The sequence below is a fragment of the Rhododendron vialii genome, chromosome 4a (assembly GCF_030253575.1).
Source record: "Rhododendron vialii isolate Sample 1 chromosome 4a, ASM3025357v1".
In the NCBI taxonomy this organism is placed as follows: Eukaryota; Viridiplantae; Streptophyta; class Magnoliopsida; order Ericales; family Ericaceae; genus Rhododendron; species Rhododendron vialii.
Window position 1 is genome coordinate 34,435,428 of NC_080560.1, and position 51,770 is coordinate 34,487,197.

A 51,770-nucleotide genomic window follows, 5' to 3' on the forward strand; every position below is an offset into this window, starting at 1 on the left:
ACCTTTTTCCTTTATTTTCACTTTTATTTTATCTGTTTTTGTTTTCCACCCAATCCCACAATATTTCCTTTTTTCATTTATTTTCACTTTTGTTTTACCTGTTTTTGTTTTCCACTCAATCCCACAATATTTCAAAAATCAAATTACTTTGTTGAAAATTTTCGATTTAACAAACACAACAGTATAGTAATATGTTCTTACATTTTATTAAAAAAAGTCATAGTTAAAATAAATCGAGTGAGCTAACATGGTTTTATTTTTACCTCCGAACTACCGCGCAAGAGAGATTAAAAAGATTGGCTATGATTTCAATTAAAAATGAGGTGTTATTCCACAAAGAGCATTTTTGGGTATTTGGGGCTTTTTTAACTTGTTACGCTTTTCAGATAGGTCATTTTTCTCGCATAAATCAACTAAAAAGCCCGAAAAGCTAAAAAATCAAAAGTTAGCGGAACGGGCTCGAGTTGTTGAATAAATAAAGTACGATGACTCAATTGAAAATTTTGCTTCAAAAATGCAAGAAAAAATTGTTTTATTTGAATCGGATCGTGCTACTCATAAAGCACTATAACCCGGGGTTTTACATTTTGATATTAATTTTTTTTTTGTTATTCAAGCTAAAAGAACCATGTAATTTTAATTTTTTTTTATACTTGTATGTTTTTTTTTTTTGTACAACTTAAAAGTACGTGGGGTGGGCAACAAAACATAAAGTTGGGTTAGGGCAACCCAAATGTTGGGGCTGGCACTAGATATCTATCTTGTATCCTCTCATTGTTATGAGCGTGTATGTTGGCGCTATTAGTCCGACCAGGTTAGTAGGCCAAGCAGAACCAAACCGAGCTTAGAAGAGGTGGTCAGTCCATGCCTATCAACGGAGATAGTGGAAAGTTGTACAAAAGCTCTTATTTTAGTCCTAGGGAGCGCATACCTTAGAGCATCCACAATGAATTTGTTAAAATGTTGATTAGTGTGAGGTTTTAACTATTTAGACGGAGATACAAGACCGATTCTTCTGTATCACGTGGCAGACATTTTCATGTGATTCTCCATTTCTCCCTCTCAAATAGGACCGTACAATCAACTGCGGTTAATTTAGTTGGTCAGAATTCTTGCATCTCAGAAGGAGATCGAGAGTTCGAATCTCCCCACTTGCGTGTGGGTGTTCTTTCCGTTGTATTTGTTGGAATCATTTCTTCCCATCGTGGGGCGCGCTTGTAGCTAGGGTTGAGCTTATGTGATTGTAGTATTTGGGATTGTTTCTCCCCTAATGGTCCTAGTAGTTGGGTTACACTTATAGAGATTGTGGAGTTGTTTCTAGTTTTAAGCTACTACGTACACATTTCTTCAACGTCAACTTTGATCATGATTCATGAGTAATCATTAATAGCCAGTGAAATATTTTAATTTCTAGACTTGAGTTCGAACATGTTTCTATTTTCAGTTGTTGTCTAGTGTCTACGTTACTATCATGGCGCGCGCTGCGCTATTGTGGAGCAAGTGATTAATTTGTGTATGTAAGTGGTTACATTTTCTTATACTGGATCAAATATTTATGTTGCATTAGCCTGCATCTAACCTACAAAACATGTGACTTTTGTATATTGTATTAATGGTTATTTGATTGAGCACGCATCATTTTGTATATTGCAATGGTGGCCTTTTTTTGGTATATGTCAAATGTCATTGAATCATTTCATTTTTTTTATGCATAACTTCAATTAATTGCAGTTGATTCTCATTGGATTCAGTTATCACCCAAAAAAAATAAAAAATTTACATGTCAAGTAGAATCATATTAACAAATAATGGCTCCAGATTTACCAAAAAAAAAAAAAAAGAGAGAGACAAATTGAGCCAATGATTTTGAAAAACTTAAGACATTTTTTTTTTTGTAAGACACGAGTTCTCATGTGATTAATCAAGATATGTGAAAAAAATGACTGACTGCCCAAAAAGATCCGTGTGAAGCTACTCGCCACAATTTTCCCTGAGAGAATATGAATGAGATGTTAATGTAGTGTGTGTTGGACATGTTCCCTGGAATAGTATAAAATCTGTACAAGTGACATGTTAAGGTCTCCTTCCGACCAAAATTTTGCGTCTTCTGTCTGGAACTAGACCATAGGCTAACATTATTCATTCGTTGTCCTGAATTCCTGTGGATCTTCGACTTGATGCGTCCGCACCTTTGCAGCCCCTTTCAACGATCAGTGAATTCGGAGGAGCTGGAGGAGCTGATCGAGTCGTGGTTCACAAATAGACATATATTGATTTAGTAGTTTGGCCCAAGAAAATAAAAGATCAATGGAAAAGTTCAAAGTTGAAATACATTCTCGGAGTATCTAGTTTCTAAAAGTTCTAGAATATCATTATAAAGTATCTTTATACTAGAATTTTCCATGGAGTAGTATAACTATGAATGAGTTCTAGCCATTTGTAATATATATATATCTAGTTTCTAAAAGTTCTAGAATATCATTGTAAAATATCTGGACTAGAATTTTTCATGGAGTAGTATAAATAGGAATGAGTTCTAGCCATTTGTAATAAGCCAAAAAGCTTGAGTCTATTATGCCTTGTTCGGTTTGATTTTTGGAAAAAAATTTCCGACTCAAAAAATACTCATTACTTCTACTTCGAATCATTACTCTATTTTTCACTCCACTCATAACCCAAAAAAATTTCTCAAAAACTCGTCCAAACACAGCATAGAGTCCTAGATGGAAACACAACACCTGTAAGAAAAAATTCCAAATCCTTTCATTCTCTCTCTTGTGCAACGTTTCCCACCTCACCTCACACCAACTGCAACTCCACCCACCACCACGGCAATCCCCACTAGCGACGGAAGATAACATCCTGAAAATCTCTCTTAGTGTCATTAAACCTTCCAATGTTCTTTGTGTGTTCTCAACAGACCTATCAGAACTAGGTAACCCACATTTTCGGTGGATGTCGGAAATGACATTGCCCATCTAAAGTTATCTGAAAAAGTAATGGTTGTGAAGCCTAGTGCCGAGCCGAGAACAATAAGGAAGTGATCCAAACAAATTGTCCTAGTTTCTTTCCCATTACAATTAATTACGGATTGAACAAAGGGACAATCAATCTTTTGAACTCCTCTCTTCTTGATAATGATGAAGATTCTTGGTTCATTTTCGCTTTTTCCCTCTCTTCTTGAATGAAAAAATGTACCAAACGGTAACAACGTGTGCGAACAAGCACTACAAATAAACAAGTCCAAGTCTATAGCTTCTTGGATGTATAAAAGGGCATGAAACCCCAAGCCCAGACTAGACCACGGAACTCGGGCCCACGTAATTATATATGACTCCCTTCTATGCATATGATCAAAGTTTTTATATTCTTCCAACTAAATTGCAATTATTAGGCCATAACTACAAAGTCAAGAATTACGGCTAGAAGTTTTGCAAGACAGGAATACCCCTGCAGAAAATGGAAAATTTCTCGCACAAAAAGACAAAATAGAAGCATATTTGCGAGGATGCGGACGAAATTCCTCAAAAACCGTTAAAGTAAATTTTAATTCACGTGAATGGTGCATAAAAACAGCGTGAATTGGCACAAATGACCTCGTATTGACCCAACATATTCCGCAAATATGCCAAATTGAAGGACCTGACTGGAAAAATCAAACAACAAAAATGTTGAAACCTATGAAATTGGGTTTAACATTCCTTTACATGGGGGTGTGGATTCTGCTTGGAGCAGGATGTCATGGGCCCCTTGTAACACCCCGTCCCACATCGGAAGTCTACATGGATGATCTTGGACATATAACAAATCTTGTGGGCTACTACTAGTACCTTGTGCTTAAGCTTTTGGGCCATGTGGTGTGGCTTGTGGATCAAAATCGGGGTACTGGGCCAGTGGTCTGCTTGGGGCGTTACAGGTGGTATCAGAGCCATCCATGTGCACGACCATGTGGGCCTTGGAGTTTGGTTTGATTTGGTTGTTGGTTTGATTTGTATTGGTGATTATAGTGCTCAACCCCTCGCGAGGGCGCGAGGCTATAAAGTTGGGGAGATTGTAACACCCCGTCCCACATCAGAAGTCTACATGGATGATCTTGGACATATAACAAACCTTGTGGGCTACTACTAGTACCTTGTGCTTAAGCTTTTGGGCCATGTGGTGTGGCTTGTGGATCAAAATCGGGGTACTGGGCCAGTGGTCTGCTTGGGGCGTTACACCCCTGCTGTCGAATGTACTAGCAGCTCAATAGCTTCAACTGAAATACTTTTAAGAAATGCAATTGTACCTGGAAAAAATTCCAAATCCTCCTTCATTCTCTCTCTTACGCAACGTTTCCCACACAACCTCACACCACTGAAATACTTTTAAGAAATGCAATTGTACCTGGAAAAAATTCCAAATCCTCCTTCATTCTCTCTCTTACGCAACGTTTCCCACACAACCTCACACCAATTGCAATTCCACCCACCACCACGGCAATCCCCACTAGCAACTGAAGATAACATCCCAAAAATCTCTCAAAGTGTCATTAAATCTACCAATGTTCCTTGTGTGTTCTCAGCAGACCTATTAGAATTGGGTGACCCACTTTTTCGGTGGACACTAGAAATGACGTTGCGAGACCGCAATCGATACCCTTGGGACCCGCCACTTCTGAGCTAAAATGGGCGCAAAGGCTTCCGTGGAATGAGTTTGAGAGACTTACCCCATTTTTTATGAAAAACTTGTTTAATGATGATGGTATTCTAGCAGTAGGGTCAGATGAGCAGTTCCTAAAGCGGATACACTTGAGGGATGACGATACGGCTACGACGACAGCGGCGGCCATGTTGCCGGAATGTGGTGGTGCAAGGTGTAGAAGTTTTGGTTTTGCAGTTGGAAGTTGCTTTGGTAGTTTGGGATGAGAGAGAGAGAGAGCGGAACGGGGGGGGGGGGGTTGTGAGGGAAGGGTGAGGGGAGCCTTAGCTATATCTAAGCTGATGTGGTGAGATTTTGTCCAATTAGAATGGTGGGAGATACTGAGAGATAAGGTTTCAGGTCCAACTGGCACTCCAGGGAAACTTTAGAGCTACTATATCGGAGGTTATTTGAGCTGTCGATTGCCGAAAAGATCTGTCGAATCGGCTGCACTGCAGGGTGCTGCTGCTTGGCAGTATGATCCATTCCGTATAAGACACATGATAGTAGAATGAAAACAACATGTACTCTGACGCACAAGGCAAAAATTTTATCTCTACTAACAACAACTAACAACTAACATTTTTGTCCTTGCATACTCAAAAAAACGGAAACACTATGAGAGTCTGTATCATTAATCGATGACATTTAACAGAGTAAAAAAAAATTAGCTGTATCTCCTATAGGTAATATTTGATCAGATAACACTTATTTTGGTATCAAATTTTTAAGTAGGAGGTTTCTAAGTCCATGGCCAAGTACTTATTACTTCTTGGTTTGTAATTGCTTTCTTACTAGGTTCAAGAATTTCTGATTATGAAATGGATGCTTAAATCAAATTCTTATTATATCCAATTAAGTAGATTTTTTTTGAAAAGAAATGCTAAAAAAAAAACCTTTATGAGTGAATGGATATGATCATATCAAAATTGCACTCCATGCTGCGATGATATATATCACCAATGAATGAAAAGTTAACGTTTTGATACATCGCTGCATACACATCATACACACACTCCTTTCCTATTAGGTATGTAGGGAGAGTTTTGGAATTTATGAGATGTTGAGGAAGCCATGTGAATTCACTAACTTGTTATTAGCATCCATTCTTGTGTCAAAAAAAGCAAAATTGCAACCAACTCGGTGGGATGTGTAACTTCGCTGTTGAAAATTAGCGATCATTTACTAAACTATGTCATTTTTAGAGTTGACATCCACATTTAAGGTTATGAAGCCGTGTGGGTTCACTAACTTGTCGCTAGCATCTATTCTTGTGACAGATAAGCAAATTTCAAAAAATTCTAAGAAATGTAGGTTTGACGTCAAAAAATCAGCTATTATTTAAATAAACTTTGTCAATTCGGAATCGCCACCCACATTTAAGGTTGTTCCGAACAAATAGACTTAAACAAACAGAGACCATTAGTTCGTCATAACAAGAGATTACTCTAGGTAAAGCTTGATTTTGGGAAAAAGTGATTCTGTACTAGACTTTAAGCACAGTGTTTAGATTGATATTTTCTCGAAGTGGAGGGGTGAAATGAATTTTCATAAAATCAGAAGGGTGCAAAGTGAATTTACCGATGCTCCCGTCCGACAAATCGTCCCTCAATGCAGAACCGTTACTTCCAAACACGCCAACTAAGGGTTTCATCCACGCCATTGCCAGGGTTTAGGGTTTTTCCGAAGCCAATTTTTTTTTTGGGGGTTTTAGGAGCATGTGGAGGAGACCAAGGTTGGGCCACGGGTTGACTCTCCGGCGACTTTCCACGGCAGTTCGACGACGCCCCATCGAAGACGAAGGTGACTGGTGCTACTCCTCCGAGTGGTGGGGGACCAAATCCGATGGCCACACCGTTTTCCGAGCAACTTCCGATAAAGGAAACGGCGTCGTCTCTGTCGTCGCTTACCCTTCTTCCAAACCGGTATAACCTCTCTTTTCATCTCTCCGTGCGCATATTATACATGTATCCTGTGAGTATTGACCAATGGAATATATCTTATATGTGGTTTTAGTGCTATGAAGATGTGAGAAGTTATTTTTAGTTTGGCAATAATGATTGTAAATATAGTTCTTTTTATTAGTTAGGTTGATTAAATAGAATCATAATTTGGGATTATATCGAGATATGGATTCGAATAGTGTTTTGTGTTTGACCGATCAAAATGCATAGATATGGACATCTTTGGGCTTTTTCAAGATATAATGTGATTTGTGCTTCCTATCACCATGAGTGCTTTTTGTAAGTCTGTTTTTTATTTAAACATTCATGCTTGCAGCGCAAATTTTAGGCATACAAGGGTAGGAATGAGAATTCAGAATTTGCAAAGGTCCCTTGTGAAGTACAATCATCCCATAATGACTAATATTTCAAATTCCAGTTCCACAAACTACAGCATTACATCCTTCTTGTTTTTCATAGCATTATCATTTTTCCCTCTACATTCTGTATGTATTCCAAGTTTCCCACTGATTTTTGGATTGCTATGAACCTATGCCTTTTTCTTTTCTTTTTTTGCAGTACTTTCTGTTTTTATTTCTAGTTTATTTGTCATAATTCATAAATACTTTGTCAACCCCGGATGTGGTCTCCGCCTTATGAGCATGATTCACTGGATAATATTTTTGTCATAATTTGTGCAGAGTAAAGTTCACTGGCAGCGAACACAACAATGGCTTCAACAAAGATATGCAGAGATACATCCAGATTGTGAAAGTAATGTACCTTTTAGGATTCTTGGTTATCAATGGCGCACACTTCGATTCAATGATGATACTCGTCAAAGCGCAGTTAAAATAATGGCTGCTTATAGGGAATCAGATCCTGGCTCTGTGTGCTTTATGCAGCAGGCACATTGTCTGGCTGTACCATGTAAGTTCTGTCACCTCTTCGTATTTGCCTATGAGAAAAGCCATGATCTGAATCTAGATTTTTAGTTCCAAATGATCTGCTGTTTTAGTTTGAGTTTCAACTTTCCACTTATCCAAATCTCATGTTGTCTATTTGTTTACCTCAAAAAAGAGAGTGAAAGTTAAATGAAACAAATGTGAGATGGCGAGAGCGTGAGCGGTCTTGTTGTGGACGTGCCAGGACTGGATTGCAGTCCAAGTTTGTATTAAGGCTTGAATGCCTTGATCTGACTTCTTCTAGAACGATCGTGTACAACCTAAGGGGTAAGGCCATAGAGAGGTTCATGGTTTGCCTTTGACGAAAAGGATTTAAAATTTCCCAACCGTTGTGGAAAATGGAAAGAAAACGAGATAAAATGAAATTTAAGAAAACTCTATTAACGGTTAAACGAAGTTGATCAGTACAAGAAATCGAAATAGAAACTAGGTTGAGCTAGTATGAAATGAAAGGTAAATGATAATTGAAATTGAGCTGGTTAAGCATTGGGCTTTGATGGTCGTGGACCCTTCTCTAAGTCTTCATTTATGGTATATATAGGGAGAAGCTCCAGGCCTTGAGCTGCTTAAGCTGCATGGCTGCATGCTTGCCTTGCTCCTTACTCAAGAATAACTTGCTTGCATGCATGGCTGCCATGTGTCCCATCCCAGGTTTGAGCTGCTTGAGTTGCTTGCATGCATGGCTGCCACGTGTCCCATGCCTTGCTCCTTACTTAAGAATAACTTGTTTGCATGCATGGCTGCCATGTGTCCCATTCCAGGCTTGAGCTGCTTGAGTTGCTTGTATGCATGGCTGCCACGTGTCCCATTCCAGGCTTGAGCTGCTTGAGTTGCTTGCATGCATGGCTGCCATGTGTTTCATGCCTTGCTCCTTACTCAAGAATAACGGCTACAGGCCTGAAGGCCTCCTTTTCTGCATGGGAACTTGCCAAAAAAGGAATCTTGGTCCCCCCAAGGTTAAAGGCCGACATCCCTTTTGTAAGGAACCAAGCCTAAAGGCCACTTTTGTTGTCTTATGATCCTTCTCGTGGTAGGGCCCCAGGACTGAGACAATTATTCCATACTTCTCATTCCACCATATTCTCTATGAACCTCATCCACATTGGGCCAAATAAACCCAGACCCATAGTAATGAAATTGGGGGCTTTAATGAATTTGGGCCGAATGGATCTTAAGAATGAGCCCAGACTTGGAGCACTATCTGGGCCTTAACAGAATGAGCCCAGACCAGGAGTAATGAAATCTTGGGCTTTAATTCCCAAAATTAATTCACCCTCTCCAAGTTCACTTTTTCTATGGCCCAATTGATTTCAATCCGGCCCAATTGCAGGTAGTTCGTCATAAAATCAATTAGGGCCCAAAAATTACATTCTTAGCCATTTAACTCCAAAATAATCAATTCATTTTTAATAATTGGCCAAATTTGGGTGTAAACACTATAGTAATGCACTGCACATTTTCGGTTCTGCGTCCTAGTAATAAATTTTATTAGACTTGACTTGGTTGTGCTCTTGGGGATATCTAAGCTGATTTGAATATAGGAGGACGGACCATGAAAATGATATTTGAGGAGATCAAAAATTTATGATTGAAGGAGATGGCTTTAAATTGGCGTTGTTTGTGGGGGCTTTTCTTGGTATTCAATTTTTTTGGATGAACAGATTTTTCCTGATGAACTATGTATTTTTTAGTCTTTGTTGCAGATAAAGCGCTTTGGCTAAAAAACATCTTTGGGAGTTCTATGATCCCTAACTGTTTTTTCTCATAGCTTCATCTTCCACTTTGGGAGAAATAATGTAGTGTTGGCAACTTGTAACTTTAGTGTTGGCAATTCACTTGTAACTGATGTGGTGGATATAGTAAATTCATCTGATAGGAGTATTGAATTTCTATGTATATTTTTTAAGGTACTTGATTGCCACTCCAGTCACTCAAATCAGTTTTTTGTAGGTTTTGTATATATGCTTCACATGTATGTTATATGAATATGAATACCAATTTGGAACCAGAAGAATCTAGATTCTTCAGCAGCTGCTTTTTTAGGGTGGCATATCTGGATTACATTGCACTAAATGCAAATGATTTTGGAGGTTGCTTTGCTTCTAGGGTTAGTTTATCTATAGCCACTATATGCATAAAAGTAATAGAAGTATTTACAGAAATAATATGTAGAAACAGAATTTTTAACTGGCCCAATGAGTGAAGGAGTTTAGTTTAAAAGCAGCTGTTTACTGCACCGTTCTAAATTTATGTAGGTATCAGTGTTGGCCATTCAACATTTGGATCGAGGTGTGGGAAATGTGTTCGACTGTGCAAGAAAATAATGTGTCAGACACCCACACTGCATTAAAAACAGTATCAGTTTGAGAAATTTATTTTACCCTAAATAAATGAAATAACATTAAAGAAACGTAATATTAGCCGTGTTGGTGTCCTGGTGTCTGTGGGCATGAAAATTAAATGAATCTGATGCTAAAACACATACCTGCGTTTGACACAGCCCAGGTTGCGTAGGAAATCAGAAAGCTTGAATTCAAGGATTTTGTCACTCATCTAAGAGTTATCTTCCCATTTTTTTTGGTGTAAACAATTATTCGTTCCGGTCCTTTACCCCCTTAGCCCACGACTTTATCCAAATATGGCCATATGGGTGTCAACTACAATACAGTATAATGAAGATGAATGTACTGTAGCCGATCCAAAAAAAATATGTATGTACTATAGAGGACAACAGCGGAACAGTCTATTCTAGTGCTTCGGAGCACTTGGCAACTTGATGCTCTGTTTTGATCGTGAAGTGGTTTTAATAGCTTTTATTAAAAAAATCTATTTTTCCTAGGGAGACGTCATAATTTGGTTTTGTTGCTGTGGTATGTAAACTTTTACCGTTGGTCATGATATCGTCTATCTGTTTTACAATCTGTTCTTTTCGGAGATATGAAATCATGCACCTCTATATTTGACAATGATGGCATTCAGTATAGCTTGCTAAAACAATATAAGTGGTCATTTACTTTGGCTTGAATCTTAAGTCCGTAATCAGCTTGTTATGTCATCTGCAGATGTGAAGAGCATGGTATCAGCTGGATTGGCTACCCTAGCATCTTGTAATTATGATCTAAAGAGTGCTGTACTCGGGAAAAAGGTTATGAATATTTTGTGCATCGGCCATGGTGGGGGAACCCTACCATTATTTTTGGCCAGTAAGATTCAAGGTTGGAAACCTAACTTTTGTTTTAAATATATTCTTTCGCTCTGGCATCCTTATGTTGTTGAGAAACAGTAGGAGGACTAATCAAGACCAATGAGATATCACAAGGTCCCAAAAAATGTTACTTGACCCAATAGGATGTGCCCGTTAATAATTCTTCTGCGTTGTTTCGTTGATTGGAATTCCTAAGATATTAGTTTTTCTGGAATGGAGAAAAATACATCCCAAATGTTCTCAGTTTATATGCAACCCTGCATAGAGAAGTAGCCCTTGTTCCCGTGACTGAGTGCATAGCAGCATATGTAGCGCACAAAAATGTAAGTAACATTCATCTATCCAAGCAATAGCTAATGGTTTAATGGTAAAGGTGAGAGGGCTTTGGCGCTACACTATGTCAGTGTGGAGGGGGACACTTTAAGCACTACCAGAATAGACCCAGTGAGATTGGTTGTTGAAATCTTTGCTATGTTATGTATCTGGTGTCTAGGAAGAAAAAATTCTGACCTGTTGACTGTTGTGTCTTTTTTTTCTTTCTTCAACGTATAGAAGTTTTTGCTTCTTTTGATAACGCATTATACTCCTCTAATAAAGGTATTATTATCTGATTGCAAGTGTTGTGCGTACCAATAGAAGATTGTTTGGTGTGAACAGCAGGTGGGGACTAGCGGCAGACATGCTTACCCTTTATGTGCTACTTTTGAGGTTCGACTATCTCGAAAGTGGTATTTCCTTTGCCGAGCAAAGTGAAGAAACTTGTTTGGAGTCTTATTTTAAGTAGTTTTAGTATTTATTATATGGGCCGATTAAAAAAAATGTCTTACTATATGTCACAATAAATGTTTCCTTATTGAATGTTTTTCACAAATGTAATTGAATTCCCCACAAAAAGTTTACCAATTTAGTTATTGTTCCTTTACAATAATTCCTATGGAAGTGTTCAGCCACCTTTATCTGAAATAGTTGCCTCTTGTTCCTCTGATATCACCAACATGGAAAATCGATTCTCTTTTTCCTGGCAGTTAATGTAGAAAAAAGGCTGGTTTGTCTGACTTGGAAAACTTTTTCCCTTTCAGGTGCCGTGGTTCACATTGTCGAAATTGACCCCCTTGTTATTTCAGCCTCGATCCAAGCAATGGGATTCCCCCCTGGGTCCTTAATAACCCCATCTGGTAAGCATAACACAGAACCTGATTTGATGAGCGTACTGTGGAAAGGTATTCATGAGAGGCTTTTCCTCTACGAATCAGATGCCGAGGACTTCATTCACAAAACTCCCAATCTTTATGACATCGTCTTCGTAGATGCCTATGACGGTGAAGATATCTTCCCTCGCAAGCTGTGGGACCCGCATTCCCCCTTCCTCGAAGCTCTAGAAAAACGACTTCACCCTGACCATGGAACAGTTGTGGTGAACCTACACGCGGATTCTGATATCCCAGATTCTGATGTATCCGTTTCTTCTGTTCTTCACAAGATTTTGCCGATGGGGAAGTATGTTTCAGGGGTCTGCCGAGCATACAAGGACGTACTAGTAGAAAATGGTTCTGGTTTTGCATTTACTGTTGCTGTGCCTTGGGTCTGTAATACATCTCTTGTCGTGTGTAAGGGTTCTGGTATTGAGTGTGGGATTTTAGAGAGGGATTTAGTCTTGAATCCTCTTGCATCTAAATCTCAGGAAGTTGAGAGCTTGCTAGACTTGCCGTTCTCATGTTTGGAGTATATAAAGAGAGGCTTTACTATTGTTGATTGATTTTTGAATCCTCAAAGTTTTTTTTTTTTTTGATTAGGTTGATTATAGGGAATTTCCCTTTCCTCAGGCTACGTTTTTGAATTGAAAGCTTGGATGGGGGAGGTTTCAAAAGAATTACAGCAATCAAAGAAATATTTGTCTCATAATTTTTTGCTATGGGAATCAAGTTTGATTTACAATTCCATGAGTTCGTGATGTGTTGGTGGGACATGGAAATTGTGATGGAAGTAACAGAGCTGGTTTCAGGTTTACTGTTTCTGTCGATCTGTTCCTTGAGATGGTACTGGTTTTCTTACTGGGGTGCGTAGGCTTCAAAATGCAGGTCGTGATTTAGACTGAGAGGTGACCCGACATCGCAATAGACAATTTCGACAGGAAGTGAAAAACACTATCCAGATACGACTACGTGCTTTGTGCTGATGGGTTGGTACTCAGTGGGTCCTACATGGCGACCAATCAGAGCTGAGCACTCGGCCTTGGATTTTTTTACTCAAATAGCAGTGCTCTTTTGTGTAAAGAAGATGTCCATGAGACACGAGTCGCATGTCTTTGATGACACAATGTAATCAGGAGCTTCATTCCTTATCCTTGAATAGCCCAGTTCATTGCCTGTTTTCCAGGAAGAGTATGCAAAGGAGTTGGTGATGATGAATTACAAGCTTTATAGTGTTGCGAGTTGCAGCTTCCCTTTCTTGTAGTTCCCTTCTATGGTTTTAAAACCAGATTTTGTAACACAGCCTGCGGGTTCAGTGGTTAAAATTCTGCTTGAGGTTATCAATTCAAACCCGAGACCAAGTGGTTTAACAATGCCAGAGATTAAGTTCTTATGAGCAATCTTTCCCTTGTGAAAACTGATCTGGTCTGGCTAGTTTTTGTCCAAAGACAAACTCTACAATAAACTTTACGGGAAGCTTCTTTGTCTCACCCGGGCTCTATTTCTTTTTCCCATTATTTGTAGCACAAAATCAATTCATTCTGATTTGTGCCACCATTCTGTGGTGGATCTGGAGCTCCGGCATCCGACGACTTCCTGGAGGCGACGGTGGTGGAGTTCCGCCAGTAGCGGTAGTCGCGACAACAGCGGGCTTGGTGTTTTTCTCAGGATACAGATCTGATTCTTCCAAAACCCAGTATTGAGTGGATTCGTGGATTTTTCACTTTTGTAATTGTTTTTTTGAGGCTTTTCTATTTTTGTTGTTGTTTTCTTTGTATTTTCGGACCGATAGCGTCCTTTGTACTTGTTTTTATTATGAATGCAATATATATGTGCTTCCTTAAAAAAAACATCTCCCATCGATATTCCCAGATCATTTCACCTTGTCTTTATGCCCATATCTGAAATATACTAGTATAGACTTTCATATATATTTCTATATAAGACCATCATTTCCAATATAAGTACTTAAAATAGAAACTGAAAATCTACTTTACTGTTTATTCAAAAAGTGATTTTAATGTAAGGTAGTATTATTCATCCGATCACAAATCTCCATATACATCTTTCTTGCATTTAAATTCAAGCCTTGTATGTTTTTTTTTACTCCAAAATTGAATCAGTATTTTATTAACTTGTGTTCAATGGCAGTACAAATTTAGAAAAAAAAATTATGATTGGAGTGCAAGTGAATGCATTGCGGAGAAAGCTCAATGTGGGTGCATTAAAGTGTAGGTACACCGCATGGAATGTGGTGACCATCCACGCACGTCTATCTGGGCCACCTCGGACTCCAAAAAATATTTTCATAAATTTTAAAATAATATTTTAGTTTCGCAGTTTCATTCCTACGAATTCAAAAAATATATTTACTGATATTCGTTAGAGCTGATTTTTTACAGGACCCTATAAAAATAATTTTTTAAAATTTATAAATATTTTTCCGTATTTTTGTGGGGCCCGCAATAGGCGTGCGATGGACAACCACTACATGTGTGGGGCGGTGGTGATCGTAGTGCCTCTGTTTCTTTTAGTGGTGTATGTTACACATTCTTTTCGAGTAGGTTATAGATTTTTTGATTAGTTACACAATGATATAACTTGACAGAATATGATACACATAATTGTGGTATATGGCACGCATATTTCTAGTATATGGTACGCATATTTTTTGACTCATTAGTTGTTATGGTATCAATTACGCATTTTTTTAGTAGAAATTACAAAGTAATTTTTTAATTATTCATTGTTTTGTAAGTTACGCAACTTTTTTTAATTATTCATTGTTTTGTAAGTTGGTACCGCCCACGCATTTATTTTGGCGTTAATTATGCCTTTCTATGCTAACTAATTGTGTGGTATCTATGGAAAATAAAGGAAATAAAATTCCTCTTTCTTAGTTTGGTTTGAGAGGAAAAAGAGAAGAAAATAATCAAACAAAGGGATTTTCATCTAAACTTTTCCTTCTCTTGTTTTTTTGGGTCCTTTTCTTCTTTTTTTTCGGGGAACAAAGAAAATTTACCCCGAAAACAGCAATCAATGATTGAGAATCACTTTGATGATTGTGTCACACATATCAAAGTGAATCTCAACCACTAGTTGATCTTTTCGGAGTAGTTTCGGAGTAAATTTTATTTGTCCATGGCATTTGTGTTCTTTTTCACATACTAGGTACCAAACAGGGCGTAAAATACCAAAATTTTTCTGCGGTTTAAAACAGGCTTCTCCCTTAACTAAACAGCGTGGCATCCTAGTATCTCCTCTTTGTAACCTAGGGCGAAAACTGAACCCCTCTCTCTCTCTACAATGGCGTCTACCAAGCCCGGAAAGCGGTCATCCCTCATTAAATCAACAAGCAGGGACAACAACCAAGGCGGCATCCTGACCAGGGTATCGACCGCCGTCTCCCAGTCCCCGATCTTGGCCCAAACCAAGCGAGCCGGCTCCGACGCCGGCTACGTCGCCAACCGCCTCCTCAAGAGCACCGGCAAGGCCGCGTGGATCGCCGGCACCACGTTTCTCATTCTCTTCGTCCCCCTCATCATCGAGATGGACCGCGAGCAGCAGTTCAACGAGCTTGACCTGCAGCAGGCCAGCCTCCTCGGTACCCCCCCTCCCTCCGTCCTTGCTCCCCCGAAGTGACGTCGTCGTTTTGGTTAAAAGGTAGGGTTTTTTTTGGGACTCGTGATGGTATCTGTGAGGGTTTTTAGGGTTATTTATGTATTTCGACGTTGCTGAATTGGTGATTTTGGAATTTTGGATGGTGAATTTCTCTGATGAGCATCTATTTGAGCAAATTTTGGTGGACAATTTTGGTTGCTTGCCGTTACTTTAATAAAAGGCTGTTTGTTTTTGTGTTTTTATTCTTTTCTTTTTTGTTTTTGTTAATTTTGCGTCAAAATTTTGTGCCTTATTGATTGGTTTTTGTCGAGAGGAATCAGAAAAGTAAATTTTTTTTTTATCGAAACTCATATTTGTTTTTAAAAAGACCAAAATAAGTCAAAAAGACTGTATTTTTTTTACTTATTTTTGTCTTTATTCAAAAAATCATAATTTTTTACTTTTCTGATTCCTTTGGTTGAGACGAATCAATAAGTCACAAAAGTTTGACGCAAAACAAACTACTGCCAAAAAAAAAAAAAAAAAAGACAAAAAATTTACTTAACTTCCTTTAGCCAAAACAAGTGCTGTTGATGCTGGAGTGTTGGAGCATTAGTTATGTTAGGATTGTGGTCCATTTAAGTGACTGAAGAATTCACGGGCTTATAGAAATAGAAATAACATATATATGCGGAGTTGATGCTGGAGTGTTGGAGCCTTGGTGATATTAGGAGTCCGAAGTGATGTCGTTTTTGATATCCTGTGACGAGAGATTGAAAGACAGGGTTTCTTGGTCTCATGATGATGATGGTATCTGGGAGGGTTTAGGGTTTGTCTTGATATGTAGTTGGAGTTTTATTGATGATGGTTTAGGGATTTTGGGAAAGTGTTGCTGCCTGTTTGGTTTGGATTTCTCCGAGCATCTGTTTGAGCGAATTTTGGTTTTGGTCTTAGTGCGTGGGATTACTTTTATAGTTGCTGGGAAGAAATTATGCATTGAAACCCGTCTGAAAATTTAACATAGGTTAGGGGAGTTGAAGATGCAGTGTTGGAGCATGAGTTAGAGCATCCCTTATTCACAATTTACTCGAATTTGAGTATAAATTTGAGTCAAAGCTTCATTTATGATTCATTCTATTCGACAAACTCAAATCTGAGCACCAATTTGAGTCTCCCTTGATTTGGTTAAACACTTGAGGAAAACTCAATCTGGTATGAATCCGAGTCAATAGTCAAGGACTGGAGTGAGTGTAATGGGCTTTTACTCAGAATTTGGTTTTGAGTCAATTAAAAGACTAAGGGCTTGAGATTGTCTAATATTGCGGAGGCAAATTAGGCATTCATAGCCCACTGAAAAATTCTAACATATAAGTGGTGTTGAAGCTGCAGTGTTGGAGCGTCAGTGACATTTCAATCATTTCATATGATTTGTCCATTCAAGTAACTATGTAGGACTCGGAGTTGTGAGTAGAGTAACTCCAAAATTCATGGGCTGTTAGTGGGAGATTCTTGTTTTTCCTTGCTTATCCAGAATTTTGGTCGAAGTAGTCACATGGACTTGGGTGTCTGTATCAGATGTTTTGCATCTTAGTGTGGGGTTGATCTAGTTCTTGTGTTATGGCCCGAATATATGTATTTTTTCCTACTGTAGATAGTGATGATACAGTTGATACGGTGTCAGCATTTTATGCTTACAGTTCTGGTGGAAGCCTGTAACTAACAATGAAGGCGTTTATTAGATTAGGCTACAGAATTGTTCCATGATCTATGAATCCTGCAATGTTTAGTAGTTAGGGTTCATAGTTTCAAGATCTCTCTGGTTTGATCCCAACATGTCACAAACTATAAGCTGACAAAGGCTAGAAAATCTCAGGCTCAACAACACTTTGCAATCTTCTATCGTATTCGTTCAATGCTTGAACACTAACTGATGAGAGGCTAAAAAATGCGATCTGTGGTTCAGTGGGACCATTCAGAGTAGAGTAGGATTGGACTCCTCGTTGGAATAGGAAGACCTAATTCGTCCTTAAGTATAATTTATAATTCATATTATATGAAATAATTGTACTTGCACTAGCATCCTAATCCCAAAATTAACTTCTACCTCCACATTATTGAATTCTTCATTAATATATCTCTCCAGAATTATATTGCAATCACCCACCTATTAATTAAACTACTAACAATTATGTCTCGTCAATATCTTTTGTATTTCCTTGTAAGTCCATAATAGCTGCATAATTAGGCATGTGTCACCTCCTTTCCCTTATTCTCATGTTTACCCGTAAGAACGAATAAGCGAAGTGTCAATTTCACTTTTCATCTTTGTTTACTGTTTTACTGTGCTTTCCTTCCGACCTGAATGCTTGTCTTATGTTTTAAGACTGTTTGGACCTTGGGTATGTGGAGGGGAAAAACGGAATGAAAAGAAAAACAAGGCAAAAGAGCTCTAGGCTGCTCCACATTAATAGTTTTCGTAGGTTTATATATGAAAATAAAGTGGATACGCAGATAGGCTGCTCCACAAGATTTTTCACATTCTATTACCATAGAAGGCTGCTGAGTGGCAGCTCTTAGAGCTCAAATGTGTTGCTCTCGCTTCTTTAAAATCACTTTGGTGCTAGAAAGCCTTGGAAACAAGTGAAAAGTTGGAATCATTTAGCAGACTCCCAAGTTTTGTGTAAGGAAACTTGGGGAGGATACTTAATCTTCTTTTGAAAGAATTTGTTCTCCCATGACAGGTCCTCATCTTGTTCATGAGATATTAGAGGCCTGAGGCTTTTTCGTTGACTGTCAATTGGTTTTGGTCAGTCTATGAATTATACATTATTCAATCTGCTAATAAATCTTGTATTAGAGCTGCCACCTCGTTGACAGCTTTTAGATGAGTTTTAGTGGTTAACTTCCGTAAGATATTTTTACCCAAATTGGTAACTGTATCAATGCTTGCATTTGATTTCCCTTTGGAGCTCGGCATGAGCCTCACCCAACCCTCATTTTAGGTCTCTATTCTGCATTCCAGAGGTACATGCAGCAGGGTTTTCTAGGGTTTTGAATAAGTATTGAGACTAAGCCTAAGGTAATTTCTAGGGTTTTGAATAATTCAATTAACCATTGGTGCATTCGTTGAGATTCGAACCCGAGACTTATGAAACCAATCTAAAGCCCTGGCCACTGGACAGCTTCAATGGTTCTCTACTTTGGCTCCTGCAAAAATACATGTCTATTTAAATGAATTTTCCTCAGTAAGAATGAATTTTTTTTGAATTCAACTGATATACTGTGTGATGAAGAAGGGAATAGAACTTGCATGCAAGTATTGGAAGTAGGAAGTAGGAGACAATGTTTTGGAAATTTGTAGGACTTGCCCTTGTGTAAGTCATTCAAAGTATGGTTTGAGTGGTTGCGCCCCAAGACCACCAAATAATTTTTCTTAGGACCCCATTAGTTGGCAGCTCATTTGCTTATGTTAGAGCAATTCCAACAGGCTAGGCAGAGGCTTATTGACTGTTTCAGCTAGCAGCAGGAAACAAAAAACCCCCGAAAAAACATGCTAGTCGAATGACTAGACATTTAATCTACTTGAATTTCGACTAGCTACGTGTAGCTAGCCGTTGAAGGTGAGACAATTTGGGTAGCTAGTCGTTGAAGGTGAGACAAATTTTGTTACGATCGTAAAGTGTCACATTATCAACCAAAAAACTATGTAGTTTTTCATCGAACTTTTTACTCCGTATGTACTCTAGGTAGACAGAATGCCACGTACTGTTGGAGCACATACTACATTTATAAAGGCACTGGGCAAAATGAAAATTATACTTCCTTTGGTACTTTTTTATTAGGTAAAATAGCTAATAGTGGGATGCTTTCATAAAGAAAAATGCAGTATGTGAATGAGCTTGTATGGTAGGGGCTCGATGCTTAATTGGTTATTCAAGAGAGAAAAGGCTAGAGTAAACAGATAAACAATGAATAGTTTAACAATTTTTTGCCATAAGTAATGTCAATTAAACGGCCTTGTAATTGTTGAAAGAAGGGATTGACCTGGCGGTCGAGGTCTGAGTAGGGGTTTTGATCCATTCTTAGGTTTCAGTTACAAAACCTTCTTAGATATGAACTTGTTTGGGACCGGTCTTTAATTGATTGAGCCTCCTGGCTAGTAAATGGTGGAATTGATCTAATAATAGGATTAGTGAATATCCGTTTGAAAAAAAGAAGATCTAATAGGATTAGTAAAGTGAGCATAGGTGGGGGCCGGAAACCCGAGTTATCAAAAATAGTAATTGTTCAAAAAAGAACCGAAAAGTGGAAGGAGAAAAGAGAGAGAAGGCAGCAACCGGCTCAAAAGTTAATCAAGAAAAAGGAAGAACACAAAACGGAAAAACTGAAGGAGCGGCCAAAATCATCAATCAATTAGAGGAGGAGAACTAGCAAAACGAGACCCACATCCCATTGTGTCCACAATATGGCATCTATTTGATTTTGACCAATGATTGATTTTGTAGGGCGTCCGATTCAAAAAGATTCTTTGGTTCGCAAGACGAAAACTTATAAGTAAATAAGTAATGCATTTACGTCCGTAAAAAATTCAAACTTTCTTGCTGCTAGTAGTTATCAGTGAGTTCTTTCAATTTATCTAAGTTGTGAATTTTTCTTGCAGACGGGACAATCTGTAGGCAAAAACATATTTTCTGATAAAGTATATGCAAGATAGGAACTAGTGATTTACATATAACACTCCCGTTTACTAATATTTTGTTGAAATATAGGAGGTGGCATAGCGTTCGCATCGTTGGAACGATATCGCAGGGAAAACAAGTTTGTAATGAAACTTCAGAGGCAACGCTTAATTTTATGTTCATCTCAAAGCCAACTCTTCAATCCTGATAACTAATTAAAGCAGCATTTGTAGAGCAATTACGAGGTAGCATTGACGTATCGGCCAAACCCAAGCTTTAGTCTGGTTGGTTGGTGAGTTTGCTCTCCGCATAATTGACAGAGGTTCGATTCTTCGGGTCAGGCAGCATAAAAATAAGCTTTTTGCGAACTCCCGAAGTCCCGGCTTGAATGGCCTATCTTTGAGCAAACCGGAAAGAGAATTAATCGACTGCGCGTAAACAGATCCAAATACTTCTGACCGTAGACCAAAAAAAAATGACGTATCGGCCATTGTTCTTTTTTGGTGGTGGAAATCCCACTCCAGCATAGTTTAAGGCTGTTTTTTTTTTTGGGAAGAATTTGTGGAGGAATTTACGAACAAAAGGTAAATTTAAGATATTTTTAGCAGAATGCTTTAGGTTGTCTTCACTTTTCTACAGTAGAAGGGAATGAGCACATCCCAACATGAATAAAACAGCACTCGACATTTGCACCAATCTCTACAAAGGCCCTCTAAGTCACAAAAGTTGCATTTGGAGATAGTCAAAACTGCTGTAATTTGGACCTCTCTAAGTCACAAAAGTTGTGTGCGCGTGTGGAAGCAGAAGTGGGAGAGCGAGCGGGAGAGCGAGCGTGAAATGTTTTTGTAACACGTTTCAAACTCCTAAAATCTATGAGAGCATAAATGCGGTGCGAGAATTGTGAAATGTTTTTGTAACACGTTTCAAACTCCTAAAATCTATGAGAGCATAAATGCGGTGCGAGAATTGAGAACGGTACCGGAGGCCCTCTCTCTCTTACGACACACACAGTCTACTTTCTGAAAAGCAAAAACAAAGAAGCAGCGTATTCTTCTGGACAAGGGGAAAACTGACAAAAACAGACCACATGGCAATTTTGGAAAAATGTGCCAAAACCACAATTCTCTTCCCCAGTTTTATCACCAAATCCAAAATGGCACAAACATTCATTTACATGACAAAATCATCCTCCTAAAGTTCTAACTTTCATGCCCCATCTATCCACCAATTTCTGGCCTCTAAACAAAAAAAATTCCCATAAACAAATAGAAAGAATGAGTCTACCTCAACAAGAAGTTTAAACCCATCCCCTTTTATCAATAATCTGCACAAAAACAACACAAGTTCAGCCACAAGACCATCATCAGATGAAGCTACAAAACAAACAAACAAACAAATGTATTGTAAGCAAGAACAGGTACTTACCATCATGTTTCTTCAGTAAATTCCTGGCAAACATCAACAAAATAACTACAAACCCCACTCCTACTGCACCTCCTAATATAATAGCCACTGTCTTCCCTGTATTCTCCCCTGACCACCCTACATCAATTAGACAAATCCCTCGTTACTCTTAGCAATCCAAAAAACCCTTTCGAGCATCACAAAAATGTTCAGCAGAGAGAGACAGGGAGAAAGCCAACCCTAATCAAATTTAGGCCAAAACAATCTTTCAATAGTCACAACATTTGGAGGTTCAACAGTTAAGTAATCCTTTTGTGAGTATCATCTGATTCAACATCATAGATACACCGACACGAACTAGTTATCCGTTGTTAGCTTCAGGTCCCAAGATTAGTTGAGGTGTACAAAGTTGGCCCGGAACTCGGTTATCCATAAAAAAAAAACCACCACTTATTTGTGATGCGTGAAGCTCACAGGTGATGTGGTTGGTCATTAGAGTATTTAAGAAACTCCACCAAATCTTATCCAAATGTGGTCAAATCATTTCAAAGATCTACCAAGATAGGGAAATCTCCTAATAAAACCAAAAACTAAAGTAATTAAACAAACAGAAAGGGGCACAACTTCATTGTGATTTCTTTAACTTTTACCTGATGGAGAAGAAAAGGAATCATCAGATGGAGACTTCTTGGGGACCCCATTAGCGTAATAGCTGTAGCTAACAAAGCACTTGTTGAGATAAACCTGTCCAGAAACTGAGCTCCCACACTCCACCTGAGCTCTCTGCACAGCGTTCTTCACACAACTGCCACAATCTGCTGCCCCCAAATCCCCCTCACACTGCCCCAAGACAAAAACAGACTGAAAACTTGTTGTGTAAAACAACCCATTTCCCATCCCACTCACCAGAGCTGAAAAGGCTGTATCCCTGCTCTCTCCGAACCCATTTCCTCCCCCACTTTTCCCACTGCAAGACTTGAAAAGCATCTCCATACCAGAGATTTGGGTGAACCCAGACACCTCATAGTGCATGTAACAGCCCAGGAGCTGGATTCTTGCAGCAATGGGGGTCCCACAGAGCTTGTCAATGAGTACAGGGATCTTACTCACACAGTTGTAGCAGTCAACATTACTTAGGTCACCCCTGCACTGGAAAAGGCCAGAAATGGTGGTTTGGCCGCTGCCAGTGGTGGTTTTGAAGAAATTGGCTTTCGAAGACTGTGAAATTAGTGACCCGAAAAGGGCTGAGAGGGCTTGGGAGTAAACCCCAGATGGATCCGAGATGGACTGCTTAGCACAGCCCTTGTACACCAGAGTGGAGTAATCAGGTGCAGATTCAGAGAGTGGGATGGGGTCAAGATTGGGAAAAATGAGGAGGAGGAGGAGGAGAAGGAGAGAGAGGAGGCTAAAGTGCTTTTTGCGTAAACCCATTTGAGTGAAAATTGTGGTGGAGCTGCTGGTGGCTTAAATCATTGATCTTTTTGAGGGATTTTGAGAGGTGGGCTTTTGAACAAATGAGAAAAAAAAATGAAAGGGTACGTGTTTAGTTCTTTGGTGCCTGCTTTTTCTCGGTTTTTTCACTCAAAAGAGGTTTTGGTTTCTCTTTGGTTTTGGGTTTGTGAAGGTTGGGATTTTGCTTTCTTGTTTTTTGGAGTGGATGAACAGATGAGGGCAACTTGTTCTCTGTACAAGCAGAGGTGTACACTGTGCAAATAATATTATATATAAATTTATATGTGTATATATATATATATATATATATATGTAAATCAGTTTTTTTTTTTTTTTTTGAAGAGAATGAGAACAAAGTGTTTCAATAAATAACTATAAAAGAGGAAATATTCTCTAGGTAAAAGAGGTTAGGAGAGAGAGGAGGGAAGGAATCAATTTCTGTGGGAGGCATTGAATTTTGACGCAAAGTACACATCAGGCATTGAGTGAGGATTTGAAATTGGAACATTGGGTTGGAGCGTATTTCCACTTTGGTTTTCATTGGAACGTGAACTCATTTAATGGGAAAACAAGGGGAGAAACTTTTGTGGGTGATATGAAAGAAATGGAGTACTGCTAGGTGTACCGACCGTTTTTGGACCGAAACCGTACCGACGGCCGCGCGCGGCCGTCTCCGGCCACCGGACGGCCGATCCGAGCCGTCCAAAAATTTTAAAAAAAAAAACCGAGGGGCCCCACGCGGGAATTAACGTCATCCGATGTGTGTAGGGTGCTTGATCTAAACACCCTATTTTTCGTGTATACACGAAAAATAGGGTGTTTAGATCAAGCACCCTACACACATCGGATGACGTTAATTCCCGCGTGGGGCCCCTCGGTTTTTTTTTTTAAAATTTTTGGACGGCTCGGATCGGCCGTCCGGTGGCCGGAGACGGCCGCGCGCGGCCGTCGGTACGGTTTCGGTCCAAAAACGGTCGGTACACATAGGATTTTCGAAAGAAATGGGTGGTGCCATTTACTTTCACGGAGCCTATGCATTCATGATTCATGCTAGAAATTTTCTAAATTTGAAAAATCATTTTGTTCAGTATTTGTTGGAGTAGATACATGATAATTGAAATCTAGAAAGTACTCCAATTATGGACCGAAAATAACCGAAATTAATAAAAGTCCATGTAGGATGAACTTATAAATACTGAAAGACAATGACAGACTATTCTTTTGGATGTGAACTTTTTATAACGTTTGATCATAGTTTTTTACTTTCTAGATTTTATCCATTAAATTTTTTTTAATCTAGACTAAAAATTGAGAGAGAAAAAGACAAGAATTTTTTTTGACAAAAATAGCAATAGTTTTGTCCAAAGCCAGTTGCATCCAGTTAAAAAAGGAGTAATTATTGGTCTTGGACACCCCCAAGTAAAGGTGTCGAATGGTCTGTGTCGTGTAAGCCCAATTTATTTATTTTCGTGTCTAGCGTGCTTCGTATCGTGTTGTACCGTGCCGTGCTCTGTTGTGCTGTTTTAGAGTATCATTGGCCTAGCCCGGCCCACAGTCCACCATAATCTATGTCGTGCCCTGCCAATTCCCGTGTCCGTGTACATTTGGATCCATCCCTAAATAAGTGTTCCTTACGAAAAGACATACTACAATTTTCCAAAAAAATTAAATTACTTTCATTCATAATTATATTAATTTTTTCGCATTGAATTAAAGATCTAACTAAGTTCTTTAATTTGGTGCTAATAAATTGAAAAAAAAAATTTATGCAAGGATGTACTTTATTATTTTTTAAAAAATTGCACATATTTTTTTAGGGGACGCTTATTTAGGGATGGAGAAGTACTTTCTACAAAAAGTTTTCACTTTTTTTAAAGTGAAATGATTTTGCCACTCCCTTTTTTGTTAACGTCACTCCTCTGCGAGTATATTTTTGGTGCAAAAATGCATTTACAAATACACTTGCAGAGGAGTGACGTTAACAAAAAAGGGAGTGGCAAAATCAGCAACCTTTTTAAATTGAAAAAAAGGAAAGCAAAATAGTTACAATTAAAATTAACACATTTATTGAAAGGAGACAACTGTTGGTTTTTTGAACGTGTCATGTGTGAGAAGCTAAGGTGAGAAGCATGTACTATATGGTATGCAATTCACAATTGGCATAAAATTTTTTTTTTTTTGATGTTTCTTATTAGTATTTTTTTTTGGAAAAAAAATCATGTTTGTTTGGTGCCTTTATATGTGTCATGCCTCGTGCCTATCTGTGCCCGTGTCGTGAGCTCCAAAACAATGGCCCAATTCAGCCCACCTTAGAGTTCGCACAGTGTTGGCTCATAGGCCGTGTCGTGCCATGCTAAAGCTAAAATGTGGTGTACCTGTTCTGTGCTCTTGCTAACCCGGCCTATTCAACACCTCAACCACCAAGTGCTGCCCCAGTACTTTTATCAAACACACATTATGTAGAGTCTATACACATAGCATTGAGCTCTACGACAATATGTATTGAATAAAAGTGTTGGGGGTAGAGCTGTAAATGAACTGAGCCATTCGTGAACTATTCGAAACTCGGTTCGGTAAGAGCTCGTTCAAGTTCGATTTGTTTGCTAAACGAACTGAACCTGAACCTCAACTCTAGGCTCGTTTCGTAAATGAGCCGAACCTGAGCCTAACGGTATTCGGCTCGGTTAGGTTCCCGAACCTATACTTAAATTTAATTAATAATTAAATAGGGGTCTATTTGTAAATGTAAAAAATTTTAAGGTTGTATATATAATTCAATACTTATTTTTCTCCCAAATTCCATACGATCAATGAGAGAGTTTGGATTCGCTTAAGTTTAATGAGCTGAGCCGAATCAAACATGAGTTTTGACGAGCTCAATTCGAGTTTAGATTCGGCTCGGCTCGATTCATTTGAGTTTAACGAGCCAAACTCGAGCCAAGATGTTCAAGTTCGAATCGAACCCGAGCCGAACTCGAGCCAGACTAGTATCTTAACGAACCCAACCGAGCCGAACCCGAGCCTTGAAAATTTTTAACAAGCCGAACTCAAGCCAAGTTGTTTAGGCTCGAATCGAACTCGAGCCGAACTCATACCTTAACGAACCCGAGCCGAACTTAACAGGGTTCGGCTCGATTCGGTTCGTTTACAGCCCTAGTTGGGGGCAACACATGACCGCCCAACAAATTTTCATTAAAGAAGGGATTGTCTCCATCGACTGGGGAATTTGCTCACACTCCTAAGGGATAGGTCAATCACAAGGTCGGCTCTGGGCTAAAGTACGAGGTGCCAGAGCTTTAGGCCTCCGAAATTTTAGAAAAACGAGGGCTTCATTTTTCAAAAAAAAAAAAACAAATATATTATATTTATATAAATGTTCCATGTTTCAACAAAGTGTCAATTCTAGCACAAGTGGTCTCTGTGAGGTACGTGAAATTGGGATGAGAGATTCTTGGTTCAACTCCGAGAGAGGTTTTTTTTTTACAAAGGTTTTTTTCCCTTTTTTTTTCTTTGGATCTAGGAATAAATAATACACGGCTCTTACACCTTTTGCATTCTTATGGTTAAAGTTAATAACACGATTAGTTAAAAAAATGCAGTGTATGAGTGGTATTTCGTTATGTTTGATTTTTTTTCAAATGGTATAAAATATTTTTAAATTTTATTTTAGTTAAATTACAAAACTAAAATACCATGTTTAATATTTTTACCTTATATTAACCACCTCTATTGAAATTTTTTTTTATATAGAGAACCTAAGGCCTCAATTTTAAAGTCGCTTTAAGCCTCTAAATTCTCAAGGCCGGTCCTAATCAATTAGTTGAGAGGTAAAAGTCGTTGTAGGTAATCTCATAGGCGAGTCCAGTAGTTCCCCTCCTGGCTGCCTTTAACTGCATTCCGTAAATGTTGATTCCCTACGCCACCTTTGACAGATGAGTCTCACTCGGTTATATGAACACGTTCGTACTCACCTCCGCTCCTAAGGGGGTGTTTGGATGGCCCCTTTTCTCATTTTCCACTTCTCATTTTTGAGTTTTAGCTGTTTGGCGGAAAGCGGAAAAATGGGTTTTCCATTTTGAGGTTTCTGGGACAAAAGGCAGAAAGAGCTAAGAGGAGCTTTTCACATTTTCATTTTCTCATTTTGTTCTCTAGCCATGACAAAAAGACATCCCTATCCTCTCATTTTTGGGATAATTCCACAAAGCCCTTTTGAACGTTATCCTCTCTCTACTTCCTTCACATTCTCGCGGTTCTTCACATTACCAGGAGAATACGAGAAGAACAGGAATCCTTTGACCTTTGTTTTCTGGGTTGTGTTTAGTAGTTTCACCTGGGTTGGCTTATGATCTTTCCAGTGGTGGTAGTTAGAATCTGGTTGAACGTGAGATTAATAGGAATCCTCTGATTGATTGGGCTTTTTTAGTGGTTTAGCATATAGAGGCTTTTGATTTTGCAAGTGGTATAACACTTAGATTCTGCTTGATTAGGTGTTTAAAACAAGGATGCCTTGAGAAGAGCCTTCAGTAGTTTGAACTGTATCGGTCCTCAATTTTTCAAAGTGGCAATTGTTAAGAATCTGCTTGAATAGAGGTGCAATATACTCCCTCCGTTCCATATTAAGAGTCCATTATGAAAAGTCGTGTCATTTTTCAAATAAAAAAATCAACTACTTTCGTGTATAATTTTTTGAATTTTTTCGCACCAAATTAAAGTACTAATCGAGATCTTTAATATGGTGCGAAAAAATTTGAAAAATTATGCAAGGAAGTAGTTAATTTTTGATTTAAAAAGAGGCAAGAGAGAGAAAGTGGGACTGTTATTGTGGAACGGAGGGAGTATATAGTAAGAGCAAAGAATAATTGAAACAATAAAAATATAATTAAAAAAATAGTGTGACACTTTCAGTAAATAAAGAATAAACAATTTCTAAAGAATTTTTTTTAAAAATTGATTATACACCATTATTAATAACCAAGGGTAATATAGTAAAAAATCAACTCATAATTCATTTTCATTCCATATCTTCCAAACACTACTCATGCTTCAAAATGCATTCTGCACATATCATCCAAACACTCTATAAAAATCAAAATACATTCTGACCACAATCCAAAAAGTCAAAAAGCCAAAAAATTAAAAATAAAAAGCCAAAAAGTAGCCTCCCAAACACCCCCTAAGATGAGGCTACGACTATTGGAGAAACTTTTTGGTATACAGGAGATACCAAACATCCTTGGTATCCCCCGGTTTATTTCTCATTTTTCGGCCATTTTTCAATCATAATTGGATGATCGGTTTTGTTCATTTTGTAGAGTTCGGAGAGAACATTAAATATATCAAAAATCGTGTTCATTGAATTTTTGTAGATCAATGATCGGCATACGTGAAAATTGAAGAAAACCAAAACTAGATCCAAAATCACACCGAATTGGAACCCAATTTTGTTTTTTTTTCTTTCAATTTTCATGTGTGCCGATCATTTATCTATTAAAGTTCGATGAACACGATTTTTGGTATGTTTAAGGTTCTCGCCGAACTTTACAAAATAAACGGACCCGATCACCCAAATGTAATAGAAAAATGACCGGAAAATGAAAAATAAACCAGAGGGAATACAAAAAGTTATCTTTGATTTTGAATAATCAAGTCCACGTTTGAGTGCGGAGATACTCCCACCATGTGTCATCAATACGAAAATTAAAAAAAGATTGTGTTCAAATCTTAACGAACTTTTAATGCAATGGCCAACGCGTCTCTCTTCCCTTTCGAGAAGTTTTTCAGTGCCGGGTGGGCACCGGCCACGTCATGCCGAGCACCATCTCGGCCGTCCTTAGACGGTCAGATCTGTTTGGATAATTTTTTAGTATAAAATTACCGAAACACCCTTCAAATCCAAAACACGTTTGGACGCCCGATATGCGTGCTCGACACCACCTGGGCGTGCTCACCCCGCACTGAAAAATTTCTCCCTTCATCACCGGTCTCAGCTCCCACTTCCTTTCTCTCTCCGTCAATTTAGTGAAAAAGCCAAACACACTTTCTCTTCTCTCTCTAAAATGGTTTCCACATACTCAATTTAGGTATCCATCGATTGTCCAGATTCCATAATTCCCCATTTGTTTCTCCTCATACCAAAGAGACAAAAGAATCCGATGTTTTCATTCAAAGACAAGATTACAGACCAGATCTCTAGCCTCTTCTCCTCCTCCGATTCACCGCCTCCTCCTTCTCAATCGCCACCGTTAGATCCACCTCAGGTAATCTCCTACTATCTTCCAACCTCCCATGAAAGCAATTTAGAGCTAGACATGATATATTTGTTTTGTTGAAAATTGATTATAGTATCCCTTAATTTGGAAAATCACGTCTATCCAAACGGATCCTTTGTTTTTGCGGAGGTTTATGGGTTATATTGTGCGTATATGCGAAATTGTGTAATGAAGTTCGTTTAGCTTAATTGATTCTCTCATCAGATTCATAATGGGGTTTGATTCTGATACATGTTTTCATAGGAAACTTGATCTGTAAAATTTTTGGACACGTATTGTTGTGAAGGTGATATTTAAATGCTCAAAACTCAATTTTGTAAAATCTATTGAACAATTGCTTGAGTTAGCTGTTCGAAAAGTGGATACAATTGGCTACTTCTTTGAATCCGGATCAATGTTAGTCTCTTTCTTTTGACTTACTGGCCTCTTTGTTTAATTTTACCTATACCAAAGGCACATCTTATAGCATAAGAAGTTGCTTAGGTTACAGGTTACTCATGCCGCACATCATCAATGGTATTTTACAGCTCATGTTTTGTGAATTTTATGTGCGATGAAGATTTGATCCTGATCGAAAAAGTCCCAACGAATGCAGGATATGTGGTGCCCTTGGATATATAGTCCAATCGCATGCTATAATGCAGGCGGAGAATGGAGTGACTGGTTAAGAAGTTGTTATATACGTATTACTTAGATAACTGTTTTTTGTTTACCTCCGTTGTGTATGCATTTTCAAATCTCAACCTCATGAGTTATGAATATGGCATTTCAGCTGGCCAGCTGGGGAAAATTATGGTTTTATAATTTTCTTACCACTTTAAATTCACATGGTAGTAGACAGCTTGTGATTTGTGTTTAATTCCCTATCTCTGAGGAGGATCTATTTCTGAATTAAATTGGGAATTTATGTGGATTAGAGTAAAACTAATGCATTACTCACCCTAGTCTTTCGCTTTCTAAGTCACTATATCTGTTATATAGTTCCAGTGTCGAGAACTCGCAGTTTTAAGTGGATAAATAGGTATAATCCAATCCGAGCTTTATTACCTCATTTAGGTGGTTGTTGATTGGTCCTCTAGAATGTGAAGTTTTCCTGAAAAAGATGGGAACTTTTGACACATTTTCGGCTCATCCATTCTAATTTTGATTATGGCTGTCATTGTAACACTGGGTTTCAAATGTGTAGGCCAGGCCACATTCTGAGGGTAAATCTTTGTCTTCAATCTTTACCTCCATTCTCCCCTCATCGAGCTTTGCTGGGTTCCAATCTAACAATCATACGGATGATATCAAACCAATTCAATCCCCTCCTGTTAAATGGAAAAGTACAAGCATACCGTGGCTAGATAAACATGGCTATGAGGAATGTGATCATGAATGTGAGAATAAAGGAACTCCAAATTCCCATGGAGCGGGTCAAGAACAGGGGACTGGGAGGAGTGCTGAATGTGAGAACAAGGGAGCAGACCTAGACTCTGGGAGAAGCACTAGCAGTTCAGACACGTTTGAAGATGCAACCGAATCACATAATGTGGAGAGGTCTATGCCATACCTCACAGAGGGGTCTTCTTTCATTACTTTGGACTTGTACGAGTTTTTGCTGTCGTCTCTTCCCAATATAGTCAAAGGATGCCAATGGGTCTTGTTGTATAGGTAATGTTTTCACTGGAATCATGTTCTACCCTGGATGTGGTCTTGTATCCAGTTATTTGGTCTTGATATATATTCTTTCCACTGAAGGGCAGTACTATAAAACATGGTATATCTCTCCGTACACTTATTCGTAGAAGTGCTGATCTTGCTGGTCCTTGTTTGCTGGTATGTATCTTATTTATCAAAGTTTTTCTAACATTGGGAGTTCTTGAGTCTCTCCATGTAAACTAGGGGGTGGTGGTTTCGTGGTTTTAATATTGGAAATGGAATGTCTAAATTGTGTTCACAACTTCTAGATTGTTGGAGATAAACAAGGAGCAGTTTTTGGTGGGCTGTTAGAGTGCCCTCTGAAACCTACCCCGAAGAGAAAATACCAAGTAAGTTGCCTATTATTATTGTCACATGAATGATAGTTACAAACAAAGAGGCACCAGTTTTATAAAATTGTGCTATTCTCATTTCCCTCTCCTTTTGGTATTTAAAGTATGCTGACAATGAACTATTTTACCAATTGGTTTTGGTAGGGGACAAACCAAACATTTGTTTTTACAACCATCTATGGTGAACCAAGGTTATTTAGACCAACTGGTAAGCAATTTGTCTCTATGCAGCTATCAGCATGGCAACTGCATGATTTATGTTTTTCTCTCTGTTAAATGGTATCTATAGGCTAATCTACAGTTTATAAAAGAGGTGGTATCATGTATGCTATCCTTACTTGTTTTGGTAACTGAAATTTGGATAAAGAACTTTTAGGTGTTAGAATGTATGTCTTTTATACAATTTGATTGCTATAAATTGCTTAGTGTGTTGTGCAAGGTACTTCTACCTATAAATCTTTCAAACGGTTACACAATGGTCAAAATATATATGGCATTGGGTTTAGTGGTTAACACTCAATATGGTAACCTTAACGGTGTGGGTTTCAATTTGAGGGCAGCCACTCATTATGGCAAATGTTAGGTCTGTGTCTAGTCTACATTTCCCAAAGTTCCATTAATGAGATAGTTTACCCGTTTAAACAATTGTATAAAAAACTGGAGTAGTTTCCATTCAGCTGATGCGTAAATGAGTGGCAAAAATTTGTCTATGTGAGGATTTTTGTAGATGGAAGTGTGTGTGTCTAGACATCAATTTTACTGATGGAACGGTTCAATAGCTTGTTTTACATTGTTTGATCCATTTCTTAGCAGCTTAAGCTTTTTGTGAGAATTGGTTGGTTGATATGGTATCAGAGTTGTTGAGAGAGGCCTTAGGTTCCAGCCCTCAGTTTGCATTTGTTTTCCGTATTCATTCTGCTTCTTCTTTCCGTGTTCTGTTTTGCTCTAACAATGGATATTGATGGAAGGGTGTTGAATAACTTGATATACTTTGTTAGACCCATTTACTAGCAGCTTAAACTTTTGGGACTATTCATAACTAAAGATCATGATGGAGGTAGTAAGTTCTCTTCTAATTTAAAATTACAATAAGCCTTAAATATGGTATGATCGATTTAGAACTGAACTTGGATTACAAGTTGCTGTGGTTCTTCCAAGCATGCACCCGTGAAATTAAGACGTGCTTACTACTTAGAGCCATAGATCCACATATATCCATACTACATTACACATTTAAGGAAAACATTGTCCATATTCAGTGATGAATGGATGCTACATCTAGATTTTCCGATTCCTTGTCAACCATATAAGTTGTGCACGCTTCAGTAATCTTTCAATATTTCAGTTACATTTTGGATAATATCTCCAAGTTCTTTTTCACCAAAATGGAACAGTATAAGTAGTGTATCATGTGGAGTTCTGGCAATATAACTTCCCAGCATTAGGCCTTGATTAATTGCAGAATGACGGTCCTCATAATATGCACAGCTTGCTCCAATCTTTCAGCTTGGATGTTGATATTGATTTAGCCTTATCAAAGAGAAAATGCTGGATATTATATTTAACAATTTCGGAATGGTTAATTTGTGGAGTTCATATCACGCTATCGTTGCATCCCACATGACTATCCTATTTTTGTATCTCTTTAGTCACACAACGATCATGTGATGTTCGGTTCAGGTCACTAGCACAGGCCCAACACAACATGCTCTTCACTCTTTAAAATCTGTAGTAGGCTGTTTTCATGATTTAAACCTAATGTGCCTCTCCTGTTTGAACAGGTGCCAATCGGTATTTTTACTTGTGTTTGAATGACTTACTAGCACTGGGTGGAGGAGGGAACTTTGCCTTGTGCCTGGACGGAGAGCTGTAATTTCTTTTTCTCAGAAAACATGTCATTTGCAGTTCCTTCCATTAGTCTACTTTACTGACCAGTGTGAAATGCACATTGACTCTTGAGATTTCTGTGAAATAGGTTAACTGGAACAAGTGGACCTTGTGACACGTTTGGGAACTTATGCCTGGCTCACAGCCAGGAATTTGAATTGAAGAATGTTGAGGTACTGCTCAATTATCGTTAACCTTCTGCTACCGAATTTCACCACTCTAAATGATTGCCTCTTACTTTTTGTGTTTTCGTATGAAGTATTAAGACGATAACCGCAAAGTATAAAAGTCAAGAAATGAATAGTTTAGAAGAGTTAGGTAACTCAATAAGCCCCACTTACCTTGGAGCTGGGTTGGCTCGGCTTCACGGATCTGGTTTCTCCATTTGGTTCAATAAAAAGTAGTCTTAGTTAATAGGCCAGTATGTCCTTTTCTTGCTGCCTCACCTATGTCCTCCTTGGATGGACTTGGGAGTTGTGTTTCTTTTAGCAACCTCATATATCAATCAAATTGCTGCACCTCGGGGTATCATGTATGTTGGTCAGATTTGAACATTGCAGAAATTTTCCTTAAAAGTTGCTCATGTCCATCATCGGTTAGTCCTTTTAGTGAAGCGATTGGAAGAAAAGATATAAAAGGGTTTCAGGCGTCAACTGCCTTTCATGGTTCCACAGAACGATTGAGTTTTTCATGATGATTATTGTTCGGTAAAAGTGATTGCGATTTTGTTTGCAAATATTTTCAGTTTGTTCATCAATCATCTCTGTGGTTTTTCTTTGAGAGTCTGAAACATGACAAGAAGAGATTTTTGAATGAAGGCAAGAGGGTAATTCCACATACCAACTCACCTAGGCAATCCCTGACTAGGGAGAGGCATATAGGTAAAATGAGCATCATCGCAAATAGGTAAAATAATTGAAACATAATCAAATTGCTTATCTTTTCTATTTGTTTCCTTAAGAGTTCTATGATTTGGAATCTTTGGATCTTAGTGTGTACTATCATTTACATATGTTGGTTTGATCATCGAGTCTATCTGAACTATGTATCGCGCAAATGAGAAATAAGACCTCATGGAATGGAATGTGCTTTAATCATATGATTTTCTCCCTGGAATTAGAATTTTTTGGGGTGTACCATCGGCTTGAGTCAATCTTAATCCATTTTTTTCATTCCTATCCTTGCAGTTATGGGGGTTCACACATTCGTCACGCTACAGTATTTGACAAGATGCGAAATCTGCTTCAATATGTAGCTTATTTGTATCTTTCTGATAAATACACAGTTTATTTGCATCTTGCTAATATTCGTTATCCAATTCCTTATTCTTTTGTATTGTAGTTTCAGATCTCTGGCATCATAATAGGTAGTTGTATCGGAGCGGCTTTTGTTCAGCTATAGAACATTGTTTTTGTAATGCGAAAATGTATTTTGATGTCTCTTGTTTTGGTTAAGCTCGTGCTGTACTGAAATGAACAAATTCCCTGACCGGGTAGTTTTTCGGGCACTTTTATCCCGGCCTGAAATTGTAGCTGAAGGCGCGGTTGTGAACATCGAGACTTTTGCTATGTCAAAGAGGCTGAAGACTACTTGGAATAGCTTGAAAATCCTTTGGGTATGGTATTCACTCAAGCAAACCTTGTGTTTGAAGGGAAGTTAGACATTTGCACTTCATGTTAGATGATTCTAGGTGTGCGTTGGGAACTAGAGTCATGACCAATGGAAGCTCATATTGAAGATGAGTTATTGCATGAGGGTAATGGTGATCAAGAAAATGTAGCCACGTGCCTAATTCGGTGCTGCATAATAAACAATTCTATGTTTTATTGAATTATCTTGAGTCTTGTTGTCCAACTTGAGGACAAGTTGTTTTCTTTAGGGAGGGGGAGTCCTGATGTAGTAGAATTGAGGGAATTTAGGTCATTTTAGCATCATCTAGTGTTAGTAGCGTTCTTGAGTATGTAAAGAGGTTTCTAGAGTCTTCATTATCAATCTTTTATCATTTTAGGGATTTTCTTAATTTCCGTTCTGCTAAGGTTCTTATTTTTATGTACTTATTTTTTGCTTTATGAGACAAGTCATTCTCTCATAATACATCACATTTAATTCAGAAAATAAGTATTTATTTGAGTTGGAACACACAATCTATTTTTGATTTGGTTGCATCAGTAAGGAACTGGTGGGAATACCATTGCATGTGAGCTAGGGCATAAAAGAAGTACCATTGTAAATTTGTAATTAAAGAGCAAAAAGGCGGAGAAAAAACGAAAAACGAAGGACTGGTTTTATGGAGATGACTCGACCTATATTTGACCAATTCATATTTAACCCGTCTAGCAAAAGTAAACATTAGCCCTTAAGCCTGCCCAACCTGCATTTGTAAGGGTTTTGGGATTAAAATTTAGGCCCATACGATGATATTGAATCATATTCAATTTGCCCATATGCAACTCAGGACCCATCTCAACCCATTCAAACTCGTCCGGTTGCCACCTCTAGAATAGGTACCACCAACCGAATTCCACGTATATTAAACTATCGCTTTTCCTTCTAATTGTCGTCGTTGTCTTCTTTTTTTTGGCTTATCGAGGGCATCCGAAACATTTTGCCTCAACTAATTAATCCCTCAGGTACTTGCAGTCCCCCCATCTCACATGTACCGGGTAATTACCGCCTAAGCCCTAGGGGTAACCTCAAGGGAAGTGAGTTATGGAATTTCCCCGTAGTTGTCTTTGATAAGATTACATGATATGCTGTTACTTTCTTCTAAAAAGTGTTTCAAAATGATCCTCAGACATGAAATGAAACTCATCTATCATTGTCATCACATCACAACTTGGCGTAAACTCAACCCGAACTGCATAAAAACTCAAACCATAATCGCGGAATCATCTCATGTTTCTCTGTTTTTTTTGGCAAATCACCATCAAGTTAATTGTACTAGTCGATGCCATTTAGCATAAATGCTGCCAACCCTGTGCACTTCTTGACCAGATAGCATCCTCCCAATGCCCAGAATAAAGTTCATCTTTTTTCCCCACAACATCAGAAGATCATAAGATCTTAGGTTCCGACGTACCGATCGAAAAGTTAGTGCTTAGTGCATCTGAATTTTGCCAAAACTGTTAATATGGAAGATCTGTCTAGACTCTAGGGATATGGCCTTGCCAGTTAGGGGTATAATTAAAGGTTGGTTTAGTGATTGCAGTAGTTGTTGACCAGAATAGCACAAATAAAATTGCTGAATTTCATATGGTGGACCGAGCGATATTCTATTCAAAGAGGGGAAAAAAAAAGATAGAGAGACATCGATATGTTCTTCTTTTGTCAAACACAAGCACGAGGACGGTTGGTCCTGAGTTTTTTTTTTGATCGACAAAAAATGAGTTGATGGCATGAACAAGAGCACGAGGACTGTTGGTCCTGAGTGATGACATAAACTCGAGAAAGTTTCACACAGCCTGCAGATTATATAGTGCTGCTGCGTATCTGCCCCTGGACGGGAAATCCAGAAGCTCTAGACTTCGTTTGCTTCGTTCATTTGGATGAATATGGCTTCTCTGCAGTCTATGTTTGGACTGTAGAGAGCGGTTCAGACAATCTCAGTCGTCCAAAAGTATTTTGAACGGTTAGATTTTATCGAAAGACTATTCACGAGAATAGTATTTTATTCACGCGAATAGTTTGTTTTAAATCTGAACCTTTGATTGAAGAATTGAACGGACAAGATTAGACTGCAAAGACTTCTTTACAGTCCAACTGCAGAGAAGCCGGATCCCATTTGGATGGCCCTCAGCCCTGTCCGGACGGTTGATTACCACCAAGTGGTTGTCTTAATAGCAAAGTACGTACTTTGAGTTTCTCCCTCAATGTTTAGGTTCAAGCCTGCATACTCGCTTAGTCGGACTAAAATATATTCTCTATCTCTCATGCCACGCAATGAGATTTTATCTTCAGCATTGACATAAGTACGATAAATCTCATGCAGATAACTACGTGGCGCCAAGTACGATGTCCCCCGACGGATGTGCGGTCAAGATAGAGGGCAAGTTGATTAATTTTGGTTTAATGGAAGACAAGAGGATGGTCCCGCTCAACGATTCTGTACCAATAGAGCTTAGGGATTCGCAATGACCTTGTCTGATCAAAGGGGTTTGAGGAACTATTTAAAGGTGGGTTTCTGATGCAAAGTTACCTAGGATATGGGTCACTTTTGAGGGGAACCCTATGTGATTGGTGTGTCTTTTGACACCAAATTTCCTATCAAAAAGTTGGAAATTTTTTTGGCATGAGGTTTGCTAGTACACCATATCTTTATCTTTTATGCTGTCGAGATATGAGCTAGTGGGGGTGTTTGCGGTAGTTTTTCCTTAGATTTTAAATGGTTGATTTTGCTTCAAATTCTAAATTTTAAATTTTGGAGAAGTTATAAAGATTGTTTGCTGCAATTTTAAATTAAATTGTGGATTAAACGTTATGGATGTTGAGAAGTGTTTGCTTTAAAAAAAAATTGGAAAATAAGCCTTTTGCGTTGAATTAGCCTATTTTGTCCTCGACCAAGGGGTAATTGATAGAATTGTAAGAAATATTTTTGTCTTTATGCAGGTGATTTCTAGAAGTTTCTCCTAGAATTTGTAGCAAACACTCCATTGCAAATTTTTAGATTTCTGAATCCCATAATCTGTTCTTAGAATTTTTCGCAAGGGTACCGTGTGTCTTTTAATTATTGGAGACTGTAGTATGTTTCCACAAGTACAACCAACAATTTCCCTCTTTATACTAACAATGCACTAAAACATGTATATACTAGTGTTTGTCCGTGCCTACGGCACGATGCACCCCGATTGGAATTGCCCGTGCCGAAGGCACTTGCTGCTAGTGGCTGAAACACTAAATTGACTCATTAGTGTGCATTATGTGATCCTCTTCTTAGTGGCACGAAAGAGAATTACTCGTGCTTACGGTACTCCCTAACTAAACTTTTAAGCTAGCTACAAAGAACTATCAATTTGCGTATAGGGTTTTGGAATTGGAAGATCGGTGGCATTTGTGCAATTACTACAAAGAATGTGGGCACTTACATTACATTTGCCAAAGTTCCTTTGTACAATTACTACAAAGAATGTGGGCACTTACATTACATTTGCAAAATTTTTTGTCAACCCTTGGATCAAATGAATTTCAGCCATTTTTTCAACTTGTGTTTGTGTGGTCCCCATACCCTTGTGTTTTATTAGGTAGATATTTTGAATTGTTCATATATTCCATTGAATCCTTTATCTCAATAATCTAGTTTAGATTCTAAAAATGATTCTTTTCGAGAAGTATAGTTTCTTCCCGAAAATAAACTTTCAACAAAATATAATCATTAGAAATATTTTTGAACGGATGAGATCGCTCTGCAGTTCAATCACACAGAGAAGCCTTTATAGGTCGAGAAGATTAGGGAAATGCTGGTATTCAACTTCACGCTTAATTAAGGAAAATGATTTTGCCACTCCCTTTTTTGTTAATGTCACTCCCCTGTAAGTGCAAAAGAGTAGCGTTAATAAAAAAGGGAGTGACAAAATCAGTAGCCTTAATTAAAGGCAAATGGAAAAGAAAAAATAAACCTTCGCATTTATCAGTAAACAAGGGAAGTGAAAAACATTGTGTGAGTGTATGTTAGTTCTCGGGGCAGATTGGAGTAAGATTCGGCACTAATTTTATCCGAAACATTAACATGACAAAGTAGATAATGTACGAGACAATTTGTTCCGTCGCACACATGAATTATTTCCGCCAACATTTAATTTACACGTAGATAAACACATTTTCTTGCCTATATAGTGTGCGAGGGAATCTAGTCGTTCCAATCCCATTCTTACAACCAAACCGACAACTAATTTGTCACATCGTGCATGGGAGACGGGAGTCATCGATTTGATGATCAGAAATGTTCTTTGTAGAGAGCAAGTTGAAAAGAATAAACGCACATGATATCAGTCAATGGACTCAATTCACCAACTACGATCGATATTTCAAAGCATAAAGCTTTGATATTGACATTAACAAATGAACTCCAGATACAGATACATAAACGGGGAGTGTACTATATACTATGCTAGATGTCATTTCTTGTTTCACCCTTTGCAAGTTTTCGAAAGCTAATGCCAACGGGACAATGCCGTAGTCTCTTGACTAGCAAACGTTGAGGAATAAAGCTGGATCCGGATTGCGATTAGACCAACTTTAGATGGGACGTCCTCGGCCAAGATTGGGAGATGCTGTCAAGCAGGGGTGCTCGGCACTGTTGCCGAAGCACCCAATCCGGCCGTTTATCTCGACAATCGATGGCTCAGAGCTTTGCCTAACAATCGACCGCTCAGATTTGTACACGCTCAGATTCAAACCGAGCCGTTCGTGCCGAGATGAACGGCCAGATACCGCTTGGCACGTGGTGCTCAGCAGCATCCCATGGTCCCCCGACCGCGTGCACTTTTTTTTAAAATTTTTTTGCCAACATGGTGACAAACTTTCATTGATAAAAAAGAGTATAACAGTATGTTAAAGAGGATGATTATTGTTTCATAGAAGATCTAAAAACCAATCAGGAGATCTAACCTTCCGAATACGGATATCAGAACCTCATGAACCTGAAGTTGCCAAAATGTGCGCAACTACCCTCGCCAATATACGAATTAAGAAGAAAATCACAAACCTAAACCGAACAACTTCGCAGCGAGTATCTTCGATGACAGCATCTACTTTTCATAGGGCAAGGCCATACACTGATGGCAAGTCAATCCAAACGATCTGAGTCTTATCGGACCAACCCTGCCTCCGCTTTGTTTCATCAAAGGACCATCACCACCACTTTTATCGAAGACTGAAAAAGCATCTCGATGACAAAGGAAAAGTCAAGAGAAAGAAAAAGAGGAGAAAACACCAAGAAACTCTCAGATATGAGATTGAGAGAGAAAACCCCTCACTTGAAAGGAGGAATTATTGGAAACGAAAAAAAATCAGTTGTGAAGAAGGAAAACATCCATCAAGGGTCAAGCTTAAAAATAATGCATTTAACGAAATAATTTTTTATACAATATGAATATTATTTGATAGATCTCGGTGAGATTTTTTGAACAGTGAAGAAATATTTCAATACTTAGTTTTTAACTTTAGGATACCACGTACCAATTTTAGTTTTACTAAGACCTATGAGGGGGAGACTCTATAAAACCGGCAAGGAATATATGGTTGTTGCTTGGTCAAACCAATTAAGCAATTATTCCAATTTAAGTCCAACCTTAGCTTAGACTTGCCATGTCAGCAAGGTGCCACGTAGGATAAACCTCCACGTGTTTATCCTCCACGTGTCAAACCCCACGTAGGCAAACAGTCAAATGAATGGTCCAGCGAAAGTCTCTGGTTTTGCCCCTCTATATCGTTTCTCTTAGCTATATATGCATAACTAACTCTTGTTACTTAGTTTAAACTTTAAACCGATCTCTCTCTTTCTTTCTCTCTCTCTCTCTCTCTCTCTCTCTGCCCATATACCTGAAACGTTTCTCTCTAGCTAGACCCTCATTCTTATGAAGGTTCATCCTTAATTGGTTTCAGTACGTAATGCATGCAGTTGCAGCTTAAAGAAGGCCCTATCCATGAGAACACGCAGTATTATGTTATGTATTGGGGACTTGTAAAATAGGATAGAGATTAAAGGCTTTGGGGTATGTATAGTCTAGCTTCGAAAGGAAATTACGATGCTTTGGAACGTGGTTAATCCGCCGAAGAACCTTCCGGCTGTAATTTTCTCACCTTTGAAACCTCTTCGCGAATCTGTGTTCATGCATGGTCATGTCCTTATCATTAACAAGGGAAAAAAAAAATTAAACCCAAAAAAGAAGATCGAGAGGAAGAGCGATCGGGTTCGTTCATAGCTACATGCATGCATGCCATGTCCAAGTTTATCCAAATAAATTCCCGTGAAAATTCTCATTGGTTGTCCAAGCTAGTTTGGACATTTCATGTATTTTGCATACTTGCACTATACCATGAATACAGTTCTTTGCTAATGCTGCGCGCCATTTTTATTTTTTGTATTTGGGTTCCTTAGTTCCTCCAGCTCGTCAGGTGGTTTTACTTTGGAAATAAAGGTACGTACACACACAGACACCAGACAAATATTCGAATAACAAAAAAAAAAAAAAAAAACTCTGACCACTAGAAGTTTGTCTCGTATTGCCTATGCCCTATGTAGTGGAATTTGTTGCTCGCGACTGGTCTACGACCAAAATCCAAATCATTCGCGCGTCTGTGCCCTTTGAAGTGTTACTTGCATTGTGTTTTTTCCTCTTATTTTCTAGACATATATGCATTATGTATGTGGGAGTGTATATATGATCTTCAGTTTTTTTTTTTTTGCTCTATATACTCTCCATTTCCATGATCTAATTGTCCTCCTTCTTTTGCAGGAAGACATTTCAGGCCTAAGTACTGCTCAAACTCTTGAATTATGTGATCCTGAAGTACTATTGTTCCATGACCCACTCCAAAATTCAGAAGTTACTTCCACTTCTAATTGTTGCCAAGAAGATACTGGTCACTTTTTCAAAACCACAGACAAAAATGGCACCGAAATTACCGCGGCCACCACCGACGGTTGCAGCCTCCCTGAATTAATCTTTGACAATGACATTTATGTATCTACAGATTTTGCCCTATCATCTTTCATACCACCAATATTTCCCAACAATTACCAAGAAGACCAACTGTCTTTGCTTGACCAATCTCAGTCCTTATCACAAGAAGCTGCTGTTGTTAATGGGCTTCCAGCTTATCCTCCTGATGACCATTTTGCCCCCATTGTGAGGCCGGGGCCTACAATATTAATGCCTTCCCTTTTGAAGGAGGGATGCTTGTCCTTGATGCCAGCTAATTCTTACATTAGGTTGAGCTCTTTTCTTGGGTCTGCAAATACAGTAGTGGGACCATATTTACCATGCAATTTGAGTAGTGCAGTACTTTCTGATGATAATTCTGGGATTTTCAATGGGAGTACTGACTATGTGGGAACTAGACTAGTTCAGAATCAAGACTTGGAAGTACTCCAAGGAGATAATGGTGGAATTTTCTCTTCAGATCCTTTGCCTGGGATTTACGACTCTAGTGGACCTTTGCCTGGGATTTATGATTCTAGTACTGTGCTACAGGTATTTCTTCTACAATTCCTCTTTTAATTTTCGCAACAGATTATCACCATGGTACGGGATGAAATTAGAAAAATCTTAAACAACATGGACAAAAATTAGTTGTATAAGCTATAGTCTAATTAAAAGGGGTTTGATAGACTAAACAGTTATTTTGGTTGCGGGCCGGTACAAACTTTGGAATCAATTCAATCCTTGTTGTTCAACTCAAACGGCTACTTCTATCTTCATGTTTTCTCGCAAGGTAGCAAGCATATTAGGAATTCCGCTTTCTTTTGGGAGGAGCTAGCGTAGGTATTGAGTGTATGATCTGCCAGAGGTTTTCCTATGTTCGGGCCGGCCCCATCTGTTTGGGGTATTCACAAAATCTACACCACATCACTGAATTCAATATATACTAAATGACCCATATCCACTTAAAAGGCTAAGTCTTATAAGCAGTGAGTCATTCAATTGTATATTCTCAATTTTTCCTACAATAGAAATTTTTGAATAGTGGTTTAGGTTAGAGAATCAATACGTCCTTCTGTTTCATTTCCTCTAGCTCCAAAGGTGAGTGCGGTTGATTGAAAAACTAGTCGACTTCCGAGAGACAAGTCCCTCTTTGAAGCCAAGCTCTTTTCTTGCTTTTTCTCTCGTTAGACACACGAAAGGCCGGGTGTACGAACGGATAATCTATCATCTTTCTGGCCGGTATACTCTTCCAAGAAGCAGTTACTCAGGAAGAGTACCACAATATCATTTGTTCTGGCTACAGCTCTCTGGCTCTAGACAACTTGCTAGTAGAATCAACTAATTTAGTTCCATAAAGCGACTAAGCGAGGCAGTTATCTTCCTAGTTCTGGCAGCTAAGGTACGTAGCTTGGCTTGCTGCTCTTCTTTCTTGAGAGAATCAAGCCAGGAGTTAAAAACCCGATACTCCTAAGGAACCGGAGCGAGCAAAATTCAGTAGAGGCTCTCGAAGAGGGGCTTTTGCTCTTATCATCTTTCGTCTTTGCATCTGCGATTGGCGTTGGGTAGTCTATACATTGCGAAAGCGAAATATATATACCAAGTTTACGCTTCTTTGTGTTTTGGTCATGGTAATTGTTTCAAGAAGGCCGCACTTAGCAATGAGAGACAACATGCTGTGAACGACGGCGGGAGTTCTACTCCGTTGGATACCGGCATCTCGAGCTTGGAGGATTCCGCAATCAAGGCTGCAGCCAAATGCTCTGTTGAAGAGAGGAAGGACAAGATCCATAGGTACTTGAAGAAAAGGAATGAGAGGAATTTCAGCAAAAAAATCAAGGTCTTTCTCTTGCTCTCCCAGCCACCTCTGTTACATAACTTCTTCTTTTTTTTGGGTAACAGGAGTGTCCAGGTCAGCTTACGCGCACCTCAACTAAATTCTCGGGGGAGACTAGCACTGCAACCCACCATCATGCTCCCCACTTAAATCATAATTTACTTCCAGGGGAAATCGATCCCTGCCATATTGCAGGAGCAGGTTTGCTCTTACCATTGGGGCAACCCATGGGTGGGTCTCTGTTACATAACTTACATGTACTTGTGTGTAGTTCAGGTGGCCTGTCAATAGATTGGGATTCAATCCGATCCGATCCGATCCGAAAAAATCTGAATCCAAATCCGATAACTTCAATTCTGTAATCCGAATACTAACCGGATCCAACTCACGAACTTAACAATAGCTAATTCTACGCAACTTTTTACCATGGAAAAGAAAAACCTTTGAGATGATTAATTTTAAAATAAGTACTCCATTGGGTTTAGAATAAAATATATATTATATATAAATATATAATTCGAATCGGGTTCGCATTTTTCATATTGGGATTCGTAGTGCTGAAATTGGATTTTCCCAAATTCTGATCGGATTTGAGTTAGTATTTCGGATTTGGATCCTATCGGATTCGGACCGTCCGAATCCGATCCATTGACAGGCGGCCTGTGTATGATTCATATGGATTATTTTCTTCATATGTTCATAAAAACTGCAATCTCAAATTTGTGGTTTATAAACTCCTCCTCAGTTGATAAAATTGAAAGTGGAAATTGCAGTATGCATGCCGGAAAGCCCTAGCAGACAGGAGACCACGAGTTAGGGGAAGGTTTGCTAGAAATGATGAATTCGTCTGCCATGAAACCCCTAGAGGATCTTATAATGGCAACAATGAAGAGGACACAGATGAAAACGTAAGTGACAGTGGAAGGGTGCATAGTATCTAAGAGTAAATGATACTAGTAGTCCTATATTTTACTCCCTCCGTTCCCTTTTGTTTGAACATCCTTCCAATTTGTTTGTCCATCTTCGATGCCCGTGCTGTCTTTCAATTACGAGATTAAATTCCTTCTGCTGGCAGCGGAAATTATGGGTTTTCCACCACCATCGTTTTGGGCCACACGGTGCATTAATTGCCAATCTGAACTGTTCATCTTGTAGGGCCTACAGAGTAGTATTCTCATTCAAAAAATTAGTTTCACCGGACATCGATTGGTATATCAAAATTAAAAATTTTGATTTATAAAACGGATGATCATGGAAGTTTAACTTGACAGGATCAGACCGTTTATTTTTTTTTATAAATTAAAATTCAACTATTGATTGATTTATCAATATCCCATCAAGTTGAATTTTTTACGTGAATATACTACACTATTGGTCCTACAAGATGAACGGTTCGGATTATGACAATAAACGCATGGTGGGATCCACAATGAGCAGCGGTGGAAAACCCACCGTTTCCGCCTTAATCTCATCAAGTACTTATATCTTTCGATCTAATGTTTTTCAGATTTTGGGAACTTTGTATAACAGAACTAATCGAGAATCATCAAAAACATCCACGTTGCATATTTTTAGAGACCCATGTAGAAAGATGTACAAACAAAAAAACTGGAACGAACGTCGAAAATAAACAAACAAATTTGGACCGAGGTTTTGCATGGAGCTTTCGTTCAAATGCCGTGTTTATCATCCTTTTTCCCCCCCTTCCTAGTCCATACAGGTCGTTGCGGAAGAAGACGGTACGGTGGATTCCTCGAATTTCTTTGCTCATCTCGGCGGTGTCGATTCCTTCAAATGCAACCATCCGACTCAATCTACTTGGATTTGATCATCAGCCGTATGCCAACCATTAAAAACCCGATCATCGGCTTTATACGACAATAGCAGTGGACTCGATCCCGTTGAACAGCACCATCTTCGACGAAAATCCTGACTTCGCCACTGCTCGATTTTGGACAACTCTTTTAAACCAGGATACGTGTGAATCATGGACTTTTAATAGTTGAATATATGGTTTTTTTGAGTAGCTGTTGAGTCACAATGTTTTTTTTATATTATTATTAGCAAAAAAAAAAAACTTTAAAAAGATAACAATATTTAATGAATCACAGGCATACTAGCAAACGCTATCTGAGAACCAAACTCAAAGGAATGCATGGAGACAACCATAACACCACAATGAAAAACAAAAGTGAAACATCCGCTGAAACAATCCAAACAACCAGAACAACTTAAGACCAAAAAAAATGAGAGAACCAAAACTCGAGAGAACAAACCGAAAGGACGAATGGTGCCCGAGAAAATTAGAAGATATTCTTTGGATAAATGGAGAACTCGGGGCAAGCTTTATTTGTGTTACTGTTCAAATAGTGACTCAGTATTGGCCCAGTAATTTGGGCTCATGGATTATTAACCCAAGGCCTGGACAATGCAGAATAAGTTTAGACGGATGTGGGCCAAGCTTCAATATCAACCTTGGACAAGGCCCTTAAAAAGCAGACGGCATACGGATGCGGACGCGATTTATGAAATAAAATTCATATTGAATACGAAATTAAAAGGATAAATTTAGATACGGCATATGGATGCGGACGCGATTTATGAAATAAAATTCATATTGAATACGAAATTAAAAGGATAAATTTAGATACGGCATACGGATGCGGACGCGATTTATGAAATAAAATTCATATTGAATACGAAATTAAAAGGATAAATTTAGATAGCAGAAATCAAATGAAGGCTAAAAGTCAATGGGAAGAAACATGCCATCTGCGTAGCTATAGAAGCAGCTGTTTTCTCATCTTCTATGTAATATGGGAGGGTGGTTTACATTTTATATCGTTGGATGATACATATTTTCCACCGTTGGATTGAAAATCCTTTTAAATGCCTTTGAAGTTATCCTTTTAACCAAAACCGATTGGAAATCTTTTAAGCTTATTCTTGCTTCCCTTTGACTGCCGATTTTTTTGGGTAATGATTTTTAATGCTGACTTTTGATAATAATTTTTGAAAGCTTGATTGGGTAATGGGATAGATTGGCGTTGATTTTTGAAAGCTTGATTGAATACTATTATTTTTAGTAATGAATTTCTACACTACTCTTATTTCTTGGTAGTGACATAAGGAAAGCAACATAAGGAAAATCATTTCCTTACGCAATAAGGTTCCTTATGCAATAAAGTGTTCCTACTTTTTCAAAATCATTTCCAAATTAACTACATCAACTAATATTGCTTCCCTTTGACTGCCGATTTTTTTGGGTAATGATTTTTTATGTCGATTTTTTTGTGTAATGATTTTTTATGTCGATTTTTGGTAATCATTTTTGAAAGCTTGATTGGGTAATGGGATAGATCGGCATTGATTTTTGAAAGCTTGATTGAATACTATTATTTTTAGTAATGAATTTCTACACTAAATTTCCCAAAACATTTCTACACTACTCTTATTTTTTGGTAGTGACATAAGGAAAGCAACATAGGGAAAATCATTTCAAATCATTTTCTTATGCAATAAGGTTCCTTATGCAATAACGTGTTCTTGCTTTTCCAAAATCATTTCCAAATTAACTACATCAACTAATCTTGCTTCCCTTTGACTGTCGATTTTTTTGGGTAATGATTTTTAATGCCGATTTTTGGTAATCATTTTTGAAAACTTGATTGGGTAATGGGATAGATTGGCGTTGATTTTTTAAAGCTTGAATGAATACTATTATTTTTAGTAATGAATTTCTACACTAAATTTTCCAAAATGTTTATACACTACACTTATTTTTTGGTCATGACATAAGGAAAGCAACATAAGGAAAATCATTTCCTTATGCAATAACGTGTTCCTACTTTTCCAAAATCATTTTCAATCATTTCCAAATTAACTACATCAACTAATAACCTCTACCCGAGCATAACCTCTAACAAAAAAGGCTTTTATTTGTTTTTCAGAGTTGTTTTACAGAGGGAAAATGCATCACTAAACCAGTCAATCCAGTTCTCTCGCACTGTCTTTCGTATTTTCCAGTTCTCTCTCTGTAGGTATCGCTCTACTATGTTCTTCACTTTCTATTTATTCCCCTTTTTTGTTTTGTTTTGTTTTCTATTTCAATACGTTTTACTAAAAGTATTTTTTTTCACTCACCCAAAAAAAATAATACCAAAAAACTAACTATTTTCTTTCACTCACCAAAACAGTGTATATTGAAAGTGCCTCATTACCTACAACTTATTGGGGCATAAAATTTGTTCTGCCCCGTTAACCCTCAAATGGGGCATTTAGTAAAAAGTGTCCCTTAGAACACGCCGCTTTAGCTGTGTTTTGTTGTAGTGATCATATGTGAAAAAAATCATGGTTACTTATTGCGACAATTTAAATTGCCCCAAAAGGGTTTTTTGTTTTTAAAAAAATAATACGTTTACTGAAAGTATTTTTTTCACTCACCCAAAAACGAACTATTTTTTTCACTCACCAAAACACTTACCTAAACTATTTTTTCCACTCACCAAAATACTTACCTATTCACAACAGTGCATACCGAGAGTGCCCCATTACCTACAATTTTTTAAGGCATGTAAAATTTGTTCTGTCCTGTTAATCCTCAAATGGGTCATTTAGTAAAAATCTGCCCCGTTGAATTCTTCAAATCATTAGTTACGGGTTTTTCTCTTAATTCGGAGCTTAGTGAGTTTCTATGTTAAATGCATGTGCACATGCATAGTCATTGTTGCGTTTTCGATCAAGCAAGTATTAACTTTGTGTTATCACGTATCTAATGGTTTATATTTTTCATCGTTGGATTGATACATATTTTTTACCATTGGATTAGTACATGTTTTCCACCTATATTTGGCCCGACCGGTTTCAACCCGTTTACTATTTGACCCACATTTGACCCGCGACTCATTTCAACCCGCCTAAATCCGTCCATTTGTCACCTCTAATCTCAACAATTGATTTTCAAAAAGTCTAAGTAGTAAAAGTGTAGCCGTACAATGTATAAGTGTAGCCATCATAATTACTTCCTCTTTCGATTGAATCATTAGAAAAAGAAAAAGAAGAAGAAGTCATAATTATAACCAATCAAAATTTAACCTAATTTAAAACAAAATGCAAGATCGTGGCGTAAACTTCCAAGAGCCAAGGATCAAAAACAAAAAAAAACTTCCAAGAGCTATTTCAAGCTTTCGGAGCGGGAGTTCATTTACCGCTAACATCCCCGCCAATAAAAAGAAACGAAAACCTAGCCGGAGGGTTACTTTGATTGGTTGGTGGATTCGCTCCTTATATAATTAATCAAAAATAATTTATTGAATCCCTAAACACAGACATAAATGATTTTTCTTTGAACGAACCAAAAAAAAAATTTAATAAAAATGTACATAAGCTAATTTAAACACCCCGACGGTGAGAAAAAAAGAACGAACCGATGCCTTGGTTTCACGGCGCTCTCAAAATTTAAAGAGTTTGTTAACGTACTGTCGCCGCAAACATTAAATAAGTCAAAAGGGATATAATATGACCACATTTAATGACACCCCACCTGTTGGGAATAACAAATGTTAAAGACATTTGAAATGGGACCGTAGAGAGGTGGATCTGGCTGCTTATCTCAGCGATCGACGGTTTGGATCTCAATCGAGTAATAAACGGTTCAAAATTGTATGCAATTTTGCATGCGCTCAAATTCCATCCGAATCATCGGTGCCGAAATAAACAACCGTATCGGCCGCCTTGTATCTGCTCGACAAGGAGCTGCTCGGCAGCATCCCGGGCGTACATTTATTGCACGTAAACATCGTACAATACAATGCCAAGACCGTGATGATCGCGTTGGATACCCCACACACCGAGTCGCCTGCATCATCATGTCCTGCTCCACTCATAAAACCTGTTGTCTTGCCTGATATGGGGACCCAGTCTCACTAGGAAAGTATTTTGTTCTCAGAGTTTGTTCAACCGGAAAAAAGCTTGAAAGGTGTGTAATTTTAGTTTAGGCTTGATTTAAAATTGTTACGTCCAAAAATGAATTTAGCCTATAAGTATAGGATAGAGATGTTTTTGTCAGGAAATGGAATTTTTTTTTGTTTGTTTTTGGTTTTTCTGAGAATTTAGGGATTCGGGCTAATAACTCGCGCCCATCTCAACTAATTTTTAAAGAACTAAACCACCAAACAGAGGACTAATTAAAGTCTGGACGGAATTTCATGTGGATTAACTTGTTAACAGTTGATAGCACGTAGGAAGTACTTTTGAACTTCAGACCTAAGATGGAGCAAACTTCTAAATTTTTATGTTTGAAATGCCAGGCTAAAAGTTGGGGTTAGGTGAGAAGATTGTCTTAGTATAAAATACGTTAAATTAGTTGAAAAGTTTCCTCAAATTGATTTGAACTTCAACGAATCGTAAGCGACCAACAAGGATTCTGAGATAAGGACCTTATATTTTAAGTTTTGAAAGCAAAAGGAGCAAATGTACTATTCTTGGACAAGAATGCCCCACACTCTAATTAGATCATTTATCCATCATAAACCAATTTACCAAGCGATTTCTCTCTCGTTCTCTCTCTTTCTGCGTGCGTGCGTGTGCATAGCTCTCTACTCGATGGCCTATCTCCATCAACTATTGCGCTCACTTCCGAATCAGAAATCCTATTGGTACCGACGGGTACCATAGGGAAAATGTACCGACGGCCGCCGGACGGCCGTCTCCGGCCACCGGACGGCCGTCTCCGGCCACCGGACGGCCGATCCGAGCCGTCCAAAAATTTTAAAAAATAAAATCGAGTGGGCCTACGCGAGAATCAATGGCATCCGAGGTGTGTAGGGTACTTGATCCGAGCACCCATTTTTCGTGTATATTTGTATATACGTGTATATACACGAAAAAGGGGTGCTCGGATCAAGTACTCTACACACCTCGGATGCCATTGATTCCCGCGTAGGCCCACTCGGTTTTATTTTTTAAAATTTTTGGACGGCTCGGATCGGCCGTCCGGTGGCCGGAGACGGCCGTCCGGTGGCCGTCGGTACATTTTCCCTATGGTACCGTCGGTACCAATAGCACTACTCCTTCCGAATGTTGCTCTCTTACCGCTATCAAATGTCATCGTTGGTCCCACATCTACTACCCAAATGTACCTCCAAATCTCTGCTACCGTGCACCATTCCTCTCGAATCCGATCATCATTTTTTTTTTTTTTATAAAGGTCAAGAGGGTAATTTCACTTACCAATTCATCTTGACAATTGCTGATTAGGAAGAAGTTCAGTGAACCTTTTAAACACACATACCCAAACCCAAATTCTCGATGTAGGAGCCAGCCCAACTGACACAAATACAAAAGCCTCGCCGCGGATCGCAGCACTACAACAGACGGACCCAAAGAATCTGCATCAAAGGTTTTGATGAAGGTCAAGGAATCCGATCATCATTGTATCTGTGCCAGTCATGTTATTTCTCTCTCTCTCTGGTGCTTTGATGTCCTAAGTGGTAGTGGCGTGGCTATCTGCATTTTGAATTTGACATCACCTCAAATCTCATATCTGCGACGTTCACAGATATTGATGATCTCATAGAACACAGACTACACTTTGTCAGAAAATGTGTTAGTACAGATTCTATGTGTGGTAGCTCAATCTATCATGTGTCTATGACCCACTTCAGAACCCTTTTTTTCCTGGGTTTTCTCCTTCTATTTTTACAAGCAACAATTGGGCCCCTGTGGTTGTCATTCCCAAATCCCAATTTTAACACCTTCGGCTGACCATGATTATATAGAACTTAGAAGTGAGTCATTCATCATGTAGTATTTCTTAGGGGAAATTATAGTTACCCCCCTCGAACTAACCCTCACATACACTTACCCCCCTCTAACTTTTATTTTTGGCACTTAACCCCCTCAAACTAACTGAAATTCAAACGGTCATAACTTCAAACGGTCATAACTTCTTCGTCCAAAATCGAAAATATGCAAATTATATATCGATTTC

The 51,770-nt window shown here is 38.4% G+C and overlaps 5 protein-coding genes across 10 annotated transcripts; 4 read left to right on the top strand and 1 right to left on the bottom strand.

The window, feature by feature from the left end:
- The first annotated feature begins 6,333 nt into the window (after positions 1–6,333).
- LOC131323264 (uncharacterized) lies at positions 6,334–13,830 on the top strand. Of its 2 annotated transcripts, XM_058354969.1 has the most exons (5): positions 6,340–6,352; positions 6,383–6,602; positions 7,322–7,550; positions 10,648–10,800; positions 11,870–13,830. In XM_058354969.1, the coding sequence occupies exons 2-5, from the start codon at positions 6,396–6,398 to the stop codon at positions 12,544–12,546; spliced, it is 1,266 nt and encodes a 421-aa protein (XP_058210952.1). In that variant the 5' UTR covers positions 6,340–6,352; positions 6,383–6,395; the 3' UTR covers positions 12,547–13,830. The 2 variants fall into 2 exon arrangements, with proteins under 2 accessions (XP_058210951.1, XP_058210952.1); XM_058354968.1 differs by having other exon boundaries at positions 6,334–6,602.
- A 1,362-nt stretch (positions 13,831–15,192) lies between these two features.
- LOC131321707 (mitochondrial import receptor subunit TOM9-2-like) lies at positions 15,193–15,790 on the top strand. The gene has a single exon (XM_058352602.1). The coding sequence runs from the start codon at positions 15,287–15,289 to the stop codon at positions 15,620–15,622; it is 336 nt and encodes a 111-aa protein (XP_058208585.1). The 5' UTR covers positions 15,193–15,286; the 3' UTR covers positions 15,623–15,790.
- A 5,539-nt stretch (positions 15,791–21,329) lies between these two features.
- On the bottom strand, positions 21,330–23,642 carry LOC131321706 (plasmodesmata-located protein 2-like). Of its 2 annotated transcripts, XM_058352600.1 has the most exons (3): positions 22,314–23,642; positions 21,685–21,801; positions 21,330–21,583 (listed from the first exon to the last, which is right to left on the bottom strand). In XM_058352600.1, exons 1-3 carry the CDS (start codon positions 23,092–23,094, stop codon positions 21,576–21,578), a joined length of 906 nt encoding a protein of 301 aa, XP_058208583.1. In that variant the 5' UTR covers positions 23,095–23,642; the 3' UTR covers positions 21,330–21,575. The 2 variants fall into 2 exon arrangements, with proteins under 2 accessions (XP_058208583.1, XP_058208584.1); XM_058352601.1 differs by lacking the exon at positions 21,685–21,801 and having other exon boundaries at positions 22,314–23,475.
- A 5,452-nt stretch (positions 23,643–29,094) lies between these two features.
- Positions 29,095–34,743, top strand: LOC131321708 (uncharacterized). The gene is made up of 8 exons (XM_058352603.1): positions 29,095–29,372; positions 30,571–31,037; positions 31,130–31,202; positions 31,334–31,414; positions 31,562–31,625; positions 33,199–33,286; positions 33,393–33,477; positions 34,492–34,743. Exons 1-8 carry the CDS (start codon positions 29,268–29,270, stop codon positions 34,528–34,530), a joined length of 1,002 nt encoding a protein of 333 aa, XP_058208586.1. The 5' UTR covers positions 29,095–29,267; the 3' UTR covers positions 34,531–34,743.
- A 6,101-nt stretch (positions 34,744–40,844) lies between these two features.
- LOC131322123 (uncharacterized) lies at positions 40,845–45,767 on the top strand. Of its 4 annotated transcripts, none has more exons than XM_058353294.1 (5): positions 40,845–41,088; positions 41,758–42,495; positions 43,589–43,783; positions 44,554–44,688; positions 45,492–45,767. In XM_058353294.1, exons 1-5 carry the CDS (start codon positions 41,047–41,049, stop codon positions 45,606–45,608), a joined length of 1,227 nt encoding a protein of 408 aa, XP_058209277.1. In that variant the 5' UTR covers positions 40,845–41,046; the 3' UTR covers positions 45,609–45,767. The 4 variants fall into 4 exon arrangements, with proteins under 4 accessions (XP_058209277.1, XP_058209279.1, XP_058209278.1 ...); XM_058353296.1 differs by having other exon boundaries at positions 45,501–45,767; XM_058353295.1 differs by having other exon boundaries at positions 43,592–43,783.
- The last annotated feature ends 6,003 nt before the right edge of the window (positions 45,768–51,770 follow it).

Coding starts and splice junctions, on each gene's coding strand:
- LOC131323264 (XM_058354968.1), top strand. CDS start 6,396: ATGTGGAGGAGACCAAGGTTGGGCCACGGGTTGACTCTCCGGCGACTT. Junction 7,551..10,647: donor ACATTGTCTGGCTGTACCAT/GTAAGTTCTGTC, acceptor TGTCATCTGCAG/ATGTGAAGAGCATGGTATCA. Junction 10,801..11,869: donor TTTGGCCAGTAAGATTCAAG/GTTGGAAACCTA, acceptor TTTCCCTTTCAG/GTGCCGTGGTTCACATTGTC.
- LOC131321707 (XM_058352602.1), top strand. CDS start 15,287: ATGGCGTCTACCAAGCCCGGAAAGCGGTCATCCCTCATTAAATCAACA.
- LOC131321706 (XM_058352600.1), bottom strand. CDS start 23,094: ATGGGTTTACGCAAAAAGCACTTTAGCCTCCTCTCTCTCCTTCTCCTC. Junction 21,802..22,313: donor TTCCTTTTCTTCTCCATCAG/GTAAAAGTTAAA, acceptor TAATTGATGTAG/GGTGGTCAGGGGAGAATACA.
- LOC131321708 (XM_058352603.1), top strand. CDS start 29,268: ATGTTTTCATTCAAAGACAAGATTACAGACCAGATCTCTAGCCTCTTC. Junction 31,038..31,129: donor CAATGGGTCTTGTTGTATAG/GTAATGTTTTCA, acceptor ACTGAAGGGCAG/TACTATAAAACATGGTATAT. Junction 33,287..33,392: donor TTGTGCCTGGACGGAGAGCT/GTAATTTCTTTT, acceptor TCTGTGAAATAG/GTTAACTGGAACAAGTGGAC.
- LOC131322123 (XM_058353294.1), top strand. CDS start 41,047: ATGCTTTGGAACGTGGTTAATCCGCCGAAGAACCTTCCGGCT. Junction 41,089..41,757: donor CGCCGAAGAACCTTCCGGCT/GTAATTTTCTCA, acceptor CTTCTTTTGCAG/GAAGACATTTCAGGCCTAAG. Junction 43,784..44,553: donor ATTTCAGCAAAAAAATCAAG/GTCTTTCTCTTG, acceptor TGGAAATTGCAG/TATGCATGCCGGAAAGCCCT.